This window comes from Oncorhynchus clarkii, chromosome 6 (genome assembly GCF_045791955.1).
Source record: "Oncorhynchus clarkii lewisi isolate Uvic-CL-2024 chromosome 6, UVic_Ocla_1.0, whole genome shotgun sequence".
Classification (NCBI taxonomy): Eukaryota; Metazoa; Chordata; class Actinopteri; order Salmoniformes; family Salmonidae; genus Oncorhynchus; species Oncorhynchus clarkii.
This window is the reverse complement of record NC_092152.1, coordinates 54,036,660-54,108,748: the sequence shown is the minus strand read 5'-3', so window position 1 is coordinate 54,108,748 and position 72,089 is coordinate 54,036,660.

Sequence of the window (72,089 nt, the reverse complement as noted above, 5' to 3'; positions counted from 1 at the left end):
GTCTGTAGCTCTTGACGCCGGTACCATAGTCCCCTCCTCCTCTCCCGCCGGAGCGGGGTTTTTTTTTGTTAAGAAGAAGGACGGGTCCCTGCGCCCCTGCATAGATTATCGAGGGCTGAATGACATAACAGTGAAGAATCGTTATCCGCTCCCTCTTATGTCTTCAGCCTTTGAGATCCTGCAGGGAGCCAGGTTTTTCACTAAGTTGGACCTTCGTAACGCTTACCATCTCGTGCGCATCAGGGAGGGGGACGAGTGGAAGACGGCGTTTAACACTCCGTTAGGGCACTTTGAATACCGGGTTCTTCCTTTCGGCCTCGCTAACGCTCCAGCTGTCTTTCAGGCATTAGTCAATGACGTCCTGAGAGACATGCTGAACATCTTTGTTTTCGTTTACCTTGACGATATCCTGATTTTTTCACCGTCACTCCAGATTCATGTTCAGCATGTTCGACGTGTCCTCCAGCGCCTTTTAGAGAATTGTCTTTTTGTGAAGGCTGAGAAGTGCACTTTTCATGCCTCCTCCGTCACATTTCTCGGTTCTGTTATTTCCGCTGAAGGCATTAAGATGGATCCCGCTAAGGTCCAAGCTGTCATTGATTGGCCTGTCCCTAAGTCACGCGTCGAGCTGCAGCGCTTTCTCGGCTTCGCGAATTTCTATCGTCGTTTCATCCGTAATTTCGGTCAGGTGGCAGCTCCTCTCACAGCTCTTACTTCTGTCAAGACGTGCTTTAAGTGGTCCGTTTCCGCCCAGGGAGCTTTTGATCTCCTCAAGAATCGTTTTACATCCGCACCTATCCTTGTTACACCTGACGTCTCTAGACAGTTCGTTGTCGAGGTTGACGCGTCAGAGGTGGGCGTGGGAGCCATTCTTTCTCAGCGCTCCCTCTCTGACGACAAGGTCCACCCTTGCGCGTATTTTTCTCATCGCCTGTCGCCGTCGGAACGTAACTATGATGTGGGAAACCGCGAACTGCTCGCCATCCGCTTAGCCCTAGGCGAATGGCGACAGTGGTTGGAGGGGGCGACCGTTCCTTTTGTCATTTGGACTGACCATAGGAACCTTGAGTACATCCGTTCTGCCAAACGACTTAATGCGCGTCAGGCTCGTTGGGCGCTGTTTTTCGCTCGTTTCGAGTTCGTAATTTCTTATCGTCTGGGCTCTAAGAACACCAAGCCTGATGCTTTATCTCGTCTCTTCAGTTCTTCAGTAGCCTCCACTGACCCCGAGGGGATTCTCCCTGAGGGGCGTGTTGTCGGGTTGACTGTCTGGGGAATTGAGAGGCAGGTAAAGCAAGCACTCACTCACACTCCGTCGCCGCGCGCTTGTCCTAGGAACCTTCTTTTCGTTCCCGTTCCTACTCGTCTGGCCGTTCTTCAGTGGGCTCACTCTGCCAAGTTAGCCGGCCACCCCGGCGTTCGGGGTACGCTTGCTTCCATTCGCCAGCGTTTTTGGTGGCCCACTCGGGAGCATGACACGCGTCGTTTCGTGGCTGCTTGTTCGGTCTGCGCGCAGACTAAGTCCGAGAGCCCAAGAACCTTGCGCACCAGGGAAACATGCGCGGCGTGTGGCAGAATAAATCAAGATGTCATCAATATAGACTACCACACCCTGCCCGTGCAAGTCCCTGAGAATCTCATCTACAAAGGATTGAAAGACGGCTGGAGCATTTTTCAACCCATACGGCATGACGAGGTACTCATAGTGGCCTGATGTGGTACTAAACGCTGTTTTCCACTCGTCTCCTCCCCGAATACGCACCAGATTATACGCGCTCCTGAGGTCCAGTTTTGTGAAGAAACGCGCTCCGTGGAATGATTCCACCGCCGTAGCGATGAGAGGTAGCGGATAACTAAAACCCACTGTGATCGAATTGAGACCTCGATAATCAATGCACGGACGCAGACCTCCCTCCTTTTTCCTCACAAAAAAGAAACTCGAGGAGACGGGTGACATGGAGGGCCGAATGTACCCCTGTCTCAGAGATTCCGTGACATATGTTTCCATAGCCAGCGTCTCCTCCTGTGACAGTGGGTACACATGACTCCGGGGAAGTGCAGCGTTCTCCAGGAGGTTTATCACGCAATCCCACCGTCGATGGGGTGGTAATTTGGTCGCTTTCCTCTTACTAAAAGCGATAGCCAAATCGGCATATTCGGGGGGAATCAAGCTAAGCGCCAGTACAGAGACAAAGTAGAATCTCAATTCAACGGCTCAGACACAAGAGGCATGTGGCAGGGTCTACAGTCAATCACGGACTACAGGAAGAAACCCAGCCCAGTCACGGACCAGGATGTCTTGCTCCCAGGCAGACTAAATAACTTTTTTGCCCGCTTTGAGGACAATACAGTGCCACTGACACGGCCTGCAACGAAAACATGCGGTCTCTCCTTCACTGCAGCCGAGGTGAGTAAGACATTTAAACGTGTTAACCCTCGCAAGGCTGCAGGCCCAGATGGCATCCCCAGCCGCGCCCTCAGAGCATGCGCAGACCAGCTGGCCGGTGTGTTTACGGACATATTCAATCAATCCCTATACCAGTCTGCTGTTCCCACATGCTTCAAGAGGGCCACCATTGTTCCTGTTCCCAAGAAAGCTAAGGTAACTGAGCTAAATGACTACCGCCCCGTAGCACTCACATCCGTCATCATGAAGTGCTTTGAGAGACTAGTCAAGGACCATATCACCTCCACCCTACCTGACACCCTAGACCCACTCCAATTTGCTTACCGCCCAAATAGGTCCACAGACGATGCAATCTCAACCACACTGCACACTGCCCTAACCCATCTGGACAAGAGGAATACCTATGTGAGAATGCTGTTCATCGACTACAGCTCGGCATTCAACACCATAGTACCCTCCAAGCTCGTCATCAAGCTCGAGACCCTGGGTCTCGACCCCGCCCTGTGCAACTGGGTACTGGACTTCCTGACGGGCCGCCCCCAGGTGGTGAGGGTAGGCAACAACATCTCCTCCCCGCTGATCCTCAACACTGGGGCCCCACAAGGTTGCGTTCTGAGCCCTCTCCTGTACTCCCTGTTCACCCACGACTGCGTGGCCACGCACGCCTCCAACTCAATCATCAAGTTTGCGGACGACACAACAGTGGTAGGCTTGATTACCAACAACGATGAGACGGCCTACAGGGAGGAGGTGAGGGCCCTCGGAGTGTGGTGTCAGGAAAACAACCTCACACTCAACGTCAACAAAACTAAGGAGATGATTGTGGACTTCAGGAAACAGCAGAGGGAACACCCCCCTATCCACATCGATGGAACAGTAGTGGAGAGGGTAGCAAGTTTTAAGTTCCTCGGCATACACATCACAGACAAACTGAATTGGTCCACTCACACAGACAGCATCGTGAAGAAGGCGCAGCAGCGCCTCTTCAACCTCAGGAGGCTGAAGAAATTCGGCTTGTCAACAAAAGCACTCACAAACTTCTACAGATGCACAATCGAGAGCATCCTGGCGGGCTGTATCACCGCCTGGTATGGCAACTGCACCGCCCTCAACCGTAAGGCTCTCCAGAGGGTAGTGAGGTCTGCACAACGCATCACCGGGGGCAAACTACCTGCCCTCCAGGACACCTACACCACCCGATGTCATAGGAAGGCCATAAAGATCATCAAGGACATCAACCACCCGAGCCACTGCCTGTTCACCCCGCTATCATCTAGAAGGCGAGGTCAGTACAGGTGCATCAAAGCTGGGACCGAGAGACTGAAAAACAGCTTCTATCTCAAGGCCATCAGACTGTTAAACAGCCACCACTAACACTGAGTGGCTGCTGCCAACACACTGACACTGACTCAACTCCAGCCACTTTAATAATGGGAATTGATGGGAAATGATGTAAATATATCACTAGCCACTTTAAACAATGCTACCTTATATAAATGTTACTTACCCTACATTATTCATCTCATACGCATACGTATATACTGTACTCTATATCATCGACGGTATCCTTATGTAATACATGTATCACTAGCCACTTTATACTATACTATGCCACTTTGTTTACATACTCATCTCATTTGTACATACTGTACCCGATACCATCTACTGTATCTTGCCTATGCTGCTCTGTACCATCACTCATTCATATATCCTTATGTACATATTCTTTATCCCCTTACACTGTGTACAAGACAGTAGTTTTGGAATTGTTAGTTAGATTACTTGTTATTACTGCATTGTCGGAACTAGAAGCACAAGCATTTCGCTACACTCGCATTAACATCTGCTAACCATGTGTATGTGACAAATAAAATTTGATTTGAAATTTGATTTGATTTAAATGCGCACGGTGGAAACCTGGTCTGGACTCTCCACCGTCGTGGCACCGATGGAAACTCCTAAACACCTCTCTGAACACTCGTCTGACCACCCCTTAAGAGCCCCCTGTTTCCAGGAAATAAGGGGATTGTGAATAGCCAGCCAGGGAACCCCCAACACCACCGGAAACCCAGGTGAATCAATAAGGTAGAAACTGATCCTCTCCCTATGATTCCCCTGCGTTACCATGTCCAGCGGAATCGTGGCCTCCCTGACCAGCCCTGACCCTAGCGGTCGGCTATCTAAGGAGTGCACGGGGACAGGTGGGTCTATCTGCACTAACGGAATACCCAATTTACGGGCGAGTCCACGATCCATAAAACTCACAGCTGCGCCTGAATCGACTAGCGCCTTATGCTGAAGAGAGGGGAAAAATGCAGGGAAAAAAATTAACAAAAACATGTGACCAACAGGGAGCTCTGGGTGAGTTTGGTGCTTAACCACCTGGGGTGGCCAAGGAGCGCTCTGCTGACCATCTCGACTCCCAGAGGGACTCCTCCAACACCGGTCCGAAGTGTGTCCTCTCCGTCCACAATAGGAGCAGGAGGAGCCCCCTCTGATCCCCCTAGATGCAGCTCCTCCCAACTCCATCGGAGTGGGAGTGGGAGAGCTGGACGGTGGAATTAACAGGACCCCTTCTGAACGCCCGCGGGCAGCTAGCAGGTTGTCCAATCGAATAGACATGTCTATTAGTTCATCCAGGGAGAGAGTTGTGTCCCTGCAAGCCAGCTCCCGGCGGACGTCCTCCCGGAGACTACACCGGTAATGGTCCATCAGGGCCCTGTCATTCCACCCAGCACCAGCAGCTAGGGTCCTAAACTCCAACGCGAAGTCCTGCGCGCTCCTCGTCTCCTGTCTGAGGTGGAACAGTCGCTCAGCCGCCGCTTTACCCTCTGGTGGATGATCGAACACTGCTCGGAAACGGCGGGTGAACTCCAGGTAGTTGTCCCGAGCTGAGTCTGGACTGTTCCAGACTGCGTTAGCCCAGTCCAGGGCCCTGCCCGTTAAACAGGAGACGAGGAGGCTCACACTCTCCTCACCCGAGGGAGCCGGACGCACGGTAGCCAGGTAGAGCTCCAGCTGGAGCAAAAATCCCTGGCACCCAGCAGCCGCTCCATCGTACTCCCTCGGGGGGGAGAGACGTAGTGCGCCGGACCCAGAGGACGATGTAGGTGGAGTAGCTGGTGTCGGGAGTGGGGGAGCTGGGGTAGATGTCGGGAGACCACTCCTCTCCCATCGTTCCATCCTCTCCATCATCTGGTCCATCGCGGTACCAATCCGATGGAGGACAGCTGTATGGTGATGAACGCGCTCCTCCATAGTGGGGAGAGGAGTGGTCGCTGCTCCTGCTGACTCCATTTCAATGGTGCGGGCTTCTGTTACGATCTACTAGGTGTGGTGGGTGGAATCAGGCGCAGAGAGCAGGGTTCAGTCGTTTTCCTCAGATTTATTCCCCAGCGCAACAAAAACAGTCACGCCAACACACAGGGCGTAAATACGTTGCTAGTCCAAAACAACAACAGGAATAAACAGTCCGGAGAATAAATACAAAAATAAATCACACCAACAAAACACAGAGTAACAAAAACAAGCCCGCACAAATACCCAGCGGGCCTAGTGCCCTTAAATACCCTACAAACAAATCCTAATACAAAACAGGTGTACCCAATTAACCAATAACCCAAAACAAACGGAAAGGGAATCGATGGCAGCTAATAGGCCGGCGACGACGACCGCCGAGCACCGCCCGAACAGGAAGAGGCACCATCCTCGGCGATGTTCGTGACAATTACAGGTTGTAATGCAACAAAATAGGAAAAATGGCAAGGGGGTGAATACTTTTGCAAGGCACTGCATGTTGATAACCAATTTATAATAGCAGTAATGCACCTCAGTCATTTGTGGTATATGGCCAATATACCACGGCTAAGGGGTGTACCAAGGCACTCATTGCGATGAGCATAAGAATAGCCCTTTGCCGTGGAATATTGGCCATACACAGTACCACACCTCCTCGGGCCTTAGTGCTTAAGTATAATATGTTATGACTCAACAGTATAGAGGTCGATGCTGGATGGGAAACGATAGTCCACTATGGTTTGAAGCCAACTAGGAAGTGGGAGCATTTTGGGAAGTTTGAGGATTTTGATTTGGTATCCATACAAGTCCCAGAACTCCTCTGCCTCTTCCTCCTCCACCGGGCCTGGGATGTCCTTCATATCCTCTTCTGGGGGCAGGGGAGGAGGGGGTGCCTTGGCTGGGGCTGGGAGTCAAAAGTGATAGGTTATGTGAAAAAGGATGTGGGTCAGGCTTGCATTTGTGTATTTTAGAAAATCGTATGGCAATTGTCTATTTTGCTTGTTGTAAGGTTAAGGATCAGGGTCACAGGTTAAAGGTCATGTTTAGTGGTAGCCTAGAGGCTCGGGGGCTGTCTTCCTCAGAGTCATCAGGGTCCATCAGTTTTTCCTTCTTGTGGACCATCCTCGCCTTAAACAGCTTGACCAGTGTACTCACTCTCTCTTGGATATTCACACTGCCAAAGCTGGCCACTGATGCTGGACGATCCCTGCAGTATATGACATCATCAGTGAGTGAGCGAGTGTGTGTGTGTGCAAGTGTAAATGCGTGTTTGCATCACAGGAGTTTGGTGGCACCTTAATTGGGGAGGACGGGCTCATAGTAATGGTATCAAATACATCAAATGCGTGGCTTCCATAACGAGGGGCGGCAGGAAGCCTAGTGGTTAGAGTGTTGGTCCAGTAACTGCAAGGTTGGTGGATCGAATCCCTGAGCTGACAAGGTAAAAATTGTTCTACCCCTGAACAAGGTAGTTAACCCACTGTTCCTAGACTGTCATTGTAAATAATAATTTGTTCTTAACTGACTTGCCTAGTTAAATAAAGGTGCAAATATATATGATTGATTCCATTTACTCCGTTCCAGCCATTGCCACAGCCTGGTTAAATAAAGGTGAAATAAAAAAATAAAAAATTGTTAAGAGCTGTCCTCTGCTCAGCAGCCTCCACTGGTTGTGCATTTGCCTGTGTGGCATCACTCACTCATCTTCCACAGTCAGGAGGCCGGTCTGCATCTCCAAGTCACAACAACACAAACATCATCCTCTTCAGCACTTCTCTCTTCTACCAGGAGGAGCAAGCCACTGACGGGAAGGCGAAACAAGGTTAGGCAATAGGAGACAAAGAGAAAAGGGCAGAATAGCTGCACAAACAAAGCTGCCGTAACTTACTCTGTAGCCACAGCTTTGCTGAATGTGTGAGAAAAAGAGAGAGAGTAATATTAGGGTCATCCTAGGAAAATCACTACAGAGCAAGTCTGTACAGCTAGACTCAGCAAAAAAGAAACGTCCCTTTTTCAGGACCCTGTCTTTCAAAGATAATTCGTAAAAATCAAAATAACTTCACAGATCTTCATTGTAAAGGGTTTAAACACGGTTTCCCATGCTTGCTCAATGAACTATAAACAATTAATGAACATGCACCTGTGGAACGGTCGTTACGACACTAACAGCTTACAGACGGTAGGCAATTAAGGTCACAGTTATGAAAACTTAGGACACTAAAGAGGCCTTTCTACTGACTCTGGAAAACACACAAAAGAAAGATGCCCAGGGTCCCTGCTCATCTGTGTGAACGTGCCTTAGGCATGTTGCAAGGAGGCATGAGCACTGCAGATGTGGCCAGGGCAATAAATTGCAATGTCCGTACTGTGAGACTCCTAAGACAGCACTACAGGGAGACAGGACAGACAACTGATCGTCAACACCTGCACAGGATCAGTACACCCGAACATCCGAACATCACATCTGCGGGACAGGTACAGGACAGCAACAACAACTGCCCGAGTTACACCAGGAACGCACAATCCCTCAATCAGTGCTCAGACTGTCGGCAATAGGCTGAGAGAGGCTGGACAGAGGGCTTGTAGGCCTGTTGTAAGGCAGATCCTCACCAGACATCAACAGCAACAACATTGCCTATAGGCACAAACCCACCGTCGCTGGACCAGACAAGACTGGCAAAAAGTACTCTTCACTGACGAGTCGCGGTTTTGTCTCACCAGGGGTGATGGTCGGATTGACGTTTATCGTAGAAGGAATGAGCGTTACACCAAGGCCTGTACTCTGGAGCGGGATCGATGTGGAGGTGGAGGGTCCGTCATGGTCTGGGGCGGTGTGTCACAGCACCATTGAACTGAGCTTGTTGTCATTTCAGGCAATCTCAACACTGTGCGTAACAGGGAAGACATCCTCCTCCCTCATGTGATACCCTTCCTGCAGGCTCATCCTGACATGACCCTCCAGCATGACAATGCCACCAGCCATACTGCTCGTTCTGTGCGTGATTTCCTGCAAGACAGGAATGTCAGTGTTCTGCCATGGCCAGCGAAGAGCCCGGATCTCAATCCCATTGAGCACGTCTGGGACCTGTTGGATTGGAGGGTGAGGGCTAGGGCCAATCCCTCCCAGAAATGTCTGGGAAATTGCAGGTGCCTTGGTGGAAGACTGGGGTAAGACTGGGGTATCTCACAGCAAGAACTGGCAAATCTGGTGCAGTCCATGAGGAGGAGATGCACTGCAGTACTTAATGCAGCTGGTGGCCACACCAGATACTAACTTACTTTTGATTTTGACCCCCCCCTTTGCTCAGGGACACATTATTCCATTCCTGTCGATGTCACGTCTGTTGAATTTGTTCAGTTTATGTCTCAAAATTTTTGAATTTTGTTGCGTTCATTCAAATATTTCCACATGTTAAGTGTGCTGAAAATAAACGCAGTTGACAGTCAGTGGACGTTTATTTTTTTGCTAAGTTTACTATAATCATGAGATAGACTTTTGAAGCAGCAGAGTGTATAGTCAGTTTACCTGTGCTTGGGCATTGGGACGAGAGGCACGGTCAGAGAGATGGACAGGGGGTCCTGGGAGGTGATGATCTGGGGGATGTTGCAACTCCCTCCCATCACTACGTCTCTGTCCACATCCTCTACTTTAACTGCTGGCAGCACATTCCCTCTGTCCTTACCAACGTTCTCTGAAGAACACAAAGTAGGATTCTAGAACTTTGATACACATCAACATTCCAGAACTCTCTGAGGAATCCCTGACAGATTATTCTAGAACTCTAGAAAACTCACTCAAGAGCGTTCTGTTGATACACACCAACAACCCAGAACTATCAGATTCAAATTCTAGAAACAACACTTGAAAGCGTCCTAGAACTTTTGTAGGAAGACGAAAACATTCTAGAACCCATGTGGTTTGCTTAGCCCAGGGATAACTTGGGTACAACAGTAAAGAGGCTATTATCAATTAACAGGTGACTTCTTCATGAGTGTGTTTTGATTTGTTTGGCACTTTTTTGGTTGCTATATTATTCCATATTTGTTATTTCATAGTTTTGATGTCTTCCCTATTATTCTACAATGTAGAAAAAGTAAAATAAATCAATAGAGAGGCTATTGTCATTGATGTGAAAGAACGACACAACACAGCACGGCATGGCACAACACAACACAGCATTGCACAACACAGAACAGAACAGCACGGCACAGGACATTTCACCCTTTAGAGGATTCGGTTCACCTTAGCAGTGGGTGGATGGCTGCTGCTCTTCCCGATGAAGCAGGGGGGAATGTAGAGAGCATGATGGCAGAGATGTGGAGGTCGGGGGTCAAGGGGTGAGGATGGGGTCAGGATGGGGTCGGGAAGTCTCAGGATAGGTGAAACTTGATTTGGTGCTCTGAGGAGAAGGTTGACCTAATTTGACACTCATTTTATGAATCTAACTACAGGTCTGCAGGGAGGGGAAGGCGTTGGGACAGAGGAAGGGAGTGCTACTCCTTGGAGGCATCCTCCTGGGGTTGGGGTTGGGACACTGTGTTTGGGTTAAGTCTGTTGAGGATAATTTGGCAGTACTGTTGTGCCTGCTTGGGTAGCTCGGACATGTCATGTTTTAGCAGGGTTAGCTTTTCTGTCAGGGCGAGCATGGACAGTTTAGGAGGGGTCAGGTTGTCATAGCGTAGCAACTGGGTGAGACTGTCTAGGCACTGGCAGGCGTGGGGGATATGTACAAGCAGGCTCCTGATTGGAGAGCAATTGGAGGACACTGGGTGGAGACACCGTCAGACAGCCAATCAGATCAAAACAATTGAGCAAAACTGGAAGTCATGATTAGATCGAAAATGTTTGAGTAGTAGTTAGTAGTAGTAGTTTTAATGTCTGGTAGTTGTGCCGTCATATAAACTATATATACAAAAGTATGTGGACACCCTTTCAAATTAGTCGATTCGGCTCTTTCAGCCATACCCGTTGCTGACAGGTGTATAAAATCAAGCACACAGCCATGTAATTTTAAGATTCATAGACAAACATTTGCAGTAGAATGGCCTTAATAATGAGCTTAGTGACCTTCAACGTGGCACCATCATACAGTAGGATGTCACCTTTCCAACAATTCAGTTCGTCAGATTTCTGCCCTGCTAGAGCTGCCCCGGTCAACTGTCAACTATTGTGAAATGGAAATGTCTAGGCGCAATAACAGCTCAACCGCAAAGTTTTAGGCAACACAAGCTCACAGAGCGGGACCGTTGAGTGCTGAAGCTCATAGCGTGCCTGTCCTCGGTTGCAACACTCACTACCGAGTTCCAAACGGCCTCTGGAAGCAACGTCAGCACAAGAACTGTTCGTCGGAAGCTTAATGAATTGGGTTTCCATGGCCGAGCAGCCTCACACAAGCCTAATATCACCATGTGCAATGCCAAGCATCGCCTGGAGTGGTGTAAAGCTCACCGCCATTGGACTCCGTAGCAGTGGAAACGCGTTCCCTGGAGTGATGTATCACACTTCACCATCTGGCATGCCAGGAGAACGCTACCTGCCCCAATGCATAGTGCAAACTGTGAAGTTTGGTGGAGGAGGAATAATGGTTTGGGCTGTTTTTCATTGTTCGAGCTACGCCCCTTAGTTCCGGTGAAGAAAATTTTAGCGCTACAGCATACAATGACATTCTATACGATTCTTTGCTTCCAACAATGTGGCAACAGTTTGGGGAAGGCTTTTTCCTGTTTCAAAGCGTAGTCAATGCAGAAATTATTTGTCGAGATTGGTGTGGAAGAACTTGACAGGCCTGTACAGAGTCCTGACCTCGACCCCATTGAATACCTTTGGGATGAATTACAACGCAGACTGTGAGCCAGACCTAATCGCCCAACATCAGTGCCCGACCTCACTAATGCTCTTGTTGCTAAATGGAAGCAAGTCCCTGCAGCAATGTTCCAACATCTAGTGGAAATCCGGGGTTGAGGTCAAGCCCCATATACTACCCACCACTGCGACCTGTACGCTCTCGTTGGCTGGCCCTCGATACATATTTGTTGCCAGACCCACTGGCTCCAGGTCATCTATAAGTCTTTTCTAGGTAAAGCCCCGCCTTATCTCAGCTCACTGGTCACCATAGCAACACCCACCCATAGCACAGACTCGAGCAGGTATGTTTCACTGCTCATCCACAAAGCCAACACCCCATTTGGCTGTCTTTCCTTCCAGTTCTCTGCTGCCAATGACTGGAATGAATTGCAAAAATCACTGAAGCTGGAGACTTCTATCTCCCTCTCTAACTTTAAGCATCAGCTGCCAGAGCAGTTTACCAATCACTGTACCTGTACACAGCCCATCTGTAAATAGTACACCCAACTACGTCATCCCCATATTGTTATTTTTTTGGTTGTTGCTCTTTTGCACCCCAGTATCTCTTCTTGCACATCATCATCTGCACATATATCACTCCATTGTTAATGCTAAATTGTAATTATTTTGCCACTATGGCCTACTTATTGCCTTATTGTACACACTGAACAGAGATTTTTCTATTGTGTTATTGACTGTACGTTTGTTTATCCCATGTGTAACTCTGTGTTGTTGTTTTTGTCGCACTGCTTTGCTTTATCTTGGCCAGGTAGCAGTTGTAAATGAGAACTTGTTCTCAACTGGCCTACCTGGTTAAATAAAGGTGAAACAAAAATAAATGAATAACAAGCCTTCCCAGAAGAGTGGAGACTTATAGCAGCAAAGGGGAGACCAACTCCATATTAGTGCCCATGATTTTTGGAATGAGATGTTCGATGAGCAGGTGTCCATAAACTTTTGTCCATGTACCATATGTGCACTACTGTTCAGCATTGATTAATATTCTCATATTACATGAAGCAGGAAGACTCACCTTCACACCCTCCTTCGTCAGCACCTTCCTCTTCCTGTAATGAGAGCAGTGAACAGAAAAAAAATATTCTCCAAAGTAATAGCATTGGTAACACACATGTAACTACAGTGTAATAACAATGTTACCTGTTGACAGTTAAAATGTTCCCTACCTGAGGAGTGGCAGTAGGCTGAGCCTTCTGGTTGGCTGGTTCTGGCTGGTCGGTCATTGCCGGGGCCTTTGTCGCTGGGGGAGACTGTTTCTCTGTCGGTTCTGGCTCTGGTTCTGGCTCTGGTTCAGGGGAAGACTCTCTGGGGGTAGACACTGGGAGGCTTGGATCGACTGGCTCTGCCTCAACCTCGGGCAACTCCTCAGCTGGACATACATCCACCAGGCACCTGGAGAGGGAGTGTGGTCCAATCAGTGCAGCTTTACTGCGTGAGATAGCCAATAGGAGTAGCGTTAAACACTGAGAGAACCTATCAATACAGTCTTAGTGCTGGAAGTGAAGCAGAGAAAATAATCAGGACAAACACACATCCACCTAGCTCTGGTTCAGTCCGTTTGAGCTGCTTGCTAGAAGGATCAGCGTTAACATAGGCATATGCACTCTGGGCATCCAGAGTAAGAAAATGTCTCACAATTGCAGATAATTAATTCTCCACTGGTAAGGAAATGATTTATATCTGCCACTGAAACAGATACAGCCATAACTCAACAACAATGTTGACAGATTGTTCCCTGTTACACAACTCACTCTGAACCCATTGGAAAATCTCTCTGAAGTTCTCTAAAGCCTATGTGGTCTCCTTCTTCCGTGACTGTTTGCCACTTAATTGTGGCAAACACAATGTAATATACAGTGTGTGGTCTCACCTTCACAACAAATAATCCTGAACTCTAATCCTGGAGATTAACAGTTGGTTTGGAGGAAAAACGTCTGAGTTTGATATGAACTATGACTGCCCAGACAATCACAAACTCAGTATAAATTGTCAAGACAACCTTCGACAACAAGATTAGACAGATATGAATGGAAGGATTTAGAACAATGTTGCCATAGCAGCATTGATTTATCAAGATAATATTTGTCAATCGGGAGTGTGAGGATGTATACTGGGGAGAGGATTATACTTACGTTTTGGTTTTGAATTGGTCTGTTTGACATTGGGTTCGATCTCCACTATGTTTTCATGAATGAAGCAATTTTTTTTGTGTAGAAAAAAACAGGACTAAATTAAACATATCCCAGACTAGTCATCTTTAGCCTCGCTGTCGACCCTCCAATGAGAATCCAGTATCTGGCTCGCGAGACTAAGTCATTCTTAATGGTCTAAATTTGATTTTAGAACCTACCTTTTCAGGTCCGCTCTGATTCAATGAGGAATTGGTGGCACAAGACAATACAAGAGACATGTCCAACTGAAGCTGTAATAGTGTAAACAATGTTGTACATACAGTGCCTTCAGAAAGTATTCACACCGCTTGACTTTTTCAATTTGTTTTGTGTTACAGCCTGAATTCAAAATATATTAAAATGAGATTTTGTGTCACTGGCCTAAACACAAACCCCATAATGTCAAAGCGGAATTATGTTTTTTTTTTTTTTTTTTTTTTTTTTTTACAAATTAATAAAAAATGAAAAGCTGAAATGTCTAGCGACAATAAGTATTCAACCCGTTTGTTAACTAATTTCAGGAGTAATACATTTCTACTAAGCTAACATATGAAATATATTTTGAATCTTAGGACCCCTTTATATAAATATATATATTTTATTACAAATGATTTGATAAAATATTGAATTTGGCCTTTACTACTATAGCTCATAGAAAAGCTTTGAATACACATTCATAAATGGCAAAAAAGATAGTTAATTTTTTTAATGATAAGGGATAAGGTTTTGAAGTGTCTGTCCTATATCTAGGAGATATAAGAAAGCTCAGGAAATATATATTTTTTTGGATACATATATAACAGCTTATTTTGGTTGGCACAAAGCTGGGGGGCGGCAGGGTAGCCTAGTGGTTAGAGCGTTGGACTAGTAACCGGAAGGTTGCAAGTTCAAACCCCCGAGCTGACAAGGTACAAATCTGTCATTCTGCCCCTGAACAGGCAGTTAACCCACTGTTCCTAGGCCATCATTGAAAATAAGAATTTGTTCTTAACTGACTTGCCTAGTTAAATAAAGGTAAGGTTACCTTCATTTGAGTCCTGAGAGGATGATCCCCCTTGTGGGGATCATAGAGCATAAGCTGAGCATCATGTTCATGAGAGTTTCCCCTTTCCACAGTGGTATCATATTAGTTTGTAGCCCAAACGGTTCAGATTTGGCACATCACCATTACAGACTTCAAATGCGTCCCTTCATATTTTCAAGCATGGTGGTGGCTGCATCATGTTCATGCTTGTCATCGGCAAGGACTAGGGATTTTTTTGTTGTAAAAAGAAACAGAATAGGCACAGGCACAATCCTAGAGGAAAACCATGTTAAGTCTGCTTTCCAACAGACACTGGGAGGCAAAGTCTCCTTTCAGCAGGACAATAAACTAAAACACAAGGCCAAATATACACTAAACTTGCTTACCAAGATGACATTGAATGTTCCTGAGTGGCCTAGTTACCAAGGTTTTGACTTAAATCGAATTGAAAATGTCTGTCTAGCAATGATCAACAACCAACTTGACAGAGCTTGAAGAATTTTAAAAAGAATAATGTGCTTCACCGTATGGATGGTGCCAGGTTTCCTCCAGACGTGACGCTTGGCATTCAGGCCAAAGAGTTCAATCTTGGTTTCATCAGACCAGAGAATCTTGTTTCTCATAGTTTGAGAGTCCTTCAGGTGCCTTTTGGCAAACTCCAAGCGGACTATCATGTGCCTTTTACTGAGGAGTGGCTTCCGCCTGGCCACTCTACCATAAAGGCCTGATTGGTGGAGTGCTGTAGAGATGGTTGTCCTTCTGGAAGGTTCTCCCATCTCCACAGGGGAACTCTGTAGCTCTGTCAGAATGACCATAGGGTTCTTGCTCACCTCCCTGACCAAAGCCCTTCTCCCCCGATTGATCAGTTTTGCTGGGCGGCTAGCTCTAGGAAGAGTCTTGGTGGTTCCAAACTTCTTCCATTTAAGAATGATGGAGGCCACTGTGTTCTTGGGGACCTACAATGCTGCAGAAATGTTTTGGTACCCTTCCCCAGATCTGTGCCTCGACACAATCCTGTCCCAGCGCTCAACTGACAATTCCTTCGACCACAAGGTTTGGTTTTTGCTCTGACATTCACTGTCAACTGTAGTCCTTATATAGACAAGTCTGTGCCTTTCCAAATCATGTCCAATTAATTGAATTTAGCACAAGTGGACTCCAATCAAGTTGTAGAAACATTTCAAGGATGATCAATGGAAATTGGATGCACCTGAGCTCAATTTCTAGTCTCTTAGCTAACGGTCTGAATACTTACGCAAATAAGGTATTTCTTTTTAGGTTTTATTTTTAATAAATGTGCAAAGTAGTCAAAACAACTGTTTTCTCTTCGTCATTATGGGGCATTATGTGTAGCTTGATGAGGAAAAAATGTATTTAATCCATTTTAGAATAAGGCTGTAACGTGACAAAACGTGGAAAAGGGGAAGGGGTCTGAATACTTTCCAAATGCACTGTACATGCAGGCAGGGTAAAGTGGTAGATAATAATGTGTGCGTGTGTGTGTTTGTGTGTGTGTGTGTATTGTTTAAATGTGTGAGGGATTTGTGTGGGGGTGGCAGTGTAGTGTGTGTGAGTGAGTCTGTATATAAAGTCTAGGTTGCGTAGGGTCCGTGCAAGAGGGTTTGGGTACCATGAGTTGACTATTTAGCAGTCTGGCTATTTAGCAGTCTTATGGCTTGGGGGTAGAAGTTGTCTCGGAGCCTGTTTGTCCGAGAGCCGATGCTATAAATTGGATGGCTGGAGTCCTTGGCAATTTGTCAGGTGTTCCTCTGACACCGCCTGATATAGAGGTCCTGGATAGCAGGGAGCTCGGCCCCAGTGATGTACCGGGCTGTCCGCACCACCCTATGTAGAGCTTTACGGTCAAGGTGGTGCAATTGCCATACCAAGCGGTTATGTAGCCAGTCAAGATGTTCTCGATGGTGCAGCTGTAGAACTTTTTGGTGTAGCCCAATCACGAGGCATGCCTACAGTTGGGATCACGCTGCAAATCTGTCAGTGAACATCATACAACGAAAACAGGTATTTCGCAGTATTTAAAATACAATCCTGGGAAAACACAGATTGGAAAGCAAATGACTCCTGCTGAAAAGAGAAGACGAATCTGCCTGGAGGCTACTAAATATGTTATCAACTTCCAACCAGGCCCATTGAGCGACCAATATTGTTTTACAAAGTAAAACCAGATAGATGTTTTTGACATGGGTATTAGCCATCACCGGTGAGTGAGCTGCGGGTGAGTCAGTGAAACTGGAAAGCTTTTTTAGGACTATAATTTCCCCTAATATTGTACAATATTTACATCTCCACTCACCTAGTCTATTGATGGATTCAAGACAAGGCCTAAATGTTTAATCTCAGATTCTCCGTTTGCCAGTGTCAAAGTAGTCATTTAGATCATCTGCTATATAGAATCCAGTCCAGGACCTCCACATCCGGCTTCCTCACTAATTCGCACATGCGCACACACACGCGCACACACACACACACACACACACAAACACACGCACACACACACACACACACACACACACACACACACACACACACACACACACACACACACACACACACACACACACACACACACACACAGTAGTTCTGTACCTGTACGGTGGAGGGGGGAAGGATAAGGATGAACAGAGAACAGAGTCACAAACGGCACTGTGAGATTGAATTTAACACGATCTTGCATTAACGTTCACACAAATCTGTAGTGGATCTTACCTCAGTGTTGGCTCTGCCTAGCCGGCGTGTCCCAGCAGGCTGGGGAAGAGAATTAGCAAAACCATGGGTGATCCATGTCAACACTCCAGCCTCACCACTTCACAGAGACGGAGAGAGGGGGTGGTAAAACAGTTGAAGACAATACAAAACATTAAATTACATAGACTGACCAAGTGAATCGAGGTGAAAGCCATGATTCCTTATTGATGTCACTTGTTAAATCCAGTGTAGATTAAGGGGAGGAGAGATTATTACAGAAGGATTGAGCCTTGAGACAATTGAGACATGGATTGTTTATGTGTGCCATTCAGAGGGTGAATGGGCGAGACTAAATATTTATGTGCCTTTGAACGGGGTATGGTAGTAGTTGCCACCAGTTTGTTTCAAGAACTGCAACGCTGCTGCGTTTTTCACGCTCAACAGATTCCCGTGTGTATCAAGAATGGTCCACCACCCAAAGGACATCCAGCCAACTTGACACAACTGTGGGAAGCTTTGGAGTCAACATGGGCCCGCATCCCTATGTAAAGCTTTCTACACCTTGTAGAATCCATGCCCTGACAAGTTGAAGCTACTCTGAGGCTAAGGGAGTGGTGCTGACATTATGTGGCATTTGTGTGCACCCCTGAAAATTCATATCTCGAAATTCATAACATTGTCATGACTGACCACGAGTATCCAAATAAGACAGAGCAGGTTTGCAACGAATAACTTCCCGTAGAGGGGGAAGGAAATAACTAGTGGGGATTGACACTCACATCCTGTTGTAAATCAAGGGAGGAGATCCAGTGCTATGCTTGCCAAATTCACCAAAGGAATGTGTTTTGTCTCAACAGACCTTTTCCCGCTGAAACTCTAACACGAAAGAAAGCGAATACTGGAAGAATATTTTGAACATAGAACTTGGGGAATGGTCAGAGGCAGTACATAGAACACAAATGTAATTTTGCTTGTTATCATATAGCCTCTGCACCTACATACAGCTGAGTGACTCACTCGTTCATGGCTTTGGATCAAAATATATAAGTACCAACATTCTTTCTGATAGTCTAGAAGTGAAAAATTGAAAATAGAAGTGATTATAAAAAGTCACGACTCTACAAGTGATCGCTAGTTTTGGTCTCAAATAAGCACCGTCTGTGAAGAATGTTTAAAACCTCTTAAGCATCTCTACAGATCGGTGTCCCAACCTCAGGACGGTTGAGCTAATGTGCGCTAATGTGATTAGCATGATGTTGTACGTAACAAGAACATTTCCCAGGACATAGACATATTCGATATTGGCAGAAAGCTTAAATTCTTGTTATTCTAACTGCACTGTCCAATTTACAGTAGCTATTACAGTGAAATAATACCATGCTATTGTTTGTGGAGAATGCACGGTTAATAACTTGAAAATATATAATACACCAATTAGGCACAATTGGGCCGTCTTGATACAACATTTTGAACAGAAATACAATGGTTCATTGGATCAGTCTAAAACTTTGCACATACACTGCTGCCATCTAGTGGCCAAAATCTAAATTGTGCCTGGGCTGGAATAATACATTATGCTCTTTCTCTTGCATTTCAAAGATGATTCTTTGTATGATCTTTTACCAGATATAACGTGTTATATTCCCCTACATTCATCTCACATTCCCATGAACTTCAGTGTTTCCTTTCAAATGGTGTCAATAATATGCATATCCTTGCTTCAGGTCCTGAGCTACAGGCAGTTAAAATTGGGTGTGTCATTTTAGGTGAAAATTGTGATCTTTTTAACTAAAATAAGGAATGTTTGCTAAAAAAAAGACACCAGGAATATATAGACCTAGAACTATGAACACTTAGAAAACGAGAGTCGGGGTTAGTGCTTTGTGTATATTATTGGTTATCCTGACCTGGATGCATGTATTATTGTCTCTAAGGCCGACAGAGATGGCCGCCTCGCTTCGCGTTCCTAGGACACTATGCAGTTTTTTTTTTTTTTACGTGTTATTTCTTACATTAGTACCCCAGGTCATCTTAGGTTTCATTACATACAGTCGAGAAGAACTACTGAATATAAGATCAGCGTCAACTCACCATCAGTACGACCAAGAATATGTTTTTCGCGACGCGGATCCTGTGTTCTGCCTTACAAACAGGACAACGGAGTGGATTCCATGCAGCGACCCAAAAAAACGACTCCAAAAAAGAGGGAAACGAGGCGGTTTTCTGGTCAGACTCCGGAGACGGGCACACCGTGCACCACTCCCTAGCATACTTCTTGCCAATGTCCAGTCTCTTGACAACAAGGTTGATGAAATCCGAGCAAGGGTAGCATTCCAGAGGGACATCAGAGACTGCAACGTTCTTTGCTTCACGGAAACATGGCTCACTGGAGAGACGCTATCCGAGGCGGTGCAGCCAACAGGTTTCTCCACGCATCACGCAGACAGAAACAAACAACTTTCTGGTAAGAAGAGGGGCGGGGGCGTATGCCTTATGGCTAACGTGACATGGTGTGATGAAAGAAACATACAGGAACTCAAATCCTTCTGTTCACCTGATTTAGAATTCCTCACAATCAAATGTAGACCGCATTATCTACCAAGAGAATTCTCTTCGATTATAATCACAGCCGTATATATCCCCCCCCAAGCAGACACATCGATGGCTCTGAACTAACTTTATTTAACTCTCTGCAAACTGGAAACGATTTATCCGGAGGCTGCATTCATTGTAGCTGGGGATTTTAACAAGGCTAATCTGAAAACAAGACTCCCTAAATTTTATCAGCATATCGATTGCGCAACCAGGGGTGGAAAGACCTTGGATCATTGTTATTCTAACTTCCGCGACGTATATAAGGCCCTGCCCCGCCCCCCTTTCGGAAAAGCTGACCACGACTCAATTTTGTTGATCCCTGCCTACAGACAGAAACTAAAACAAGAGGCTCCCACGCTGAGGTCTGTCCAACGCTGGTCCGACCAAGCTGACTTCACACTCCAAGACTGCTTCCATCACGTGGACTGGGACATGTTTCGTATTGCGTCAGATAACAATATTGACGAATACGCTGATTCGGTGTGCGAGTTCATTAGAACGTGCGTTGAAGATGTCATTCTCATAGCAACGATTAAAACATTCCCTAACCAGAAACCGTGGATTGATGGCAGCATTCGTGTGGAACTGAAAGCGCGAACCACTGCTTTTAATCAGGGCAAGGTGTCTGGTAACATGACCGAATACAAACAGTGCAGCTATTCCCTCCGCAAGGCTATCAAACAAGCTAAGCGTCAGTACAGAGACAAAGTAGAATCTCAATTCAACAGCTCAGGCACAAGAGGCATGTGGCAGGGTCTACAGTCAATCACGGACTACAGGAAGAAATCCAGCCCAGTCACGGACCAGGATGTCTTGCTCCCAGGCAGACTAAATAACTTTTTTGCCCGCTTTGAGGACAATACAGTGCCACTGACACGGCCTGCAACGAAAACATGCGGTCTCTCCTTCACTGCAGCCGAGGTGAGTAAAACATTTAAACGTGTTAACCCTCGCAAGGCTGCAGGCCCAGACGGCATCCCCAGCCGCGCCCTCAGAGCATGCGCAGACCAGCTGGCCGGTGTGTTTACGGACATATTCAATCAATCCCTATACCAGTCTGCTGTTCCCACATGCTTCAAGAGGGCCACCATTGTTCCTGTTCCAAAGAAAGCTAAGGTAACTGAGCTAAACGACTACCGCCCCGTAGCACTCACATCCGTCATCATGAAGTGCTTTGAGAGACTAGTCAAGGACCATATCAGGGAGGAGGTGAGGGCCCTCGAAGTGTGGTGTCAGGAAAATAACCTCACACTCAACGTCAACAAAACTAAGGAGATGATTGTGGACTTCAGGAAACAGCAGAGGGAACACATCGATGGAACAGTAGTGGAGAGGGTAGCAAGTTTTAAGTTCCTCGGCATACACATCACAGACAAACTGAATTGGTCCACTCACACAGACAGCATCGTGAAGAAGGCGCAGCAGCGCCTCTTCAACCTCAGGAGGCTGAAGAAATTCGGCTTGTCACCAAAAGCACTCACAAACTTCTACAGATGCACAATCGAGAGCATCCTGTCGGGCTGTATCACCGCCTGGTACGGCAACTGCTCCGCCCTCAACCGTAAGGCTCTCCAGAGGGTAGTGAGGTCTGCACAACGCATCACCGGGGGCAAACTACCTGCCCTCCAGGACACCTACACCACCCGATGTTACAGGAAGGCCATAAAGATCATGAAGGACATCAACCACCCGAGCCACTGCCTGTTCACCCCGCTATCATCCAGAAGGCGAGGTCAGTACAGGTGCATCAAAGCTGGGACCGAGAGACTGAAAAACAGCTTCTATCTCAAGGCCATCAGACTGTTAAACAGCCACCACTAACATTGAGTGGCTGCTGCCAACACACTGACAATGACACTGACTCACTCCAGCCACTTTAATAATGGGAATTGATAGGAATGATGTAAATATATCACTAGCCACTTTAAACAACGCTACCTTATATAATGTTACTTACCCTACATTATTAATCTCATATGCATACGTATATACTGTACTCTATATCATCGACTGCATCCTTATGTAAAACATGTATCACTAGCCACTTTAACTATGCCGCTTTGTTTACATACTCATCTCATATGTATATACTGTACTCGATATCATCTACTGTATCTTGCCTATGCTGCTCTGTACCATCACTCATTCATATATCCTTATGTACATATTCTTTATCCCCTTACACTGTGTATAAGACAGTAGTTTTGGAATTGTTAGTTAGATTACTTGTTGGTTATTACTGCATTGTCGGAACTAGAAGCACAAGCATTTCGCTACACTCGCATTAACATCTGCTAACCATGTGTATGTGACAAATAAAATTTGATTTGATTTGATTTGATTTGATTTAAAAGGATTTTTAAAAATATTTTTTTATTTCTTTATTTCACCTTTATTTAACCAGGTAGGCATATGACCACCTTTTCTTGCGCATGTCATTTTCCTTTCATAATGCATCCTTTTAGAGTGAAAATTTAAACAGCGACAGTTTAAACAGTTTAAATTATATGAGCAAAAAATATTCAATTTGATTTGGAATGGCAAGCCAGAGAAACTGAACATGGCCTATTGTCTCACCCCATGTTCAAGAATGGCCTTTTTCCCTTGATTCAGATTACAACCGTTCACCTTCTGATATTTGAAAACGAAATCATCTCCAAAATATCATTATTTTTTAAACAAGGACTTGAAAATGAGATTGTGAACTCTGCAAACGATGTTTCCAGTCCGAGAATGAGAATGGTAAATCACTCTAATTAATACATTCATTCAATACATCGGAATACAAAATAAGCCATCCATCCACCCATTATGGGCTATTAGCAGGACAATGGACTCTTGCAAAGAAGGAGGGTAGGGGGGGAATTGTATCGTCAATTTCTCAAGACAAAACATCTTGATGGCCGTCACCAGTTCATCTTTGCTTGTACTGTAGGCTTGGCAGAGTTAGGGATGAATGTTTTCAGTTGATGCCAAACAAGGTCGATCGGGTTTAAATCAGGAGATCAAGTAGAGAACTTTTTTTTTTAGATATACTGGTGTTGTAGGTCTTTTATTTATTTTATTTAACCTTTATTTTACTAAATAAAGGTCTACTTACTCTGCTGGAGTCTTGACCCAGTTTATCCCCTCATTTGCAATGAGGACCCATATTTAGGCCCTTTTCCGGCTTACAGACATAATTTTCATCAAGCCAGCTTCTTTCTATGGTGCTACCCGTTCCAGGGTTAGGACTGTAACCACCAGAAGACTTGAAAATTAGCCGGAGCTGAGAGGATCACCAAAACTAAAAGTATTTGCGTTTCCTTACTTTAAGAAAAAACGTTTATATAGCCTATCAATGTGTCAATACAGTCCTGTGTAATAAAACAGATCATTGTGTACTAAAAATGTGAATGTGTTTTTGCAGAGCATACAACCGTGCGGACATCCATCCGTGGAGATCAGTGGACAAAGGGTTGAGCCGCACCGAAAAAATACAGGGTTCCACGGAATACCAACGGGGATGGATCCCGATTCAAATGTGGCTTCTTCATCAACATCTCTATGCTTTCGTTAATAAAATAATGATACAAATACTGTTTAAAAATGCAGATGTTTATTTCATTATGGATCCATAACGAATTACTATGGGAATAAATATGACTGTATGACACAAAGTCAACCTGCCTAAATGACTACAGACCCGTAGCACTCACGTCCGTAGCCATGAAGTGCTTTGAAAGGCTGGTAATGGCTCACATCAACACCATTATCCCAGAAACCCTAGACCCACTCCAATTTGCATACCGCCCAAACAGATCCACAGATGATGCAATCTCTATTGCACTCCACGCTGTTCTTTCCCACCTGGACAAAAGGAACACCTACAGTATGTGAGAATGCTGTTCATTGACTACTGCTCAGCGTTCAACACCATAGTACCCTCAAAGCTCATCACCAAGTTAAGGATCCTGGGACTAAACACCTCCCTCTGCAACTGGATCATGGACTTCCTGACAGGCCACCCCCAGGTGGTGAGGGTAGGTAGCAACCCATCTGCCACGCTGATCCTCAACACTGGAGCTCCCCAGGTGTGCGTGCTGTAGTGGAAATTTCCGGTATTACCAAATCATGAGAGCAAACCACACACAAATCAGAGTTATCATAAAGTCCATCTTTAATTATATGAGCTCCATCACAACCCTTTGACTCTCAGATTCATTCAGTGTCTATAAATGAATTCTCTGAGAGTGCTTACACATTGCAACTGAGATCCTTTATAGCAGGGGTGTCAAAGTCAAATGGACGGAGGGCCAAATAAAAAAATCAGCTACAAGACGAGGGCCGGACTGTTCGAATGTTCATTGAAAATTTTTTAAATGACGCATATAGTCTAGTGAACCTAATTGAACCTACTGAAAACCTAACAAATATATTACAATATGATCAGATAAATAAAGCAATATTTTCTTATGGCTCTGTCAGTAATCTTTAATTTTCAACAGACACAAAAGACAAATTTCCTTTATATAAATATCCCCATAACATGAACATTAAATGAAAGAAACCGGTATTCAAGGCACCATCAGTAGACTATATTTTCTATTTTAGCAAAAGTGGGCTAAATTTACTTCAAAGAAAAAACAATATTAGCAATTTTCTATCATCCACTCAACTGAAATATTTTTAAAATATAATTGGATTGAAATACAAAAAAATAAAGTGCAAAAATCTATTAATCAAAAACAACACTTTGTTTAAGGAGAAGTAACATGCAGTGAAAACAAATATTACATTTTAACTTTTAAACTTGAACTGAGTAAAAACTCTAAATATGTGATTGCACAGTAATGTTCACTTGTTTGAGGTTGAGGGTGATACTTGGTGGTGTCCCATCTTTTCCACAAGTTCATCAATGTTCGGGGTAAGGCTCTGAGCTGAAGAAATCCTCAGAATTGAGTGGAGGTGTTCAGCAGTAAGTCGACTTCTGTGTGATGTTTTGTTCAGGTTCATCAAAGAAAACAGTTGTTCACACAGGTATGTGCTGCCAAACATAGACAACGTTTGAGCAGCCTGGATGCGCAGCTGGGGCATTGTGCCGGGGAGGAAACGGGCGAACTCCGCAGCACCCACTGCCGCATATTTTGCCCTCAGTGCATCATTGCATTGGAGGTCAATCAACTCCATTTGGAGGTTTGGTGGTGAGCTTTCCACGTCAACAGCAAATGGGTTACCGAGCAGTTCCAACCTGCTTTTTTGTGCTTCAAAGTCAGCAAATCGGCGTCGAAAGTCAGCGGCAAGCATACCTATTTTATCAGCCAACTGTGTGCTCGGGAACGCACTGGTAGAGAGCTTCTCTTTCATGGTCTGGCAGCTGGGAAAGTGGCTCAAATTTTCTTTCCGCATCTGCGTCTCCCACAGAGTCAGTTTGGTTTTAAATGCCTTCACTGTACTGTACATATCAGAGATGACACGATCCCGACCCTGCAGCTGCAAGTTTATTGCATTCAGATGACTCGTAATGTCACACAGAAAAGCCATTTCACACAGAAACATTTCGTCTCGGAGTTGTGTTGTGTCTTTCCCTTTGCTGTCCAAGAACAGACAAATCTCCTCACGAAGCTCGAAACATCTTTGAAGCACCTTTCCCTGGCTTAGCCATCGCACCTCTGTGTGATAAGGCAAATCACCATGCTCCGTTTCTAACTCCGTCAGAAATGCCTTGAACTGGCGGTGATTCAAACCTTTGGCTCTGATAAAGTTAACTGTGCGCGTGATGATGCTCATTACATGCTCCATTTTCAAGGCTTTACCGCACAACGCTTCCTGGTGTATGATACAATGATAAGCTGTCAGCTCACCTGTCGCGTTTTCCTCTTGCATCTTTTCCCGTATCTTCGCCACCAGTCCGCTCCTGTGTCCACACATCGCAGGTGCTCCGTCGGTTGTCAAACCCACAAGTTTTTCCCAAGGCAGCTCCATCTCATTTACACATCTTGACACCTCTTCATACAAATCATGCCCCGTAGTTGTGCCATGCATAGGACGTAAAGCCAAAAACTCCTCTGTCACGCTTAGGTTGGAGTCCACTCCGCGGATGAAAATTGACAACTGGGCAATGTCAGAAATGTCGGTGCTCTCATCCACAGCCAAGGAATATGCAATAAAATCTTTTCCCTTTTTCACAAGCTGCTCTTTTAGATTGATGGACAACTGGTCTACTCTCTCGGCAATGGTGTTTCTGCTCAGACTCACATTTAAAAAGAGTTGCCTTTTTTCTGGGCAAACTTCGTCACAAACTTTAATCATGCAGTTTTTGATGAAATCCCCCTCCGTAAATGGCCGGGCTGATTTAGCGATCTCTTCTGCCAAAATAAAACTGGCCTTGACAGCAGCCTGGCCTTGTGATTTGGCTTTTTTGAACAGAGCCTGTCGAGATTTGAGGCCTCGTTTTAATTCCTCTGCCTTTTGTAGCCTTTGTTCCATGTCCATATTCTTGTTTTTGTCCGCGTGTTTCGTTTCATAATGTCGTCTCAGATTATACTCTTTCAGTACCGCCACACTTTCTCCACACAGAAGACACACAGGTTTTCCAGCTACCTTCGTGAACATATACTCCGACTCCCACCTTGTTTGAAACCCCCGGTTCTCAGTATCCACCTTCCGTTTTGCCATTTTTGATGGGTATCTGAAAGTTAATTTTACTGTGATGCTGACGACTGCTGTGCCAATAAATATTGAAATGAAGCAGCCTACTGCTCGGTGCGTCACCTTTGCATTGTGGGAAATGTAGTATTGGTGCGTGTAAAAGATCTGCGGGCTGCCGGCTTGCTGCGGGCCGGTTCTAATAATAAATCAAGATCATCCCAGGGGCCGTAAAAAACCTTCTTGCGGGCCGGATGTGGCCCGCGGGCCTTGACTCTGACATATGTGCTTTATAGCAAAGACACACATAGCCAGACAGCATTGGCTATAAATTATCGTTCAGCTTTGTCTCCTAAACTATGTTCTTATCTCACTCTTGGTACCACTCAGGACCAAAAACTAGCATATATCAAATACGCCCCTCCTGGACAAGATCACAGAGACACAGTGACTGGCACACAGACATTGTGGAGCCAAGAGATAATTGGTTCCCCCTCAATCATCCCTTCACATGGTTTCAAAGATATGTTTGCATATGAAGACAAGCTTGACCTCTCCCCTCTCTGCGGCCCAAGTAACTGAACCCTGACAGAGAACAGACAACTGCAACCGGCCAACAGTATTATCCAAAAATAGACATTCTAATGACATATCTCACATAAGCATGCAACAAAATAAATAAAACATTTTATTCATAAATGTTACCTAAATAATTCTGATTCTGCCACGACAGTGCGCAGTCCCCTCCTGTACTCCCGGTTCACCCACGACTGCATGGCCAGACACGACTCCAATACCATCATTAAGTTTGCTGATGACACAACAGGGGTAGGTAGGCCTGATCACCGACAACGACGAGACAGCCTATAGGGAGGAGGTCAGAGACCTGGCCGGGTGGTGCCAGAATAACAACCTATCCCTCAACTTAACCAAGACTAAGGAGATGATTGTGGACTACAGGAAAAGGAGCACCGAGCATGTCCCCATTCTCATCGACGGGGCTGTAGTGGAGCAGGTTGAGAACTTCCTTGGTGTCCACATCAACAACAAACTAGATTGGTCCAAACACACCAAGACAGTCGTGAAGAGGGCACGACAAAGCCTATTCCCCCTCAGGAAACTAAAAAGATTTGGCATGGGTCCTGAGATCCTCAAAAGGTTTTACAGCTCCAACATCGAGAGCATCCTGACCGATTGCATCACTGCCTGGTACAACATTTGCTTGGCCTCCGACCGCAAGGCACTTCAGAGGGTAGTGCGTACAGCCTACTACATCACTGGGGTAAAGCTGCCTGCCATCCAGGACCTCTACACCAGGCAGTGTCAGAGGAAGGCCCTAAAAATTGTCAAAGAGCCCAGCCACCCCAGTCATAGACTGTTCTCTCTACTACCGCATGGCAAGCGATACCAGAGTGCCAAGTCTAGGACCAAAAGGCGTCTCAACAGTTTTTACCCCCAAGCCATAAGACTCTTTAACAGGTAACCAAATGGCTACCCGGACTATTTGCATTGTGTGCCCCCTCCAACCCCTCTTTTACGCTGCTATTCTCTGTTTATCTTATGTGCATAGTCACTTTAACTATACAGTGCCTTGCGAAAGTATTCGGCCCCCTTGAACTTTGCGACCTTTTGCCACATTTCAGGCTTCAAACATAAAGATATAAAACTGTATTTTTTTGTGAAGAATCAACAACAAGTGGGACACAATCATGAAGTGGAACGACATTTATTGGATATTTAAAACTTTTTTAACAAATCAAAAACTGAAAAATTGATCAGTTTTGCTGGGCGGCTAGCTCTAGGAAGAGTCTTGGTGGTTCCAAACTTCTTCCATTTAAGAATGATGGAGGCCACTGTGTTCTTGGGGACCTACAATGCTGCAGAAATGTTTTGGTACCCTTCCCCAGATCTGTGCCTTGACACAATCCTGTCTCAGCGCTTAACTGACAATTCCTTCGACCACAAGGTTTGGCTCAATTTCGAGACTCATAGCAAAGGGTTTGAATACTCATGAAAACAAGGTACTTCTGTATTTGTTTTTTTTTCCCTCACAAATGTCTTAAAACCCATTTTCACTTTGTCACGATGTGTAGATTGATGAGGACGTTTTTTTTATTTAACCCATTTTAGAACAAGGAACGCATCAAAATGTGGAAAAAGCCAAGGGGTCTGAATACTTTCCGACCGCACTGCAACTTATAAATTGCCTCAAGAGCTTAGTTCAACTGTTGTGTGTACGCCATCAGAACCCCAAATATGAAAATGTTTGTAATTGTTTCAACACTTTAAAGTATTTGAGTATATGCGAGTCAATCTGGGCACGCAGCCAGACACCTGCTGTGCTGTCTGTCTATTTTTCTAACCCTCTATCTCCTTACCCTACCTGCTATTCCTCTCTATCCTGCTATTAGCTTGTTAACCTGCCTGTCCCTGTCCTGCTGGACTGTTTGTCTCTCCATCTAACCCTTCCTTATCTCTTTGCTGTACTTCTCATGTAATTTCCTCCCCTCCTTTCTTAGCTTGTTAACATTTCTGTCTAATCTACTGTATGTCCTGGATAGAGTCCTGCCACCTGAGCATGGTAGGATAGAGGGGTGTTTGCGGCCATGTTTGGTAAGGAGCTCTTAACACACTACTCTAAATGGCTCACAAGACAGTCTTGATGTTTACTTTCGGAAAACACCCACCCACCAAGAACCACAGAATGTAAAAAAATTGCCATAATACAGTAGTTAAACCAATCATAGCTTTATTGATTTAATATGCATATGAATCTGTCATAGGCCTACAAGTATTGTAGAGTTTGTGAAGACATTTCTCTACATAATGGAGGCCCGTGAGAGTACAATTCCCTACATATGGTGGTGCCCCATGTGAGGAGATAATCCCCTACAGCAGTGCTTCTTAACCTTTTCAAGCCGTAAATTCCAAATATTTTTAATGGTCCCCCCCAGCGTGAGTTTTTTATGTCAGAATACGCTCACTGTTCAAAAATGTGATTGTTATGCAACAGGACAGTTAACCTGCACTGCCCTCACACATGGCAATTATTTATAGGCTGTGTTTCAGTTCGTACATTTCAAATGAGCTAGATTAACTAGATGAGCCTGACAAACTTCTCTTGTCGATGAGAGCTCAAGCACTCCCCTGGTGTCTCCCCAGGTCAAGTATGCAGACATTTGTGCATCTCCAGTCAGAACAGAACCTTCCCAAACTCCCCTGCCCCTGGCACATCTTCCTGCTGGCGCCTGCATTGCCTTCGTTGTTGTTTTCCTTACAAATAATTACTTTAGACATGGGTGAGTTCCTATCAAAGTAACTGCCTTATTACGTTATCATAATAGTTTCTGTACATTGTGTTGGGTCATTTCTACTGTAGTGCACCGTATGTAGCTGTGTATGTAGCATCATGTATTCTGTGTGTATTCCTGTATAACTGCAGACACGCAAGGTACTCATTTCATAACCTGTGCTTATGTAGCTACACTCTTCTATTAGCTTTGTAAAACAATGCTAATGGCTTCAGATAAGTATTTGCTTGTGTTGTGTCTTTTTAAGCTGCCCTGGTCTTACCATGAGCATGGCCTGTGGATTCATTTGGCCTGTTAAACCCTAAAAATAAATAAAAACACGATTGCGTTGAAAATATCCATTAACATAGCTCTCTGCTCTGCTCTGCCCACTTGTGGAGCACTTGTGGAGCTCTTCAGTTACTGCTTCTTAATGTTTCTTGTGTAGGGCCTATATCATTCATAATTGTGATATTGTCAATGCAACTTATTATTTTTTATTTTTTATTTGCAATATTGTTTTAGTGCTTTATCTGTCACGCCCTGACCTTAGAGAGCTTTTTTTCTATTTTGGTTTGGTCAGGGTGTGATTTGGGTGGGCATTCTATGTTCTTTTTTCTGTTTTTTTGTATTTCTTTGTTTTGGCTGGGTATGGTTCTCAATCAGGGACAGCTGACTATCGTTGTCTCTGATTGGGAACCATACTTAGCTTTTAGCTTTTTCCCACCCATGTTTTGTGGGTAGTTGTTTTCTGTTTAGTGTTCTTCACCTGACAGGACTGTTTCGGTTTAATTTATTCACCTTGTTATTTTGTCTCAGTGTTCATCTCCAAAAAAAAGTCATAAACACTTACCACGCTGCGCTTTGGTCCGATTTCTCCTCATCCGACGACGACACCCGTTACATTATCCGGATATTGTATTCTAATGATTCATTGTTATGCTCTTCTTTTTTTCTGTACTTTCAGAAATCACACACATAAACAGTACAGAACATTATTTGCCAACATCATGACTGGACATCTTTCTTGCGGCCAGTATTTGTATGCTAGCAGCATCCCACTGGGCATGGCGTTGAAATGACGTACTTGATGGAAAAAACAGCAAGAAAATACATATATGTAATGGTTGTCTATGTTATTACAGTTGTAGTAGTGGTTGAAGAACAAAAACGAGTTTTAATAGAAGAAGAAAACTACAAGACTGACAACTGACATTTCATTTCAATATTCACGTCGGGATTGAACAACAAACACGGCATTCCCACCCTTCACCCATAAAAGGCATAGTGTCGTGACAGGTCACCCGTCAAGTCAGTCGCTCAGTAATTGCTGCAGATGTGCTCAATAGTGCTTGAGCGTATGCTACTCCCCAAAGCATGGCGCAATACACAGGGGTGTGTCACAAGCTAAACACATGCATTTTGACAACTTCCTCTGCTTCCTGCTCCTGGTGCTGGACAGGCAGACGTTGCAGTGCCTCCATATGTGACTCGATTCAGGAAACTAGGCATGTGTCGCAGGTCACGACTTCACAGGAGAGGCGTTTTTTGGCAGAAATGCCTTTCTCGAACATGTGAACATTCATGTGCCTTAATATCAAACTTGTATGCTATCTGTAAATATTAATACAATTGTCAACTTTTTAGGGATAGGGGCAGTCTTTTCACTTTGGATGAATTGCGTGCCCATAGTGAACTGCCTCCTACTCTGTCCCAGATGCTAATATATGCATAGTATTATTACTATTGGATAGAAAACACTCTGAAGTTTCTAAAACGGTTTGAATTATGTCTGTGAGTATAACAGAACTCAGCAGGCAAACTTCCAAACAGGAAGTGGAAATTCTGGGGCTGGTTGATTTTCAACTCATCGCTTATTCACATCCCAGTAAGATATGGATCTGTTCGCACTTCCTACGCCTTCCACTAGATGTCAATAGTCAGTAGAACGTGGAATGAGGCCTCTAGTTGTAACGGGATTCTTCTGTCGAAGGCGGACCAAAACGCAGCGTGGTAAATGTCCATGGTTTTAATAGGAAAACTCAACATGAACACCGTTGGCAGCTATTTGAGTCAGTGGTCTGGCAGAATGCCAGTTCCTGGTCAGGCACATTTCTCATGATATCGCCATGCGTTCCATTACTCTGTAGACAAAAACAAATGCTCCGGTTGGAACGTTATTGGATATATATGATAACAACATCCTGAAGATTAATTCTCTACTTAATTTGACCAGTTTATTCGACCTGGAATATAACTTTTTGAAGTTTTCGTCCGAGTTCGCCTGGACTGGCGCCAGCGTTTGGACATGTGAACTAAACGTGCTAGCAAAAGTAGTTAATTGGACACTAGTAATGGACATTATCGATCAAAACAACAATTTATTGCGGAACTAGGATTCCTGGCACTGCATTCTGATGAAAGATCATCAAAGGTAAGGGGATATTTATCATGTAATTTCGTATTTCTGTTGACTCCAACATGGCGGAGAAATGTTGTGTACCTCTGAGCGCCGTCTCAGATTATTGCATGGTATGCTTTTTCCGTAAAGTTAAAAAACAATCTGACACAGCGGTTGCATTAAGAACAAGTGTATCTTTAATCATATGTAAAACATTTATATTTCATCAAAGTTTATGATGAGTATTTCTGTTATATGACGAGGCTCTCTGTAATTACTCCGGATATTTTGGAGGCATTTCTGAACATGGCGCCAATGTAAACCGAGATTTGTGGATATAAATATGCACATTATCGAACAAAACATAAATGTATTGTGTAACATGATGTCCTATGAGTGTCATCTGATGAAGATTATCAAAGGTTAGTGATTAATTTTATCTCTACTTCTGCTTTTGTGACTATCTTTGGCTGGGAAAAATGTCTGTGTTTTGGGGGATTTGGTGGTGATTCGCTGAAAAACATTTGAAAAATCGGACACGATGGGTAGATTAACAAGATGTTTATCTTTCATTTGCTGTATTGGACTTGTTAATGTGTGAAAGTTAAATATTTCACAAAAAAAATTGTAATATCCTGCGCTGCCTTTTCAGCGGAATGTTGGGGGGGGGGGGGGATTCCGCTAGCGGAACGTGTGTCCTAGACAGGTTAAATTATGAGTTGGTTTAGCCACAGAAAAAGGCAGCAACCTTCCCGCTAGCCATGATTTGCTGAGATAATGAGTGGGCTGGACATGCCGGGAGATGGGTTTGGATTGGTCTGCGGTGTAGCATCTTGTGTCTATAAAATGAGCTGATCGTAGACAATCCTTTCTACTGCAGTTTTTTTGAAAGATATAACATTAGCCATGGAGAACTGGAAATATGTTGCTACTCTGAAATTATCAGGCGCTATCGACAATGGTCCGTGGGAAAAAGATGTGATGGACTACTTTCTGGAGGACGATCGTGCCATGCTGACTCTCTCTGACTCTCTCTGACTCAAATGAATCAGACGATGAGGAAATCCCTGATTTAGGTAATAACATTTTCATTGAAGACGACATTGTAGAGTCTTCTGATGACAGTGACGGAGAAGAAACGGTGAAAATCAGTGTTGTTGTCACGGAAGAAGTTGACCGAGTTTTGAAATTAGTTTAATGTCCGGTAGAAGCAGAGTATGATAAGGAGATGATTAGAATTTTGGCGTTTGATTGCAAATGCATAGGGAGTCGAAAAGGCTGTTGTATAAAACACATGTCTCCAGATTACATCTTCAAACTAAGGGCAACCATGGCATCGGTGACAGAGAGGGAGAAAGATCTGATGATTCTTATGGCAATGCACATTGTCAGTGTGAACCAGAGTGACTTGACACAACGGGTCAAACAAGCTGATCAAACTATACGGAAATGACATAGAACGTCTTATTTAATAAAAGGGGTTGCAGTCTGCAACAGAATCTAACATTGAACCTATTTGCTTAACTTTATCTAGCTATGTCAATCGGTTTGTATTGCTAGTTAAAGCTTGCCAGCTGGAGTTCGATGGCTGGCTTGCTAACGTTACTCTATGGATTGGGATCTCAAGTTAACCCTTGCTGTTAGCAAAGTTAGCGGAGGTGAGATGGCTGGCTTGCTAGCTAACAATAACTTACATGTATGAAGCAGTGGTGGGCCGTCAGGGCCAGCAAGGCCTTCTCTGCTGGCCTAAACATCATCAGAAGATAATTAAAAAATATATATATTTTCCCACAAATATGCATGAAATTGTTCCCTAGAGTAAGAGTTATACTCTTCATTTCATAGCTTTCCTCTTGGTTGCACTGCTTCCAGCCCCAGGTTGAGATTTGGAGGGCTGGTCTTTATGTTAGATCTTTTATCCATTCATATTCAGCCATCATGTGTTGCCAGGGGTCTAAAATCTGCCCTCAGGCCTTCAGAATCAACAGTGCGGGCGCTTGTAGCTTAAAGTGAATGGAAATTAAAATGTAGTGTCAACAAATCAGCTTTAGAGTTATTGTACGCCTGCTGGCTGGCTCCAGTGTTACACAGGAGCCAGCTAGCAGGCGTAGTGCCTGCACGTCTTTTGATTGGATTTTGATTGGCAGGCCCTATATGGGCAGGTCTATGCAGAACCTCAGAACTAGGAAACTGAATTTGATAAACAGATTCATTTGCGTACTACTAGGCTGTTTTTTCAACCCACAATGGCGGAAGGAGAAGATATCGATTTGGTCGAGGATATAATTATAACGCCATTCTCAAGACAACATTTTCAAGAAAAGTTAGACATTGTCAGGAGAGGTCGACGCCGACGCTACAAAGCCTGTCACAGGCGGGAAAGGGGTTAGTTCGCCACTTTCAAAGTTCCAACTACGAGCGCTATCAATGGCTCACAGGCTCCGAGAAGCACTGCAAACTGTACTGCTGGGAAAGCCTATTATTTTTCAAGTGATCGATTTGGTGTTTGGAGCCACACTGGCTTTGCAAACTTGAGTTGTCTAACCAAGGCAGCAACGAGACACCAATATACGGCTGGGCACTTACAAGCAATGGTGCTTTTGAAAACTTTTGGGGACACCCGAGTGGATCTACAGCTCAACGAACAAGCGCGCAGGGCAACGAAGCTGCACAATGAAAAGGCATTGTACTCTTCCCCTGCAATTATCTGAATAAAAATGTCAAATTCAAGGTGACGCAACGCCTGGTTATACTGCGTTTCTGTCTAAATGTATAGTGTCTAGAGCCATGGCATCATAATGATGGTAATAAGAGGTGGATTAATTCGGGTGGGACTGTTCAGGACTTCACTGAAGGCCCAGGCCCCAGGCACGCCACTGGTATGAAGTGTGTGTAACGTCAGTATCTGGAATTTGTTTTTCAGCATCAGTAGGACATGCCTGACTCTCCTCCACCAGTCATATGAGGAGAATGGTCTAATGCCTCCCATCAAAAAGAAGGCTGACTTGGTGGAAAGCTATGGCTGGCAAAAACACCTGACTCCATACTTCAGGCTGCTGTCACAGGTCTAGCAGTATCAGCACTTCAGGTGAATATCATTTTCATTGCATTGTATGAGGTTATTCTTCTTATCTAAACTTGGGAGATGAATTGATGTTGTGCAAGGTTGTAATGTCTTTATTTGTTATTTCCTGTTTTCCAGCTTCGATGCTCTGGAGCCTGGCTCTGGAGCCTGAGTGTTCGGACTCAATCGGGACCAGGTATCAGCTGCTGCTCAAAGCTGACATCCTTCCACCCATAAAAGCACCACCTGGACTGGACACAGCTTGACAAACAAATATTTTTAAGAAGATCAGGGAGTTTTGCGACTAAGAGTCTATGGACATCACATGCCCTGCACCAATGTCAAGGACAGGACAGAATCATGCTCTCCGTATATAGATTCCCTTGTCCATGTGTGGTTCAGATGGACCAGTCATCGGCACTATATGCAGTGCCTCTTTTCAAATGACTCTCTCAAATGACTCTCTCAAATGACTCTCTCATGCTGCTACTATTTTTTAGGTGGACCCTGTGTAGGCTCTAATGTCCTGTATTCACATCACCTTGTGGAGGGAATGTATTGACGGAACGCCAGTCTACCCTGCCCTAAAACCAGGGACTCATCAATACATAGGTCCTTGTATGGCACAAAGACCTGACAAAATGCTGATGTCTGGCTAGTAAGAATAGGTCTTATTTTCTGTAAGGGATAATTTAGGTTGGCAGTGACATTGTTGATGGAACGCAGGCATCGCCGCAGAACTAAAAACAGTCTTGGGAAAAGAGAGTGGCAAAGAAGGGAGTTGCCGACATAGGATCTGTGCTCCAGTATTCCCTTAGGGAGATCATCTTCACTATTCCCCTGAGAAAGACTGTCAGCAGGAAGGTATACATTTCACTAATTGTGGTTGTCACCCATTTAGCGAGCTTCCCTCTCACTCCTGTCTCTTTCTTCTCCTGTATTTCCAAGGCATAGCGATTGATCTCCTCCACTATCTCCCACCAGCTCCTATGTCAGAAACAGCTTGAAGCACTCTGATTCAGAGGAAGATGGAAAGGGTCTTTGCAATCCAGACGGGGACTCATCAAAACCAACAGCAGAGCCAGGAGGGGTGAAATGGCTGGTAGCCTTCCAGCAACCGCAGACCTCTCGTACTTCACCCACTATTGAGTACTCTTGTACTTCACCACCAGCATTTTCTAAGGGGCCTGGGACTTCGTCGGTGGGCAAGCGGTCCTCAGTTTCAGGGTTCTCAATGACCACAAGGTTGGGTGGCAGCTGCTCACGGTCACTGTCAGAATCTGATTCCTCACTTTCATACTCAGACTCATTGTCAGAATTGACAAAAACTCCAGATTTTCTGCATTTATGACTTGTCTACTTTTGAAAGTAATTTCTAATCAATCAATCAATCAATCAATCAATCAAATGTATTTATAAAGCACTTTTTACATCAGCAGATGCCAGAAAGTGCTATACAGAAACCCAGCCTAAAGCCCCAAACCGCAAGCAATACAGATGCAGAAGCACGGTGGCTAGGAAAAACTCCCATGAAAGGCAGGAACCTAGGAAGAAACCTAGAGAGGAACCAGGCTCTGAGGGGTGGCCAATCCTCTTCTGGATGTGCTGGGTGGAGATTATAACAGTACATGGCCAAGATGCTACAGCTTTGCCCACTAGCTACATACACAAACAATAACACTGAATGGCTCCAAGTGAGAGTCAGAGGTTACATGATTGATTGCTGGCACATGCCATTTGTATCAATAAATCATTATCAGAAAATGGTTTGTGTAGTAATCATTTATTTATTTAATATTTTATTCACATTTTCAAGTACTGATGACAAATCATGCAGTCCCATTCTTGCAATAGTAATGTAATGGACAAATATGACGTGTGAAATTATTTTTTGATTGCCAGCTATGTGTGGAGCCATGTTAGTTGACATCATACAGTGCATTATGGGTGTCATGTAAACATCTGTCAGACCAAAGATCTTATAACAAAACGAAGTGAAAGGATGGTTCACTTGTTTTTCTGAGTGAACTTCCAAAAGAGAATGATGGGAAGTGAATGATGGTAGACGACACACCCTTCCACGTGCATACTGCAAACAGAGCCAACTCATCTTGTCACCTTTTCACATTTTTGGTTGACTCGGAAAAAACAAAAATGACTGCGCGCACGAGCTTAGACTTTAAGAAAGTATTTTACTCAATTATTTCCATCACTGGTGAGCTGACCTGTGATAAATAGTCATTGCTATCAGCTACTTCATATTATGGTTTCTGTCAGCCGAGAGTTAGCTAAATATGACCGCCTGCGTTAGCTCACTCTTTCCTCAGTGCTAGGACTAATGTAGCCTACATTTTCTGATTACGATGGGAACTGTTGCTATTTTGGTGAATGTCTGAAAATAACATTGTAAAGACTCTGTTTGTGCAAATTGTTTCCGTGAAAAAACAGTGTAGCCAGCTCAAACGCTGACTGTTGCATCAATTGTAACTAGTGCTCTAATCACACCCGTTTGAACGTACATTAACTGATGAGTTAATCATTTAAATCAGCTGTGTAGTGCTAGGGCAAACACAAAAATATGCACCCCTTTGTGATCAGGACCAGGATTAAGAGACTCTGACCTACAGTTTTGATAAAGAAAATGTGCCTGCAAATGTTGCCAACCAGTGATATTCGTTTCTTACATCAACTCGTCTTCCATTACAAAGACGCACAATTCAGTTCCAAAGCTACGTCTATGTCTCTCCCTAAAACAAAAACAGAGCTACACTGTGGGCCTATACCACAGAGACACAACAGCCACAAACCACTGAGGGGACACCCACCAAGTACTAGGAGATACTATTTGGAAGACGTCGCAAACATATAACAAAGACTGGTCTAGTTAATAGTCTCTTTTTAACAGTAGTGTCTTGTTAGCGGTATGGTATGCTACAGATAAAGTCTACACCTGTGGTCACCAACCCTTGGCCTCAATTCCTTGATTAGCAGAATCAGGTGTGCTAGCGCTGCCCTGGAACAAAACTCTGCTGACCCAGGGTTTTCTCCCACTGGTCTACCTGGGGTTTGTAAGGAGTCTAACAACAGTTTGAGGACACATAGGGGGACTTCTGTAAGGGTGAGGGTGCTAGGACTTACCTGAGGATCTTAACAGTGGCCCGTCATCCCAGAAGCGGTGAGAGTGTGTAGGAAAGCACTCGCTGCTTCGCTGAAAGGGTGAGGCTGGGATTAGCCTGCAGAACCCGCAGAAACCTAGAGAACTTTTCTCAGGAAGCAGAGAAGACCCAAAGGGTCAAAACAAGGGCCTGAATGAAGAACTGAAGATCAATGTTCGACGAGACAACCTTTCTCCTGTCAAATAATATTTATTACCTTGAGAACCTTAGAGAACCCAGAACCAAGAACCTGTATTCCGGATCCCATAACCAATCCAACAGAACCAGTGAAGCTGGAGAAGCCCAATTAGGCTTTAATATTATTGATTGTATGTATTCTGATATGCTATTTGGGGGGAAGAAAATTATGAAATCATTACACACTTTCGCAGGCCTCTGGTGTTGACAGGTGAACTGACCCAATGACTCGGTATCGTCACTGAGTCAGAATGATTATCACATTCCTGTCCAACCCCCTCTCTCTATTCTTTGTTTACCCCTTGCCCATCCACACTCTTATCCATCACTTTCTCTCTATCTACCTCTGTTTGTCCTTACTTTCTTTGATTCAGTCATTGACTGCGAATGCAAGAACCGCGAAAGCCTAACTTTTTCTCACCTAGCTTATGATAAAATCTTGAAGCAAAAGAGTGCACTTTCTTTGCCCCTCCCCCTGCAATGTGTCACTTCCAATCATAGCGTTAGCAGGATGATGGAATGGTCAGCGTAAAAAAACAACAACAACCTGTCATCCGCTCAACGAACCCTGACGCTGAGTTTACACCACTTCCTGTGTCGTAAGACCCTGTTTATGCCAACACACAGCCAATCATTACAGGGTGAGAGAGCAAGAGCGAGAGAGAAAGAGAGAGAGAGAGAGAGAGAGAGAAAGAGATAGGGTACGTGCGGGGTGTGTGGGATTGCAGGGGATATATAGTATGGTGTTTTGTGGTAAGGGGTTGGGGTAGGTATTCTGCATGGTTACATTTGGCCAGTTCCTGCTACAGTCCGTAACATTTGATTTTGTGTGTGACTTTGTAATAACCTATTTGAGTTTCAGTTAACTAAGATATAGATCTTCGTGCCAACTGGGATAGAACCTATGCTACAGGTGTATGACAGTGCCAGGTATAGACTACAGCACAGGTGTATCTCTCTATCTCAGGTAACTGTGGGGACAGGGCCAAAGTTGTTAATATGGTCCGAAGAGGATTAGTCACATCCAGCATCCAGCGAAAGAGCGGATAGAGTCTTCTGTGCCTGAGCTCCCTTGACACTGACTGTACACACACACACACACACACACACACACACACACACACACACACACACACACACACACACAGTGATCGATCCCATAAGGAGAGAAAGTCGATAATCCAACTGGGTTTTACCGTTTTTTTACATCGCTTTGGTACTATTTTCACAAGTACGTGGGGAATTATCTAAACTCTTAGTTCAAAACTAAAAACAGGTAACACTTGTTACCGCAGATGGTCGTACATGCAAAACCTTTAATTTGCGTTCATTTTGTTTGTAGACAGACATCTTTCACCACTCAACCATTGATCCAAAATGAGTACATTGGTTTAATCACCAAAACACAACATAATGATATCTTCTCAATTTAGTTATTTTAACAACCAATTAATAGCAAAAAACGCAAGATACTGTATTTGCCCTTAGAATGTAGTATGCTACAGTACTGTAAATTACAGTACATCACACCGTTTTCACATAGGCAATACAGTTGCACTACCCATTAAAATGTCTATAATTTCTATCCCATGTGATCACTGAAGACATCTTTCACAATGGAATCAAATAAAATAAATGAAAGAAACAATGTTTAGCAGGCACTCGTTTGCATCAAGCCTGTCTTGAGCATTTAGCCAAAGGTTCTCATCGAAATCGCAATAAATATCCTCATTGCACCTGGGAAAAAAACCTTTCGGCATGGTGAATCCAAGCCTGACATAGGTCTGGGTTGAAATCATTTCATGCCTCATCCATGGCCTGAAGGAGGGTGGTACACTCATGGGGATGGCAATCATATATCTTCCACCTGTATTCATTTTTGATACATGCTTACTGTAAAGGGGATGCATTCCTTTTTTGTTTTGGACTTTCTGAGTTGTTTATGTATTAGTATTTTGTATTGAGCGAGAACTAATTTACGACTGTGAAGTGAAATCATGATAGTCCATCATAGTAGTACATTCAAGTAGGTGTCATACTTTTTATGTTTGTACTTTACAGACATTCATTTTCATTGTGTAGTTCTCAAAATCTGCAGTAGACAAACCAGTTTACATGTTAAATATATAGGTTCACCAAACGTTTAAGTTGTCATAAATTAAGAGTCAAGTCAAACTAAAATGTTTTTTAACAAAAGAGAAGAGAATCATGTAAAAAAAAATCAAAAACGTTGAGGAAGAGTAGGATGAGATGGATGAGAAGGAAGAGCAGGCTAGGGCTCGTGACCTGCTATGACCTCTGCAGGAAGGATGTACCCAAAGATTATCTATTATATGGCAAGATAGCCGAGTGACCTCTCTAACAATGGAAATACATGTCCTCAATGATCGAAGGCAGATAAGAGTAAATGGGACCATTCTAGCCAATGAGAAGGCAGATATGCATTTAAACAACAGGCAGAACTAAATCGTTTTTTCTCAAAGTTGCCAGAATGCCACGTGCATCCACTTAAATCAGTACATTTGTAACAGCCTAAGCATTACAAAACTTATATTCGATAAATTAAGCCTCACGCATTTCGACACACTCTCATAGACCTCCAGACAAAAAAGGCTAATCTCAGGCAGACAGATTTTGGGCGTAGTAAGTCCTCTCGCTTCGCCTCTTCCTCTCTGATATGACCAGATAAAATCTATCACATGATTGGATGAGGAGAGGAGCAACGCAACCAACTAGGACAGAGACACGAAGAGAAGAGAATAGCAGAGAAGAGAAGAGGGAGAGATGAGAACACAAGAACAAGAGAGGAGAGGAGAAAAAGAGAAGAGTGGGGAAGAGTTAGAAGATGGCAGGTGTTAGAAAAAAAGACAAGTAAGACAGAGATTTCAAAGCAATAGATTCTATTCAGACAGAAACTGATCAGAAATTGCAATCATATGAGCTGTGGACTACTGTCAAGGTACAGTGGGGCAAAAAAGTATTTAGTCAGCCACCAATTGTGCAAGTTCTCCCACTTAAAAAGATGAGGCCTGTAATTTTCATCATAGGTACACTTCAACTATGACAGACAAAATGAGAAAAAAAATCCAGAAAATCACATTGTAGGATTTTTTATGAATTTATTTGCAAATTATGGTGGAAAATAAGTATTTGGTCAATAACAAACGTTTCTCAATACTTTGTTATATACCCTTTGTTGGCAATGACAGAGGTCAAACGTTTTCAGTAGGTCCTCAGTAAGTCCTACATGTGATTTTCTATATTTTTTTTCTCATTTTGTCTGTCATATTTGAAGTGTACATATGATGAAAATTACAGGCCTCTCTCATCTTTTTATGTGGGAGAACTTGCACAATTGGTGGCTGACTAAATACTTTTTTGCCCCACTGTAAATGATGGTACAATGTAGAAGTTGTTTTAATGGTGAGCATCCACCAATAGGTGGCGACAGACTCCTACTGTTCACTGCTTTTGGCACACACACACACACACACACACACACACACACACACACACACACACACACACACACACACACACACACACACACACACACACACACACACACACACACACACACACACACACACACACACACACACACACACACACAGAAAACTACAGTCGACTGACAGGCGTGAAATTCAGCATCTTCCGATATGACTATTGATGGTGAATATTACTATGTGTTTCCTTCTCTGAATAATTTATCCCCTGCATCTCCCTTACTGTTACACTTCTCTTCTCTTAGTTTTTTACTTTGGCCTTTCACCTCCTCCTCCCTCTCTTTCCCTACTCCCCATCCTCCTCTTCCTTCTCAAGAGTATCTCTCGATCCTCTCCCTCCATAAAATAACTGTGCTGCTGTTGCTTTTCAGACCTTGATTCTCTCCCTCCCTTTCCACTTTCTCGCATCCTGTCATTTCCCCCCCCCCCCCCCGTAACCGCCACAGCTCAATGCGTGCAACACCTCAACACCTCTCAGATTTCTGCACTTTTCCCCTCTTATCCCCCTCTCCCTCCTCTCCCTCCATCTCTCATTCGTATTCTCCTCTACCCCATGTCGCCCAGCCATAGAGGCGTGATGGAGTACAAGGAACAATCTATCTTTAATGGAACAATTATCCATCAGTGGAAGAGAGATAGGAAGACACAGGGTCCAAATATAGTTCCACATCCAGACTAGTTCCATGTTAAGCTTGATGAAATCACTGAGGGAGAAGAGGAGAAGAAAAACAGAACATGTGGTTGATAAGGCCTGAGAGTGTTATGATCCTGCAGTGAAAATGTCCATGTCACAACATGTGACATGTTGTTATGCCTGGTCCCTGAATGTCTGTATGTAGTATAAGAGGTTCTACTGAGGGCATGGGTTCTACTGAGGGCATGGGTTCTACTGAGGGCATGGGTTCTACTGAGGGCATGGGTTCTACTGAGGGCATGGGTTCCACTGAGGGCATGGGTTTGAGACAATAGGTCTTCTTTCTATGGAAAATAGAGAGAGAGACCGGGAGAGGGAGATAAAGGGAGAGAGAGGGAAAGAGAGAGAGAGGGGAGGGGAGGGGAGGGGAGGGGAGGGGAGGGGAGGAAGAGGAAGAGGAAGAGGAAGAGGAAGATAATGAGAATGAGAATGAGAATGAGAATGAGAATGAGAAAGATAAACAATAAAGGAATGAGAAATACAGACAATGACCAAAATAAGTTGTCGAGAATGGGGTTTGATTCCCCTTGGAAAGAGAAGACTTGGTATATCCAAATGAGCAATCTACACACCGAGCGTCATCTGGACCATAAGAACCCTTGTGATCACACAGTGGTGAAATAGAAAAGAGAGTGGTAGGAAGTGAAAGCGGAGAAAAAGAGGAGGAGAGCAGGAGGGGATTGTTGAGTGATAAAGTTATCTCCCAGTAATGGGAATTCCTTTGGCAAATTAGCCTAGCGATAATGAACAAGCTTCAGAAACAGTAATAGGGCTTTAATGAAAGAGGGAGTTAGAAACAGGCCATGCTAACACCAGAACATAGAGTTAATGCACTACTCATCTCATCCTCATTACTGACTGTTTAGAAGCCCATTTAGACCTGAACATGAGAATTCAAGTAAGTTGATCAAACGCTTAATGAATCAACCACATTTATTTGTAGGCTATAGACTATTTCCTTACAAATAGCGTCTGACAAAACATCGGCATTAATACTAAAAGCAAATCAATGCAGCAAGGAAAGGTAGAAAGGTCAGGTAGAAAAACCACAACCTAGCAGCTATGCAGATTAACAACTTGTAGTAGTTGAAAAAAAAAAAACATCTCAAAGTGAACGTAGAGTTAGGAACGTGGAGATGGTTAAAGTTATAGACCACTCGGCTACAGAGCAGCGGTTCAATGGTGTCCATTCAATCCAGTGCTCTCATTCATGGATTCAACACTTAATGTTTAGCAGCTGTCAGTGTACCCCTAATTATCAGTCTCTGTCCCAATCCTGGCCTTACCTGGCCTGAGACAATTTCTATTAAACAACACTCTCCAAAGGAGTCTGATTAAACCAGCCAGGGAAATACACCTCAGCCAGCAACGCAAAGCAAAGCAGGGCCATCCATCAGCATCACAGATGTAATAGCTACATCGCCTCTCTGTCTACCTCATAACACCTTCGTCTCACCCATTTCCTAAAAATCTTTCACCCCGCTACATCCACCTATCCTTCCCTCCATCCTTCCATCTCTGATTATCTGGCCACACAGCCCACATGAAAAAAATTAAGTCATTACTATAATATAAAAAGCCTTTGTTAAATAACATTAAAATGTGACACTTAATTCATGGGTCGTATGGCAAATACAGCCATTAAAAACTATAGTATTCACTGTAGGGTTTTTGCAGACTTTATTTTAGTATTCACCGTAGTGTTTTTGCTGACTGAAGTCTGTAGAAACATTACAATGAATACTGTAGTATTTACTCTAGTTTTGTGGACATGACAGTAGTATAATGTAGTATTTAAAGTTTACTATAGTATAAATATTGTAGTATGAAAAAAACCTGTAGTATACTATAGTAATTACCGTAGTGTTTTTGAGGACTGTAGTATACTGTATTTAATGTAGTGTTTTGCTGATATTACTGTAGTATTTACTATAGCATTTTTGTTTTATTATCTTTGACATCGCAGTGGGGGCTTTGTCCTGGAGAAAGGTCTGTTCTTGGGCACAGTGCAACACGGAGTTCCTGGATACAGCCCTTAGCCGTGGTATATTGGCCACATACCACAAACCCCTGAGGTGCCTTATTGCTATTATAAACTGGTTACCAACGTATCTAATTAGAACAGTAAAAATAAATGTTTCGTCAAACGGTCTGATATACCACGGCTGTCAGCAAATCAGCATTCAGGGCTTGAACCAATCAGTTTACAATGTTGTATTAACTATATTATTCTACAGTATACTATACCACTCTATAGTAAGCACCAGGGGTTGGAACCAACATTTTTTTCCAATCGTTTCGTTCTGAACAGAACCATTATTTGTTTTTATTCCACTCCACTGCTCTGACCAGCCAAATAAAGTTCTGACCCGTTTGTTTCTGTTCCTTTTTAAACCTCTGAAATCGGTTTTCAATCCCTGGTAAGAACTATACATGAACGAGATATACTGTATTACAGTGTGCAGTATAGTATTCTACAATATACTACAGTTTACTACAGAATTCCATAGTAAGTGCTGTAGTATTCTATAGTCAACTGTAGTATTATTTCATGTGGGAGTTAGGTGTCAGGAGAGATGGAGCGAGGGATTGGGTGGAAGGCAGGATAGATAGACAGGGAAGATCTGGAGGGAAGTGTGTTTGAGTTAGGTAATGAGATGAATGAGAGTTGGCAGGCAGTCGGCGTTGGCACCAGGCTGGAGAGATTGGCGCCTCAATCTCCTCGGCTCTAATGAGTGAAGTGCGCTAAAACCAAACAAGGCCCAGGCGCCCACTTTGGCTCCAACAATGTGAATAACTAACCAGGGCTTTATCCTAGAACACTGCCTTAGATGTTCTACAGCATTCTAAATGACTCAAGGTCTGTTCTATAACATTCTTGAATGCTGAGGTTCATTCAAGACCATTTTAATTGACTGGGCTATATTCTAGACAACTGCCATGTCCCTGAATGTTCTACAGTATTCTATATTACCAGAGGTCTATTCTAGAACATTGTTAAAACTCTGAAGAGATTCATTCCAGAATGTTCTTAATGACCAGAGGTGTATTCTAGAACACTCCAAATATCCAACTATTAATTTAGGACTCAATCTTTGAGTTATTGTCTCTGAGTACAATAGTGTGATGATTTACTGTAATACAAGAGAGCTGGAAGGTGCAGTGAGCAATCTGTCTGGTTCTGACCTTTTCCCCCACCCAACTCCTGTCTAACTACCACATAACAAGCAGAAGGTGCAGTTTAGGGCATAATATGTCAATGAGAGCGAGAGAGAGAGAGAGAGAGAGAGAGAGGGGGGGGGGGGGGGGGAGAGGAAGAGGGATAGGAAGATAGAGGGGTGAGCTGATTGATAGGAGAGAGAGCTGATTGCTCTAGGACAGGGACCCCCAGGCTGTTGTTTGCCACTGGGATGCATCCCCTCTCATCTCTCCATCAACCCCATACTCACCTATCTATAGCCTGAGGCCCAAATTCTTCCACTCATTCAAACTCAGACTATGCAGACACACACATTTGCACGCATGCACGCACGCACACACACACACACACACACACACACACACACACACACACACACACACACACACACACACACACACACACACACACACACACACACACACACACACACACACACACACACACACACACACACACAACACTCAACATTTCTGATATCAAGAAAATTAACATTCCTCCTTTCCATCAAAATTCAACATATTCCCCGCCAGACCCTTAGATACCTGCCTTGCCATGGCAACATCAGAACCCATCAGAGGGTAATGATATGACCCAGTGGGTTATGGGATTGTCTGAAGGACTCAGATCAGCAGTGCTTTCTGATGACACGCTGCAGGCCAAAACGATCCGTGTTCATCACAGAGTGGTCATGGGTATTTTACCAATGTCCTTGCAGGACGTTTATTAACATTATTGTTTTATTCACAGGTTGTGGTGGTTTAGTTTTGTTCAATTAGGTTCTTGTTTTGAAACTTTAAGATAGTAGGTTGTAGGCCCAGAATGACCTCACTCCCGGTCTAATGAATTGAATGACATCATACACCCATGGAGAGATGATGAACAAATGGATTCTGATCTAATTTCATACTACCTCTAGTCAGTAGGCACAGACAGATTAGATAATAGTTCAATGCATTGGTTCATATCTCTCTCCTGCTTTGCTAGGAACATGCACGCATGCACGCACTCACTCACGCATGCACTCACGCACACACGCCCACACGCCAATGCATGCATGTACGCACACACACTACAAACGGACAAAGGTTTGTGTGGGAAATGAACAAAACACATAGTTTCACATTAATGTACTTTCATTGACCCATGATCAATTTACACACTACTCTATAGTACAGTTTTGACATATCAGATCCACATCCTATATTTTCATCCATTTCTAAAATAACATTTACATGACTCGACCCAACCCATCTTTAACCCCATCTCCTTACGTTAACTACACATTTCTCTCTCTCTCTCTCTCTGTACATCTCTACTGTAAGTTGCTCTGGATAAGAACGTCTGCTAAATGGCTAGAATGTCATGTAATCTCTCTCACTCAAACACTCTCTCTCTAGATCTGTCTCTGCTCTTGACAATTTCTCTCTCTCTCTTCTACCTTCTCGCTATCTAATCTTCGTCATATCTACCTCCCCCTACCTTTCCCTTTCTCTATCCTCTCTCCATTTCCGTCTCTCTCAGTGTAAATTAGATCAGTGCCCAGCGGTGTTATTCCATATCTTCCATTACCTGCATGTCAGATTACACATCACCTCTGGGCGATCTCCCACTTAACTCCTAACCTCTCTCTCACGCGCGATCTCTCTCTCCTTCCATGGCTAATCTGCCATTAGCTAAGCCCATTCAGTAATAACTGCTGGTTAGAGTGAGTAATGGTACATCAGTTTCTGCTACGCATGAGCGTAAAGCCGTAACAGCGAAAGGTTATTGAGTTTGACATGATATACACTCACTCACTGACTCACTCACTGACTCACTCACTGACTCACTCACTGACTCACTCACTGACTCACTCACTCACTCACTCACTCACTCACTCACTCACTCACTCTCTTTTCTTTCAGTTTGTATGTCTGTCTGTCAGTCAGTCAGTCTCTTTCACTATCCTATTCACACAGTCCTGTTGCTGTTTCCCTCTCCACGTCTCCCCTTGTCTCACTCAAGCCACTTGTTTTGTCAAATTTTCACTACTTCTGTCACGTCCTGACCTTAGAGAGCCGTTTTATTTTTCTATTTGGTTAGGTCAGGGTGTGATGTGGGGTGGGGATTCTATGTTTTGTTTTCTATGTTTCTTTATTTCTATGTTTTGGCCAGGTATGGTTCTCAATCAGGGACAGCTGTCTATCTTTGTCTCTGATTGGGAATCATACTTAGGTAGCCCTTTTTCCCTCCTTTCAATGTGGGTAGTAGTAGTTGTTAGTGGCACTATAGCCCTGTAAGCTTCACGGTTGTTTCTTTGTTTGTTGGCGACATTTTAAATAAAAGGAAAATGTACGCTCACCACGCTGCACTTTGGTCCACTTCTTTCGACGGCCGTGACAACTTCTCTCTATTTTTGTTTATTTTTATCTTTCTCTATCCCCTTCTGCTTTTCTCTCACTTTTCCTCTCTCTCTGCAGTTGAGCTGAATTGATGTACAAGTGAGGTCGATGTGGAGGCGTGGTGGGGAGGGACACAGTGCTGGTAGAGTGATGTTGTATTAATGCTTAAAAAATAGGATGTGAATAGGATGATATCTGACGCTGTGATGATCCATGTCTTTGGCCTTCATTAAACGCATGCAAAACACCTCATATCATTCTACTTATGGGGATCGACTGATCTAACGTGATTGGATAAATGTAATTGTGAGAATCCTGACCTCACCAATCTCAATTATGTTAGATGAAAGATCATTTCAAAGGAGGAGATAGTATTTGGGATATTATTACCATTTTCTCAATGGAGTAATTCACAAAAGAATCACTGTTGTGAAGCACAGACTAGCTGGACTTGGACTGATTTGAAACTCATCTTCAGTCATATCCACTCTCTCCTTGTCCTTCACTTCCTCTTAAGGTGTCAGGATACATAGGTTTGGGTAGACGAAGTGAACGTCTGCACTCGCATACTCCCTAAAGACCTTTGCTTGAAAAACTTGAAACAAAAGGGGCAATATTACTGTTTTTTGTCTCTCTTGAGCCATCATAGCAACAACATAGCCAGAACACTTCTTCAAAATAGTCTGAATTAATCTAAGATAAATCAAGAAATGTTTAATCAGGAGGTCTTAGTCGGGCAATTGTACATCTAACTAAGATATTTGGTGCAGTATAAGTGAAAAAATGTGCATAAAAACTAGTTGTTGCTCGTTTAATGACAAAAAACACTTAATTGAAGAACTCTTGACAAACCACCAACGTAGGGGTGTAGACTTCGGCTACCGAACTTTGACTTGCCTCAAGAAAAAAGGTTGTGTGAGCGAACAGTGGAATGCCGAAAGCAGCCGAACACCAAAACAAACAAAAAATGTCACAAAATGTTGTCATAATATATGCGTAAACTGTTTCAACTGGGAAGCATACGGTACAATGTATACCTCCTCTTCCTCCCTCTCTACCACACCCTAACATGTTGCATGCCGTAACGTGTAAAACTTTGTAGTCTGAGTTAATCCAGTGTTGTGTTTAGGGTATGCCAGGGAATCGTCCAGGACATGGCGGGACTCAGCCCAGTCTTTAACTCTTCTTGTCCTGGTAAATGTTTGTCTGGTTTCATTCATACCGGTTGTTCAATCTTTTACCTGTGTTAAATGTATGTGTGTGCACACAAAGTCCAATAGGAGGGATGGTGGAAAGGGAGCCAGTCCAGGTGCATGTACAGTGCCTGCAAAAGTAGGAAACAATCTTATTTGGTATTTAGAATGTTGACAATTTTTTTCTGTGATCGCTAAATATGTAATGAGACATTGCTAATGTGTGCTCTCTTCCTGTATAGCATGTAGAAGTCACTGTTACCTGTAGTGTATTCATAGCATAGATAAAATAGTTAGTTGTGTTAAAACCTCTTGCCGCTCAAATCCCGTTAGCGGGATCATTTTCGTCTACATCCGATGAATTGCAGAGCGCCAAACTCAAATTAAATTACAAAAAATATTTAATTTTTATGAAATCACAAGTGCAATACACCAAAACACAGCTTAATTTGTTGTTAATCCAGACGGTATGTCAGATTTCAAAAAGGCTTTACGGTGAAAGCAAACCATGAGATTATGTGAGGACAGCTCTCAGTAAACAAAACATTACAAACAGCTAGCAGCAAAGTAGATTGGTCACGAAAGTCAGAAGAGCAATCAAATTAATCACTTACCTTTGATGATCTTCGTATGTTTGCACTTACGAGACTCCCAGTTACACAATAAATGTTTGTTTTGTTCGATAAAGATTCTCTTTATATCCAAAAACCTCCATTTGGTTGGAGCGTTTTGTTCAGTAATCCACAGGCTCGTGCGGTGACGACAGGCAGTATCCGTAAAGTTCGCAGAAACATGTCAAACGGTTTTTATAATCAATCCTCAGGTTGTTTTTACAATAAATAATGGATAATATTTCAACCGGACGGTAGCCTTTTCAATAGAAGAGAGAATGAAAAGGTCTCGCTCCCGACGCGCGCATGCACAACTCTGAGGACATCTGGCTATCCACTGACGTGATGTGATCATTCTCGCTCATTTTTCAGAATAAAAGCCTGTAACTCTGTGTAAAGACTGTTCACACCTTGTGGAAGCCACAGGGAAAGGAATCTGGTTGATATCCCTTTAAATGGAGGATAGGCTGCAAATGGAAAAGAGTAGTTTCAGAAAAACAGCACTTCCTGCCATATCAGTTCTGTTATACTCACTGACAATATTTTGACAGTTTTGGAAACTGTAGAGTGTTTTCTATCCTAATCTGCCAATTATATGCATATTATAGCTTCTGGGCCTGAGAAATAGGCAGTTTACTTTGGCCAGTTTTTCATCCAAACATCAAAATACTGCCCCTAGCCTAAAGAGGTTTTAATAGCGCTTCCCAGATTATTAGCTAAGGGAGAGGCAACAAATATTATAGCTAGCTCTTACCTACTGGAGCTTTCGCTCCTCTGCCTTAATCTTGTGGAAGTGTCTGGCCATGTGCGAATACCCCTTCTTGTGTCCTAAATAGTAGGCCATTTGAGTAAGTGAAAAATGTACTTTTTATAGTATGTGACATTTCGAATCTTATAGAATACTTTTTTATTATTATAATTTTTTATGTAATGGAGGCAAGTCAGTTAAGAACAAATTCTTATTTACAATGATGGCCTACCTCGGCCAAACCCTAACCTGGACAACACTGGGCCAATTGTGCGCCGCCCTATGAGAATCCCAATCACGGCCAGTTGTGATACAGCCTGGAAGCAAACCAGGGTCTGTAGTGACGCCTCTAGCACTGAGATCAAATCAAATTCAAATCAAATGTATTTATATAGCCCTTCGTACATCAGCTGATATCTCAAAGTGCTGTACAGAAACCCAGCCTAAAACCCCAAACAGCAAGCAATGCAGGTGTAGAAGCACGGTGGCTAGGAAAAACTCCCTAGAAAGGCCAAAACCTAGGAAGAAACCTAGAGAGGAACCAGGCTATGTGGGGTGGCCAGTCCTCTTCTGGCTGTGCCGGGTGGAGATTATAACAGAACATGGCCAAGATGTTCAAATGTTCATAAATTACCAGCATGGTCCAATAATAATAAGGCAGGAGCAGCAGCACGGCCAGGTGGACTGGGGACAGCAAGGAGTCATCATATCAGGTAGTCCTGAGGCATGGTCCTAGGGCTCAGGTCCTCTGAGAGAGAGAAAGAAAGAGAGAAAGAGAGAATTAGAGAGAGCACACTTAAATTCACACAGGACACCGAATAGGACAGAAGAAGTACTCCAGATATAACAAACTGACCCTAGCCCCCCGACACATAAACTACTGCAGCATAAATACTGGAGGCTGAGACAGGAGGGGTCAGGAAACACTGTGGCCCCATCCGAGGACACCCCGGACAGGGCCAAACAGGAAGGATATAACCCCACCCACTTCAGGATGATCACATCAGTGACTCAACCCACTCAGGTGACGCACCCCTCCCAGGGACGGTATGAGATGCCGTGCCTTGGACCGGTGCGCCACTCGGGAGCCCTTTTAATTGCCCTGATGACATAGACATTTCGGCTTTGACAACAGTTGATCAATTAGATATGGGAATACGCTACCGAAATCCATGAATCATTCTCAGTATGCGAGAATACACAGCTTTATAGTATGTGAATTTTCGAAAATCAAGAATGCTTTAAATGCCACAATGTTACACTCATTTGGTATTTTCGTCTAGTAGAATTCACTGCACACTTCACGGGAATTTCACAGGCACAATGCATTGGAAGAGGGGGGCTGCCAGTTTAGATAGCTGCAGTTGAAGTCAGATGTTTACATACACCTAAAGCAAGTACTCTGTTTTTCACAATTCCTGACATTTAATCCTAGTAAATATTCCCTGTTTTAGGTCAGTTAGGATCCCCACTTTATCTTACGAATGTGAAATGTCAGAATAACAGAATAACAGTATCTATTTTGTGAAGTGCACCAGCCCCTCCTGCAGCAAAGCACCCCCACAACATGATGCTGCCATCCCCGTGCTTCATCGTTGGGATGGTGTTCTTTGGCTTGCAAGCCTCCCCCTTTTTCCTCCAAACATAACAATGGTAATTATGGCCAGTTCTATTTTTGTTTCATTAGACCAGAGGAAATTTCTCCAAAAAGTACGATCCTTGTCCCCATGTGCAGTTGCAAACCGTAGCCTGGCTTTTTTATGCCAGTTTCGGAGCAGTGGCTTCTTCTTTGCTGAGCGGCCTTTCAGGTTATGTCGATATAGGACTCATTTTGCTGTGGATATAGATACTTTGTACACATTTCCTCCAGCATTTTCTCAAGGTCCTTTGCTGTTGTTCTGGGATTGATTTGCACTTTTCGCACCAAAGTACTCTCACCTCTAGGAGACAGAACGAGTCTCCTTCCTGAGTGGTGTGACAGCTGCATGGTCCCATGGTGCTTATACTTGTGTACTATTGTTTGTACAGAAGAACGTGGTACCTTCAGGCATTTGGAAATTGCTCCCAGGGATGAACCAGACTTGTGGAGCTCTACAATTTTTTTTCTGAGGTCTTTGCTGATTTCTTCAGATTTTCCCTTGATGTCAAGCAAAGAGACACTGAGTTTGAAGGTAGGCCTTGAAATACATCTACAGGTACACCTCCAATTGACTCAAATTATGTAAATTAGCCCATCAGAAGCTTCTAAAGCCATGACATAATTTTCTGGAATTTTGCAAGCTGTTTAAAGGCACAGTCAACTTAGTGTATGTAAACTTCTGACCCACTGGAATTGTGATACAGTGAATTCTAAGTGAAATAATCTGTTTGTAAACAATTGTTGGAAAAATGACTTGTGTCATGCACAAAGTACATGTCTTAACCGACTTGCCAAAACTATAGTTTGTTAACAAGAAATGTGTGGAGTGGTTGAAAAACAAGTAATGACTCCAACCTAAGTGTATGTAAACTTTCGACTTCAACTGTAGATCTCTTCAAGTAAACAACCAAAACAACTTGGAAGATGGCAAATATCGAAGCTTCTGTGGTGGTGTTCACATGTAAGTAGTAAGTAGTTTTTGTTCTCCTTAAAATGATCATGACTATTTCATTGTAACATTACATCTTTGAAAACAGATCTGCAGCCTGCTGCCTGCTGTGCCTTTATAACTCTTCGAACAATAACGTTAGCTACAAGGTTAGTTCCTTGCTGTTGAATGACAACTTCACGTTTAACATGAGCCTAGTTAGTTTGCTAGCTAGCTACTTGTTGTAAATACCAGGGCATGTGTCCAATCTGTTGCAGGGTCTGACAATACCAGGCATTTAAGACAGTGTAGAAATTCCGCAAGAAAGGTTTTGAGTAAATCATGTGGCCACAGCTCTCTTACCATCGCACAATGCATTGCCACTAGCTATAGCTCATGCTAGTAACGCAGTAGCCTGCATTCCTATTTTCCACAGTGGTGCTGGTCCAAACACTTCTCTTTTACTCCAGTGCTCCTGATTTGTCATGTCATTTTATCTGTGTTGAGCTGATTGTAATGTTCATGCTATGCAATATTAGTTTCTACCTGAATGGTTACATTCTGAATGGGTCTAGCTAGCTATTTTCATTGAACATAACCTGTTATGATGAAAGTACTGCACTCATTACTGTTTCACCTTGGCACTCCAATTGTATCAAGTATGTGGTAGTCTAGCTATCTACAGAAAGTTCACACAACTCTACTTTGCTCATGTTTTAGTAAATAATGTACTTCATCTTGTGTCTTTTAAGGATATACATCAAGGAGTGTGAGCTGGAGGCTCTCATCTGCATGGGTGGAAAATAAGTGGGAACACCATAAGCAAATATACATGGTATGCTACTTTATGTTGTTGCTGTACTTGTGCTAAGTACCCACAAAACACCAGTCTCAACGGCAACAGTGAGGTAACTCTGGAATGTTGGCCTTATCTCATCCTGGCCAATAAAAATAAAAGATTGTGATGGGCAAAAGAACACAGACACTGGACAGAGGAACTCTGCCTAGAAGGTCAGCATCCTGGAGTCGCCTCTTCACTGTTGACGTTGAGACTGTTGTTTTGCGCGTACTATTTAATAAAGCTGCCAATTGAGGACTTGTCCTCTTGCTCAGTTGTGCACCGGGGCCTTCCACTCCTCTTTCAATTCTTATTAGAGCCCATTTGTGCTGGTCTGTGAAGGGAGTAGTACACAGCAGTGTACGAGATCTTCAGTTTCTTGGCAATTTCTGGCAATGGAATAGTCTTCATTTCTCAGAACAAGAATAGGCTGATGAGTTTCATAAGAAACGTCTTTGTTTCTGGCCATTTTGAGCCTGTAATCGAACACACTTATGCTGATGCTCCAGATGTTCAACTAGTCTGAAGAAGTCCAGTTCTATTGCTTCTTTAATCAGCACAACAAATGTCAGCTGTGCTAACATAATTGCAAAAGGGTTTTCTAATGATCACTTAGCCATTTAAAATGATCAACTTGGATTAGCTAACACAACATGCCATTGTAACGCAGGAGTGACGGATGCTGATAATGGGCCTCTGTACACCTATGTAGACATTCCCATAAAAAATCAGCCGTTTCCAGCTACAATAGTCATTTACAACATTAACAATGTCTACACTCTATTTCTGATCAATTTGATGTTCTTTTCATGGATAAAATGTCCTTGTCTTTCAAAACAAGGACATTTCTAAGTGACCCCAAACTTCAGAACGGTAGTGTATATATGTTATGAGTAATGCGAGATTTGTAAACATTCTTAAAGTGCCGATATTAAAGTGACTAGTGTTCCATTTATTAAAGTGGCCAATGATATCAAGTCTGTAGGTAGGCTGCCGGCTCTCTGTGCTAATGCCGGCTGTTTAAAATCTGATGACCTTGTGATAGAAGTTGTTTTTCAATCTCTCAGTTACAGCTTTGATGCACCTGTACTGACCGCACCTTCTGGATGGAAGCGGGGTGAACAGGCAGTGGCTCTGGTGGTTATTGTCCTTGATGCTCTTTTTTGCCTTCCTGTGACATTGGGTGTTGTAGGTGTCCTGAAGGGTAGGTAGTTTGCCCCCGGTGATGCGTTGTGCAGACCGCACCACCCTCTGGAGAGCCCTGCGGTTGTGGGCGGTGCATTTGCCGTACCAGGCTGTGATACAGCCCGACAGGATTCTCTCAATTGTGCACCTGTACAAGTTTGTGAGGGTTTTTGAGTGACAAGCCACATTTTTTCAGCCTCCTGAGGTTGAAAAGGCGCTGTTGCGCCTTCTTCACCACACTATCTGTGTGGGTGGACCATTTCAGTTTGTCTTTGATGTGTACGCTGAAGAACTTAAAACTTTCCCCCTTTGTTGTCTGCAAACTTGATGATTGATTTGAAGTCGTGCATGGCCACTCAGTCGTGGGAGAACAGGGAGTACAGGAGGGGACTGAGAACACACCATTGTGGGGCCACAGAGAAGGATAGCCCACAGTCTTTAGTAGCAGGCCGCACCAGTGGCACTGTATTCTCCTCAAAGAGGGCAAAGAAGTCGTTTAATTTGTCTGGAAGCAAGACGTTGATGTCCGCAACAGAGTTGGTTTTCTTTTTATAATCCATGATTGTCTGTAGGCCCTGCCACATACGTCTCGTGCTTGAGCCATTGAATTGCAACTCCACTTTGTCTCTATACTGATGCTTTGCTTATTTGATTGCCTTACGGAGGGAATAACTACACTGTTTGTTTTCAGCCATGTTTACAGTCGCCTTGCCATGATTAAATGCAGTGGTCCGTTCTTTCAGTTTTGCGTGAATGCTGACATCAACCCACAGTTTATGGTGAGGGAAGGTTTTAATAGTTACGGTGGGTACAGCATCTCGTATACACATCCTTATAAACTCACTCACAGAGTCAGCGTATACGTCAATGTTATTGTCTGAGGCTACCCGGAACATATCCCAGTCCACGTGATCGAAGCAATCTTGAAGCATGGAATCCAATTGGTCCGACCAGCGTTGGTTAGACCTAAGCACGGGCGCTTCTTGTTTTACTTTCTGCCTATAGGAGGGAAGCAACAAGATGGAGTCACAGTCGGATTTGCCAAAAGGAGGGCGGGGGAGGGCCTTGTATGCATCGCGGAGTAGCAATGGTCGAGCGTGTTAATCGCTCATGTACTGCAATTGATATGCTGATAGAATTTAGGTAGCCTTGTTCTCAAATTAGCTTTGTTAAAATCCCCAGCTACAATAAATGCATCCTCAGGATATATGGTTCCCGGTTTGCATAAAGTCCAGTGAAGTTTCTTAATGGCCGTCTTGGTATCCGCTTGCAGGGGGATGTTCATGGCTGTGAGAATAACAGAGGAGAGTTCTCTTGGGAGATAATATGGTTGGCATTTGAATGTGAGGAATTCTAGGTCAGGTGAACAAAAGGACTTGAGTTCTTCAATGTTGTTACAATTACACCATGAGTCTTTAATCATGAAACATACACCCGCGCCCTTCTTCTTACTGGAGAGATGTTTATTCCTGCCGGCGCGATGCACTGAAAATCCTGTTGGCTGTACGGACTTCTGACAGCATGTCCCCAGCTTGCCATGTTTCCTTTAAACAGTAGGTTTACAATCCCGTTTATCTCTTTGAAAAGCAACTCTTGCCCTGATTTTGTCGACTTTGTTAACTAGGGACTGGACATTAACAAGTAATATACTCGAAAGCGGTGGGTGGTGTGTGCGCATCCGGAGCTTCACTAGAAGACCGCTCAGGCACCCTCTCCTCTGTATGTAATAACACTTAAGGTTTTCTGGGAGACGCTGTTGTAAGAAATAATACATAATAAAACAAAATACTGCACACTTTCCTAAGGACTAGAAGTGAAGCTGCCATCTCTATCGGCACCATCTTGCTTTTTTAAATTTAAGGTTGAGGTCCTTCCCCTCATTAAACATAAGGCGGCGTAGTCTATTTAGTGGACCTATAGAGTTAGGTTACCACAATAGTACAGGACCATTCAACCACGTAGGGCACTCATGATTAGTCCAGACATACGTATAACCAACGTGACAACTCTCTCTCTCCCCCCTCTTTCCTTACTTCTCTCTGAAGTCATCATCTTCACACAACATCCGTTGCAGGTCTCAGTGTATCAGTCATAATGACTTTATATTGCAATGTTGTCCTTTCTCTGTATGTGTGTAATATTCCTGCTAGGATGTTCGTTCAACCATTACAGTACAATAATGCTCATGGAGAACTGTTGTCTTGGCAAGTAATGGAGGCGTACTGCATTTGCCTCGAACCTAATTGTCTGATCTTATTCCTTGATTATGATAATGACGCTAATAGTGAGTGAGTAATGGACAGAGTCATCTACAGAGAATGAGACAGATTGGAGAGAAAGATAAGAGTTGGTTAGAGCTGGAGTGACTGTGTTGTAGATTTAGTGGGGTAATTCAGAATATTAGCAATGCCGCGCTTGGTGGGATCCTCTGCCTAATGCCTGAAGATTTGCACTGGCTCCTAGGAAGAACGCCAGGGCTTTAGCTCATTAAGTTAATATGGTATTGTGTATGCAATGCTTGAGCAATAGAACTCAGCAACACAGATAAGTGCAGAAACGTTTGGTCTTTCCATGTCACCGGGTTCTGTGATGTATTTCACGGTGATCACTGGGTAGCAAGTGTAGAATTCCATGTTGCATAACTAAACAAAATTGGAATAGTTCCCGTGCCTGATATTACTGTACATTCCTTTTGTTGTTGTGGGTGCCGTTTTTTTTATGTCACGCACTTCCTTCTCCTTCTGTATTGCCCCTCATAAACATCCCCTGCCCCCTTATCTCTTCCCTTTCTACTGTAACAATGTGGAATAGGTAGGGTACTTTAAAATGCTCATCAATCTAACATGTTAAAGCACAGTTATGGCTTTGCAATATCATTTTATTCAACATTCTGGGACAAAGTAGTTATTTACTGAGATTACAGCACACATTTCACCCAATTCGGTGCTTCCTAGTTCCCCTGTATCAAACACTTAACTATCTCAGTTATATTCAAACCTGGAAAATCTGGAGAGTCCCCTGCAGATTGCTGACCTATATGTTTTGTAAATTGCAACAATAAAGTAATAACAACACGTATAAGCAACAGAATGGCAACAGTATTACCAGACTTGATAATATTAATCAAACAGGATTTATTTCAAATAGACACAACAAACAAATACAATAATATGTTTCAGTATAATGCAATCAGTGATGTAGTGGTGCAAAAAAAATTGGTGGGTAAAGCTCTAATCATGGGTTGCGGTGAAAAATGTGACGCTCTCTATAATTTCAATGCACTTGCAAACAGCAGGCGGGCACGCACGCACTCACGCACACACCTCACAATTCAAATACTTCACGAGGTCGCTCAAACATTTTCGGGTTGAACTTTTAAGAAGAAATGTAAGCCCTTCAGCTATTCATGGCCAAACTCTCTCTCTCTCTCTCTCTCTCTCTCTCACACAAAAATGATAAGGACAATGAAAGTAGCACTTAACAGTAATAGACCTTACTGATTTCCTGGAAGCTGCTCCTTCTCACAGATACAATGGAAGGAAGAGAAGAGGGAGATGGGGAGAGAGGAAGAAAATAAGAGAGAGGGGGGAGAGGAAGCAATAGGAAGGGAGAGATTTACTTGACACTAGTAGGCAATGGGGATCAAAAGGGCCTCCACTGTGAATGAAACAGAGAGAAAGAAGGAGAGAAAAACAGTCAGTAAATCACTCTTTCAAAAGAGCAGGTGGAGGTAAATAAAACTATTTATCAATTAAGGGGCAATTTTTAATGCCAATTAATTCCACTATTTTGCCCCCACATCTGTCTCTCTTATCTCTCTCTCATTACTCTCTCTCTCCCTAGCTGTTATGTCGGAGAGGATCGATAGAGACATGCAGATGACTAAGTTTCTCACTGCTCCTTGTATAATGTATAATTTGGTGTGGATTGATTCCACAATAGACTGAGTAATCAGTAAACTCCCGCCCCGTGGAGGGGGATGGACCAATCACAGAGGAGGTAAGACCCCGGAGAAGTTGCATTCAACAACCTGTAAGAAGGAGAAGGAGAGACAGAGCGAAAGAGAGAGAGAGAGGCCCTGGAGGTGTCACTGTGCAAACCCTACACTAATTATGACCAGCTTACCTCCACTCTACACTCTAAATACACTCTACACTCCAGATTGAGCATGACAGTAATAATAGAACTTAAGGGAACTCTCCTCCTCTCGGTTTTTAATTATGTCTCCCATTGACAACAATGTACCACAAAGTGAAAATTCAACTTAATTGGAAGTTTACATTCCCTATAACTATGTGCATAGGTCGCCCTTGTTGTGGCTTGAGCTATGGATGTTCAAGATCATTTACTGATCAATTACTGGAAATATCAATTGATCCAATTTATCTAATTAATTTGGTTATCCTATACAAATGAATCTTTCTGAATGGTCATTGAGCTCTCAGACTTCAAGAATCCAATATCTCGTTAAGGACTTCAACGAAGTTACTTCAATGTTTTTTTTACTAGACTAAGATAGATTGAAAATGAGGTAGGTACAGTTGGCTTAATATGCACAAGATACAAATGGAATGCAGTACAATCATTGACGTGTGAAACTCTACGCTTCAAAAGGACAACACTTTAACAGGACATTGGAGAATTGGACATTCTTATTCGTGAAAACAGGATTGACAGAGGCCACATTCGCAAAGGCTTCATCAGCAAGGTTTCACAGCTGTGAAACTATTGGCTCCCTAACCAGGGGTATACGGGCCAGGTTATTATTAATGCCTGCTGTGGACTGTGTCAGGACAATATTGGTTATATAGATGTAACGTTGAATAACAGTAACAATAATCAGTTATTGACACCACTTTTACACAGTCACAGCGTCACCCAAAAGGAAATTAAATACAATTATGTATTCACGTGTTTATTAGCTGAATGTCACCTGGTTAAGTTGGATTTCCGTTATGATGAAGATGAAGCACGGAAAAGGTCAGTGGTCCTGGCGTTGGAGCGTGCAGCCGAATACGTTTCTTCCCTCGTCGGAGCTCACATGCAGGGGAGCTTTTTGTTCTCAACTCCGTTCAGTCCAACGAGATGTACGTTTTTTAAGGCCCTATGGTGCAGTGGAACGTTTGTGTCCCCTTAGGAAGAGATAGAACTCAACAGTTCTTTGTGAGTGAGTAGAGTGTGTTGTTCGGTCAAAGTTCCTCTCAGGTGCTTCTTCTGAGTTGGATCAAGCTGCCTCGACCAGTGTTTTGAATTTCCAAGGTGATGGGGAAAATCCCTTGCAGAACTTGATCTGATTTCTGGATCGTAAGTCCTCTTATTTATAGCGAGACTCACAGAAGGCGGGCTCTAATGACCGGGCAGTCTGACATGGGAACGTTGATTCAGAGAACAAAACACATTTAATGTTCATATGAGAGAAACCTGAGATTTCCCCATAAGTGTTCACAAGAATGTAAAAAATGTGTTTTGAATAAAAAATAGTACACCGTCTTTAGAGTCCAACATGACCGTGGTCAAATCCATACATTATAATTTACAGAAAAATCCCCATTATACCTTTATTATGACATAGGAAAATCAGAGGAAAGATATACAAAATAAAATGCAGGTTATATCAACATGTAATGAGTTCAACAGTTTAATACAGTGGTAAGAAAACGTGTTTAAACGTCCTTTTTCACTCTTGGCGTCCTTTTCTGTTGACTTGCAGAGGGTCTGGTTTCTGTCTGCCATTCAAAGGTGTAAAGTGAGAAACGGAGAGCCGTTTTCTTTTGGGTCTTGTGATGGGTTGAAAGGGGGCGCTGTCAATTACAGACCTGTACATCTTGGCCTGAAATGTGGTACTCTGTCCACTCGTGGGCTCGCATTAAAACACCCTGCTCTCTCTTGCCAGGGATGCTTTCTCTCCACATCTCAAAGCCCGGAGCGGATTAAATGCAAACAGCAGGAAATGATTAGGATTCAAAGGCGGGCTTTCAGACTGATTGATTGATATCATTATAATTTTCCTCTTTTGAAAAAGTCTCTCTCTGCTTTGATTCGAGACCAGGGCACATTGTTTGCTCTCTGCCTTCATTACAACGTCAAGCATTTATTTCCCAGAAAATACAGACGTTCTTGTATCCTGTGTAAAGATATCTTTGTGTTTAAAGCTTCCTTCAGTGAACAGCAGGACATCCTATGTGTCATTGCTTTCTGCACCACAGGAGACCAAACGCTCCCTCTCTAAACCCCAGGTGGGCTGTCGGATTGTTTAGTAAGGTTAACACCAGTGGGTGCACGAATCAGGTCTTGCCAGAGTCATAGTACTGCCATTTTCCTTTCGCCCAGGCACTTAATTGATTTACTGTACATTACTGACAGGAGAGTGAGGCCACATACCTGGTTACCCTTGTAGAAATCACAGAAACACTGCATCCCTTGAGCTATGCACTCCTGTCCTAAAGCCTTAGCTACCTATTCTGTTCAGCCTCAGGGTCTACACTCATACATCAAACTTCCTCAGCCTGCACCCCTAAACTCAGGTCGCATAGCAACCATCCCTGTGGTGACATGCAGCCCATTAGGTCCCCCACTAAGAGTCTTTTACTGGGGGTGACAGGGCGGTTGTTGTTTTGCGGTTGTTTTGACAGCGACAAGTGTTTGTCACTTCTGTTTCTCTCATCCTACAGATTGAGATGGCCACCCCACTATGCTTCCCTAAACGTACATTTGTCAATGTGCGTGATTGTGTGTTTCTTGACTGTGTCATGGGACCTGCGCCTATGCTTGGCACACTCCATTGAAGCAGCATCAGCTCTCACGACTCCTCTCTGATTGCTCCAGTGTCACCAAAGTGCTGTCAAGCCACAATTTGTTCATCACATTTGTTATAGCAGTGGATCCCTCATTGAACGTGGCTACTGCCATACTGGCTGCTCCGTCAATGCGGCTTTTGCCCACGAAGACAGTTTTGGGGCATCGCGATCATATTACAAAGTACAGACATTCATTTGCATTCTGGGTTCCTCCGTGCTCCATTCTTTTGAGGACGTTATCATTTGACATCCTATGATATACAGCTACCATTTTCTGTGCAACCTCTCTATTAAAAAACTGTATGGCCTCTAAGGTTTTTGTGACAGGGTGGATCTTCATCATTTTCTATGGCTCGCTGGTACAAGCGCTAATGCACACACCTATCCGGTAGTTTGAAGTGAATCCTCTCTTGTGCCAAGTGCCATCGAAGGATACATGAATGTCTATGATGGCATCCTAATCCTCCTTCAGCAACTTTACTATGTCTGGGTCTATATCTGCCTATGCTCTTCTAACTATCTTTGCAGCACTCTCCATTGACTGTAGTCCTCTCTGAATCTCTGCAACGATATTGGGGGGGGGGGGTACTTATTATGTCTGTCGGCATTACAGACTTAACTGCACGACTAAATATCAATATGTTACCCTATGTAAATATTAGTATATCAGCATGTATTTACTTTAAGTAAAGCTAATTTCTCACTAATCACATTAGGCTACAGCCCTATGACACTGTAGGCCTATGTAACAGTCTCATTGTATAGTTATGTTTTCCTATCACTCAATTTTGTTAACTTTGAATACTTGCTGGAGCAAGGTAATACATATTATTTATACACAGCAAGTCACCTGACAGTAATTGGCTACTCTGTCACGTCCTGACCTTAGTTCCTTTTTTATGTCTCTGTTTTAGTTTGGTCAAGGCGTGAGTTGAGGTGGGCATTCTATGTTTTGTAGTCTAGGTTTTGTATTTCTATGTGTTTGGCCTGGTATGGTTCCCAATCAGAGGCAGCTGGCAATCGTTGTCTCTGATTGAGAACCATACTTAGGCAGCCTGTTTTCCCACTATGGGTGTAGGTAGTTGTTTTCTGTCTTTGTGTGTCTGCATCAGACAGAACTGTTTTGTTTGTTCCGCTTTGTAGTTTTTTTGTTCTAGTGTTCAGTTTCTTTATTAAATCTACCATGAACACGTACAATGCTGCACCTTGGTCCTCTTCATCTTCTTCCACCTACGACAACCGTTACACTCTCTCCCTTTTTATGTACCTGTCATTCTCCTGTCATGTCTCTGATATGAGCTGAGAAGCATGGAAGGAATCCCTAGGACTTTGCTTATTTTCTTTAGAGCTGCATAACCAAGTCCAAGTACGTGGGCTAGAAGAACCATCCTCACATTTATATCAAATGCCACATCTGCCCTGGAGCACTCCTGCAGCCTGGAGGAAGTGTACTCCTCCTAAATGCTTCATGATTGTAGCGGTTTTCGTCGTCGGATGAGGAAGAGTAGTCGGACCAAAGTGCAGCGTGGTAAGTGTTAATGCTTTTTTATTAAAACTGAACACTAAATAACAAAACAACAAAGAGAGTGAACGAAACCGAAACAGTCCTGTCAGGTGCAGAAAACACAAAACAAAAAATAACTGCCCACAAAACCCCTGTGGGGAAAAGCTACCTAAGTATGGTTCCCAATCAGAGACAACGATAGACAGCTGACCCTGATTGAGAACCATACCATAAAACAAAGAAATACAAAAACATAGAATGCCCATCCAACTCACACCCTGACCAAACCAAAATAGAGACATAAAAAGCTCCAAGGTCAGGGCGTGACAATGATCACCTTCACAGTCTGCACATTCTATTATGACAGAATTACAGAATCACTGGTTGGTGAAGTCTATGGTGATTTTCAGTCCAGTGTTTAGACACTTATGGCAAATCAAATAATGTACAAGTTGGTTTGTTTGAGACATGTGGAATAAAAGCCACTGTTAGCTGGTTGCTGTCTGGTGGATCGCTGCTAGTTCTCATCTTCATCTCAACTAATTTGTGTCTCAACGCGCTGCTGCGGGCTACCTCCTTTTCATCCTCAACCTGTACTGCCACTGCCTTGATCGGTGGATCAGACAGATGTTTTCTTTCATTCACTGGTTTTCTCGCATTGGCTGACTGAGATGGCCTATTTTTATTCATTTATTTATATACTGTAGGCATATTCTTTGAGATTTTCAAATGTTGTCTCTCTTTACGTTGATACTTCGCAGGAGATATTTTCAAACAAGGAAGTGCTGCGCGGCATGCGAGGCATTTTAACCAATCAGGTTGCCGGAAAGGTCCTTTAAATGCGAGTAACCAATCGGATGTCAGGAAATTACACATTTTTTAGCACGAAGCACTATGTCTACAAAGGATATAGCCATGTATGGACTAGCTAACGCTATGCTCCGGAAAACAAGCTTTTGAACGATATACGATTCAACATGAAACGTTTTAAAAATAGCGGTTGAAGTTCTACATGAAATATGCGATCAAGAATGACATTTATGGTAGGTGTAGTTGACGGAGTTGTGATAAAATGATACAAATAAAGTATTATATACATTATTGCCAATGTATTTGTACATGTTATGAAAGTATGGAAGTTATAGTTGCAAAATATCCCAAAATCTGAAAATTGACAGATGGAAGCAAAATCACAATTTGTCTGTGGTACCTGGCCTTAATGTCATACTCAGATTTGGTACAAAAATTTGATGTGGGAGACGAGGGATATTTCTGGAAATATTTACAATTGAGAGAATGTCTGTTTGGAATTACCCAAACATAAATCAGCCTTTTTTTTTACTCAATATTTAGTCATCTGCAGAGTAGAGACTGTAAAAACCTCAGAACAATATGGCAAATTGACCTTAAGTGTTAAATTGAGGATGATACCTGGTTGAAGATCTTGTCCAGCTCAGTGAGGAACATAAGGGAAGCCATGGGGAAATGTACTCAATATAAGATACTACATAGGTTTTATTGGACCCGAACAAGGCTTCATAAGATGGGACTGACCAACAATTCTCTGTGTTGGAAATGCCCAAAAGACACTGGGACATTTTCACACGCAATATGGGATTGTACATTAGTGCTACCTTTCTGGAAGGATGTTTTGAAATATCTGAAGGAATGGTTGGGGTTAACAATTCTAGTTTCACAGAGAATATGTCTCTTGTGCAATAGAACAGTTACCTAATGTAACAAATGAGGAATTTACATTGATCACTGTTGGTATCGTTACCACAGCTAGAGTAATTCTTAGAATTTGGAAGAGTCATGCCACTCCTACTCTGAAACAGTGGATAGAAACAATGTTGGAGACAGCATCTTATGAACAAATGCTTGCTAGGATCACTGGTAGAAACGACAATTTTAGAAGCTGGACGCTTTTTATTTGTCATGTTTCTAAGACTGGGAAGTGATTGCTTATGCTTGTGAACCCATTTAGTTATGTATTGTATGTACTTTGTGAGATGCTGTTTTTTAATAAATAAATAAAATATTTAACCTTTATTTAACTAGGCAAGTCAGTTAAAACCTGTTGAGGCTAGGGGGCAGTATTTTCACTTTTGGATGAAAGGCGTGCCCAGAGTAAACGGCCTCCTACTCTTTCCCAGATGGGAATATATGCATAGTATTATTACTGAAGTTTCTACAACTGTTTGAATTATGTCTGTGAGTAAAACAGAACTCATATGGCAGACAAAAACCTGAGAAGAAATCCAAACAGGAAGTGAGAACTCAATATAGAAAACAGTGCCATTGGATGTCCATGTTAGATATGGATGAGCATGCACTTCCTAGGGCTTCCACAAGATGTTACCGTCTTTAGATTCTGGTTGTATGATTCTACTATGAAAGAGGGGCTCATAATAGCTCTTTGTGTGGGTGGTCTGGTAGAAAGCCTCGGTCTCATTACGCGCGGTCACGAGAGAGTGTCCTACCGTTCCTATGCGTTTCTTCAGACAATTACATTTTCTGGTTGGAACCTTATTGCTGATTAATGTTTAAAACATCCTAAATATGGATTGCATACATCATTTGACTTGTTTCTACGACCTGTAATGGAACTTTTTGAATTTTTGTCTGGAAGAATTGCTCGTGCTTTTTGAGGATTGAATGCTGGGCTGAACAAGCTAACAACAAGTGGCTAAATTATGGGCTTTTTGGAACTTTATGGAACAAATCAGTCATTTGTTGTCGAACTGGGATTCCTGGAACTGCCTTCTGATGAAGATATTCAAAGGTAAGTGAATATTTGTAGTGTTTTTGTAGCTTCTGTTGACGCCAAAATGGCGGCTATTTCTTTGGGTTCTGAGCGCCGTTCTCAGATTATTCTTTTTCTGTAAAAAATAATCATAATAATCTGACACATCGGTTGCATAGAGGATACATTTCTCTTTAATTCTGTGAATAACACTTGCATCTTTTATCAATGTTTATTGTGAGTATTTCTGCAAAATCGCCGGATGTTTTGGAATCAAAATATTTCTGCACATAACGCGCCAATGTAAACTGAGATTTTTTATATATATATATATATATATGCACATTATCGAACAAAACACACAATACATGTATAACATGATGTCCTATGAGTGTCATCTGATGGAGATAATCAAAGGTTAGTGATTCATTTTATGCTTTTGTGACTGTGAAATACCGCTCTGTGTGTTTTTGTATTTGGTGGTCATCTAACATAAATATATGTTGTGTTTTCGCTGTAAAACATTTTAAAATCGGTCACGATGGGTATATTAACAAGATGTTTATCTTTCATTTGCTGGACTTGCTGGACTTGTTAATGTGTGAAAGTTAAATATTTCTAAAGAATATTTTTATCAGCTGAATGGGAGGGCGTGTTCCCTTCAGGGAACTCCTTCTGCCCCCCTAGCCCCAACAGGTTTTAAGAACAAATTCTTATTTACAATGACGGCCTACCAAAAGGCAAAAGGCCTCCTGCGGGGACGGGGGCTGGGATTAAAAATAAATTAAATAAAAATATAGGACAAAACACATCACGACAAGAAAGACAACACAACAGTACATAAAGAGAGACCTAAGACAACAACATAGCATGACAGTAACACATGACAACACAGCATGGTAGCAACACAACATGGTAGCAGCACAACATGGTAGCAGCACAAAAGATGATACAAACATTGTTGGGCACAGACAACAACACAAAGGGCAAGAAGGTAGAGACAACAAAACATCACGCAAAGCAGCCATAACTGTCAGTAAGTGTCCATGATTGAGTCTTTGAATGAAGAGATTGAGAACTGTCCAGTTTGAGTGGTTGTTGCAGCTCGTTCCAATGACTATCTGCAGCGAACTGAAAAGACGAGCGACCCAGTCATGTGTGTGCTTTGGGGAGCTTTAACAGAATGTGACTGGCAGGATGGGTGTTATATGTGGAGGATGAGGGCTGCAGTAGATATCTCAGATAGGGGGGAGTGAGGCCTAAGAGGGTTTCATAAATAAGAAACAACCAGTGGGTCTTGCGATGGGTTATACAGAGATGACCAGTTTACAGAATAGTATAGAGTGCATCGATGTGTCCTATAAGGAGCATTTGTGGCAAATCTGATGGCCGAATGGTAAAGAACATCTAGCCGCTCGATAGCACCCTTACCTGCCGATCTATAAATTACGTCTCCATAATCTAGCATGGGTAGGATGGTCATCTGTATCAGGGTTAGTTTGGCAGCTGGGGTGAATGAGGTGCGATTACAATAGAGGAAACCAAGTCTAGATTTAACTTTAGCCTTCAACTTTGATATGTGCTGAGAGAAGGACAGTGTACCGTCTAGCCATACTCCCAAATACTTGTATGAGGTGACTACCTCAAGCTCTAAACCCTCAGAGGATTTTATCACAAATCCGGGGAGGGGCCAGTTGAGTATAAGATCATATGCATATAAATGGATGAGAGAGTTTCCTACTGCTTGAGTTATGTTGAAAATGTAGACAAGCGTGGGGCCTAGGATCGAGCCTTGGGGTACACCCTTGGTGACAGGCATTGGCTGAGACAGCAGATGTTCAGATATTATACACTGCACTCTTTGAGAGAGGTAGTTAGAAAACCAGGCCAAAGACCCCTCAGAGACATCAATACTCCTTACCCGGCCCACAAGAATGGAATGGTTTACCATATCAAAAGCTTTGGCCAAGTCAATAAAAATAGTAGCACAACAATGTTGTGAATCAAGGACATTGGTGACATCATTTAGTACTTTTAAGTTTGCAGTGACACATCCATAACCTGAGCAGAAACCAGATTGCATCCAGAGAGAATACTACAGACATCAAGAAAGCCAGTCAATTGATTATTGACAAGTTTTTCCAAAACAGGGCAACATAGAAAATAGGCCTATAACAGTTAGGATCAGCTTGAACTCCCCCTTTAAATAAAGGATGAACCGTGGCTGCCTTACAAGCAATGGGATCCTCCCCAGAGAGGAGAGACAGGTTAAAAAGGTCAAAGATAGGCTTGGTGATTATAGAGGCAGCGACCTTAAAGAAGAAAGGGTCTAAACCATCTGACCCAGATGTTTTTTGGGGTCAAGTTTAAGGATGTCCTTTAGCAACTCAGTCTCAGTGACCGCCTGCAGGGAGAAACTTTGCAGCGGGGCAGGGGGAAAAGAAGGAGGAGCATTGGGGCTGGTCACATTAGAAGGGGTGGGAGATGAGGAAATGTTTGATGGGCACGGAGGCATGGCTGAGTCAAATAGGAATCCTTACTTAATGAAGTGGTGATTAAAGAGCTCAGCCATGTGCTCCTTTTCAGTAACAACCACATCATCAACTTTAAGGGAACATGGGCAGCTGTGAGGAGGAGGGTTTATTCTCCAGGACTGTTACCGTTTTCCAGAACCTTTTTGGATTAGACAGAGAGAGAGAGAGAGAGAGAGAGAGAACTGCTCCTTAAAGTAACAAACTTCTGCCTTCCGGATAGCCTGAATACACTTATTTCTCATTTGCCTGAAGGAGAGCCAGTCAGCCTGAGTATGTGTGTACTGAGCAGTCTCCTCTGAACAGTTGATGTTGACATGTGTCTGTTACTTGAACTCTGTGAAGCATTTATTTGGGCTTTCATTTCTGAGGCTGGTAACTCTAATGAACTGAGGTAACTCTGGGTCTTCCATTCCTGTAGCGGTCCTCATGAGAGCCAGTTTCATCATAGTGCTTGATGGTTTTTGCAACTGCACTTGAAGAAACATTCAAAGTCTTTGAAATGTTCCGTATTGGCTGACCTTCATATCTTAAAGTAATGATGGACTGTCATTTCTCTTTGCTTATTTGAGCTGTTCTTGCCATAGTATGGATTTGGTCTTTTACCAAATAGGTCTGTCTTCTGTATACCCCTTTATCTTGACACAACACAACTGATTGACTCAAACATATTAAGAAGGAAAGAAATTCCACAAATTAACTTTTAAGAAGGCACACCTGTTAATTGAAATGCATTCCAGGTGATTACCTCATGAAGCTGGTTGAGAGAATCCCAAGAGTGTGCAAAGCTGTCCTCAATGCAAAGAATAAAAACATGAAATATATTTTGATTTGTCTAACACTTTTTTGGTTGCAACATGATCAGAACAAGATGGCGCCAGAGAACAAGGCCAATGTTAATGAGATCATCTTCATCAGCTGAAGCATTTACGTATTGTAACAATGGTGTAACAATGGCGCCGGAGAAGAAGGCTGACGTTTTACATGTCCCCAACCGATTGTGTTTTTTGTTTGATTATTTGCATTGTTTGTAACTTATTTTCTACATCATGTTTCTGCTACCGTCTCTTATAACCAAAAATAACTTCTGGACATCATAACTGTGATTACTCACCACGGACTGTCAGAATCCTTTTTTTCCTTTAGCGAGTCCGACGAGCCCGACGTGAATGATATACAGCTTTCCTGGGAACAGGCTCAGATCCCCATCATTTGCGTGAGGAGAAGGTGAAAAAAAGGGGCCAGAGGGCGGGCTGCCTTCTGAGAACATGTAGGCGATGGAATAAACCAGTTCCTTCCATTCTACTAGCAAACGTGCAATCTTTGGAAAATAAAATTGATGACCTACTCGGAAGATTAAACAACCCACGGGACATTGAAAACTGTAATATCTTATGCTTCACGGAGTCGTGGCTGAACGACGACATTATCAACATACAGCTGGCTTGTTATACGCTGTATCGGCAGGATAGAACAGCGGCGTCTGGTAAGACAAGGGGCGGCGGACTATTTATTTTTGTAAATAACAGCTGGTGCACGATATGTAAGGATGTCTCAAGGTTTTGCTCACGTAGAGTATCTCATGATAAGCTGTAGACCACACTATCTACCTAGAGAGTTTTCACCTGTATTTTTCATAGCTGTCTACATACCACCACAGACAGTTGCTGGCACTAAGACCACACTGAATGAGCTGTATTCCGCAATAAGCAAACAGAAGAAGCTCACCCAGAGGCGGCGCTCCTAGTAGCCAGGGACTTTAATGCAGGGAAACTTAAATCCGTCTTAACAAATTTCTATCAGCATGTTAAATGTGCAACCAGAGAGTAGAAAACTCTGGACCACCTTTACTCCACACACAGAGATGCATACAAAGCTTTCCCTCACCCTCCATTTGGCAAATCTGACCATAATTCTATCCCCCTGATTCCTACTTACAAGCTAAAATTAAAGCAGGAAGCACCAGTGACAAGATCAATAAAAAAGTGGTCAGATGAAGCAGATGCTAAGCTTCAGGACTGTTTTGCTAGCACAGACTGAAATATGTTCCGGGATTCCTCCAATGGCATTGAGGAGTACACCACATCAGTCATTGGCTTCCTCAATAAGCACATCGATGACATCGTCCCCACAGTGACCGTACGCATAGTTGAAGTCGGAAGTTTACATACACTTAGGTTGGAGCCATTAAAACTCCACAAATTTCTTGTTAACAAACTATAGTTTTGGCAAGTTGGTTAGGACATCTTCTTTTCAAACAATTGTTTACAGACAGATCATTTCACAGATAATTTCACACATAATTCACTGTAATACAATGCCAGTGGGTCAGAAGTTTACATACACTAAGTTGACTGTGCCTTTACACAGCTTGGAAAATTCCAGAAAATTATGTGATGGCTTTAGAAGCTTCTGATAGGCTAATTGACATCATTTGAGTCAATTGGAGGTGTACCTGTGGATGTATTTCAAGGCCTACCTTCAAACTCAGTGCCTGCTTGACATCATGGGAAAATCAAAAGAAATCAGCTAAGAACCTCCACAAATCTGGTTCATCCTTGGGAGCAATTTCCAAATACCTGAAGGTTGCAACTGCACATGGGGACAAAGATCATACTATTGAAGCAACATCTCAAGACATCAGTCAGGAAGTTAAAGCTTGTTGCAAATGGGTCTTCCAAATGGACAATGACCCCAAGCATACTTCCAAAGTTGTAGCCAAATGGCTTATGGACAAAGTCAAGGTATTGGAGTGGCCATCACATAGAACATTTTCCTCTGACACCGC